The 72089-nt window shown below is 43.0% G+C and overlaps 1 long non-coding RNA gene across 1 annotated transcript; it reads right to left on the bottom strand.

The window, feature by feature from the left end:
• Positions 1–14789: 14789 nt before the first annotated feature.
• Positions 14790–30715, bottom strand: LOC126519938 (uncharacterized). Its single transcript, XR_011894598.1, has 4 exons — positions 30206–30715; positions 26944–27030; positions 20633–20846; positions 14790–14986 (listed from the first exon to the last, which is right to left on the bottom strand). It is a non-coding gene; the product is annotated as an uncharacterized lncRNA (long non-coding RNA).
• Between the last annotated feature and the right edge of the window lie 41374 nt (positions 30716–72089).

Below are 72089 nucleotides of genomic sequence, written 5' to 3'. Positions count from 1 at the left end.
GTGAATTCAACGGTATATATTCAATTGAACGGCTTACAACCAAACAAAGTGGGGTGTTTATATGGGTTACATTTACAGCCCCTGCTCTTCCCGCCAGTCACGCATTAATTCCAGTATGCGTGCAATCTGGTATTCTTTACTGTTCGTTAAGAAAATGCTGTCGGAGCTGAAAAATGTCTTCAGTTGTGATTCATTGATTAGGGTCGCTTCCGTCATTACAAAGAATGCGATATATGAAGAACTTGTGTATTGACATTGGTAGCTGGAATACGTTTACGCTACTTATCGAGACGTGGATGCAACGGCATATATTCAATGGAATGGCTTAAAACCAAGCAAAGTGGGGTCTTGTTCACGGTTATATTTACTACCCCTGCTCTTCAAGCCAGTCACGCGTAATTCCAGTATGCGTGTGATCTGGTCTTCTCTACTGTTCGTTACGAAAATGCTGTCGGAGCTGAGAAAAGTCTGTAGTTGGGATTGATTGATTAGGGTCGCTTCCGTCTTTATAAAGAATGCATTATATGAAGAACTTGTGTATTCACATTGGTAGCTGGAATACATTTACGCTACTTATCGAGACGTGGATGTAACGGCATATATTCAATTGAATGGCTCACAACCAAGCAAAGTGGGGTCTTGGTCAGGGATATATTTACAACCCCTGCTCTTCCCGCCAGTCACGCGTAATTCGAGTATGCGTGTGATCTGGTATTCTCTACTGTTCGTTAACAAACTGCTGTCGAAGCTGAAAAAATACTCAGTTGGGATTCATTGATTAGGGTCGCTTCCGTCATTACAAAGAATGCGATATATGAAGAACTTGTGTATTGACATTGGTAGCGGGAATACATTTACGCTACTTATCGAGACGTGGATGCAACGGCATATATTCAATGGAATGGCTTAAAACCAAGCAAAGTGGGGTCTTGATCACGGTTATATTTACTACCCCTGCGCTTCAAGCCAGTCACGCGTAATTCCAGTATGCGTGTGATCTGGTATTCTTTACTGTTCGTTAAGAAAATGCTGTCGGAGCTGAAAAATGTCTTCAGTTGTGATTCATTGATTAGGGTCGCTTCCGTCATTACAAAGAATGCGAGATATGAAGAACTTGTTTATTCACATTGCTAGCTGGAATGCATTTACGCTACATATCGAGACGTGGATGCATCGGCATATATTCAATTGAATAGCTTAAAACCAAGGAAAGTGGCGTCTTGGTCAGGTTTATATTTACAACCCCTCCTCTTCCCGCCAGTCACGCGTAATTCCAGCATGCGTGCAATCTGGTATTCTCTACCGTTCGTTAACAAACTGCTGTCGAAGTTGAAAAAAGTCTTCATTTGCGATTCATTGATTAGGGTCGCTTCCGTCATTACAAAGAATGCGAGATATGAATAACTCGTTTATTCACATTGCTAGCTGGAATGCATTTACCCTACTTATCGAGACGTGAATTCAACGGTATATATTTAATTGAATGGCTTACAACGAAACAAAGTGGGGTCTTTATATGGGTTATATTTACAGTCCCTGCTCTTCCCGCCAGTCACGCGTTAATTCCAGTATGCGTGCAATCTGGTATTCTCTACTGTTCGTTAAGAAAATGCTGTCGGAGCCGAAAAAAGTCTTCAGTTGCGATTCATTGATAAGGGTCGCTTCCGTCATTACAAAGAATGCGATATATGAAGAACTTGTGTATTGACATTGGTAGCTGGAATACATTTATGCTACTTATCGAGACGTGGATGCAACGGTATATATTCAATTGAATGGCTTAAAATCAAGCAAAGTGGTGTCTTGATCAGGGTTATATTTACAACCCGTGCTCTTCCCGCCAGTAAAGGGTAATTCCAGTGTGCGTGCAATCTGGTATTCTCTACTGTTCGTTAAGAAAATGCTGTCGGAGCTGAAAAAAGTCTTCAGTAGCGATTCATTGATTTGGGTCGCTTCCATCATTACAAAGAATGCGATATATGAAGAACTTGTGTATTCCCGTTGCTAGCTGGAATACATTTACGCTACTTATCGAGACGTGGAAGCAACGATATATATTCAATTGAATTGCTTAAAACCAAGCCAATTGGTGTCTTGATGAGGGTTATATTTACAACCCCTTCTCTTCCCGCCAGTCACGCGTAATTCCAGTATGCATGCAAACTGGTATTCTCTACTGTTCGTTAAGAAAATGCTGTCGGAGCTGAAAAATGTCTTCAGTTGCGATTCATTGATTTGGGTCGCTTCCATCATTACAAAGAATGCGATATATGAAGAACTTGTGTATTCACATTGGTAGCTGTAATACATTTACGCTACTTATCGAGACGTGGTTGCAACGGTGTATATATTCAATTGAATGGCTTACAACCAAGCAAAGTGGGGTCTTGACCAGAGTTATATTTACAACCCCTGCTCTTCCCGCCAGTCACGCGTATTTCTAGTATGCGTGCAATCTGGTATTCTCTACTGTTCGTTAAGAAAATGCTGTCGGAGCTGAAAAATGTCTTCAGTTGCGATTCATGGATTTGGGTCGCTTCCGTCATTACAAAGAATGCGATATATGAAGAACTTGTTTATTAACATTGCTAGCTGGAATGCATTTACGCTACTTATCGAGACGTGGATGCAACGGCATATATTCAATCGAATAGATTAAAACCAAGGAAAGTGGCGTCTTGGTCAGGTTTATATTTACAACCCCTCCTCTTCCCGCCAGTCACGCGTAATTCCAGCATGCTTGCAATCTGGTATTCTCTACCGTTCATTAACAAACTGCTGTCGAAGCTGAAAAAAGTCTTCATTTGCGATTCATTGATTAGGGTCGCTTCCGTCATTACAAAGAATGCGAGATATGAATAACTTGTTTATTCACATTGCTAGCTGGAATGCATTTACCCTACTTATCGAGACGTGAACTCAACGGTATATATTCAATTGAACGGCTTACAACCAAACAAAGTGGGGTGTTTATATGGGTTACATTTACAGCCCCTGCTCTTCCCGCCAGTCACGCATTAATTCCAGTATGCGTGCAATCTGGTATTGTTTACTGTTCGTTAAGAAAATGCTGTCGGAGCTGAAAAATGTCTTCAGTTGTGATTCATTGATTAGGGTCGCTTCCGTCATTACAAAGAATGCGATATGTGAAGAACTTGTGTATTGACATTAGTAGCTGGAATACGTTTACGCTACTTATCGAGACGTGGATGCAACGGCATATATTCAATGGAATGGCTTAAAACCAAGCAAAGTGGGGTCTTGTTCACGGTTATATTTACTACCCCTGCTCTTCAAGCCAGTCACGCGTAATTCCAGTATGCGTGTGATCTGGTCTTCTCTACTGTTCGTTACGAAAATGCTGTCGGAGCTGAGAAAAGTCTGTAGTTGGGATTGATTGATTAGGGTCGCTTCCGTCTTTATAAAGAATGCATTATATGAAGAACTTGTGTATTCACATTGGTAGCTGGAATACATTTACGCTACTTATCGAGACGTGGATGTAACGGCATATATTCAATTGAATGGCTCACAACCAAGCAAAGTGGGGTCTTGGTCAGGGATATATTTACAACCCCTGCTCTTCCCGCCAGTCACGCGTAATTCGAGTATGCGTGTGATCTGGTATTCTCTACTGTTCGTTAACAAACTGCTGTCGAAGCTGAAAAAATACTCAGTTGGGATTCATTGATTAGGGTCGCTTCCGTCATTACAAAGAATGCGATATATGAAGAACTTGTGTATTGACATTGGTAGCGGGAATACATTTACGCTACTTATCGAGACGTGGATGCAACGGCATATATTCAATGGAATGGCTTAAAACCAAGCAAAGTGGGGTCTTGATCACGGTTATATTTACTACCCCTGCGCTTCAAGCCAGTCACGCGTAATTCCAGTATGCGTGTGATCTGGTATTCTTTACTGTTCGTTAAGAAAATGCTGTCGGAGCTGAAAAATGTCTTCAGTTGTGATTCATTGATTAGGGTCGCTTCCGTCATTACAAAGAATGCGAGATATGAAGAACTTGTTTATTCACATTGCTAGCTGGAATGCATTTACGCTACATATCGAGACGTGGATGCATCGGCATATATTCAATTGAATAGCTTAAAACCAAGGAAAGTGGCGTCTTGGTCAGGTTTATATTTACAACCCCTCCTCTTCCCGCCAGTCACGCGTAATTCCAGCATGCGTGCAATCTGGTATTCTCTACCGTTCGTTAACAAACTGCTGTCGAAGTTGAAAAAAGTCTTCATTTGCGATTCATTGATTAGGGTCGCTTCCGTCATTACAAAGAATGCGAGATATGAATAACTCGTTTATTCACATTGCTAGCTGGAATGCATTTACCCTACTTATCGAGACGTGAATTCAACGGTATATATTTAATTGAATGGCTTACAACGAAACAAAGTGGGGTCTTTATATGGGTTATATTTACAGTCCCTGCTCTTCCCGCCAGTCACGCGTTAATTCCAGTATGCGTGCAATCTGGTATTCTCTACTGTTCGTTAAGAAAATGCTGTCGGAGCCGAAAAAAGTCTTCAGTTGCGATTCATTGATAAGGGTCGCTTCCGTCATTACAAAGAATGCGATATATGAAGAACTTGTGTATTGACATTGGTAGCTGGAATACATTTATGCTACTTATCGAGACGTGGATGCAACGGTATATATTCAATTGAATGGCTTAAAATCAAGCAAAGTGGTGTCTTGATCAGGGTTATATTTACAACCCGTGCTCTTCCCGCCAGTAAAGGGTAATTCCAGTGTGCGTGCAATCTGGTATTCTCTACTGTTCGTTAAGAAAATGCTGTCGGAGCTGAAAAAAGTCTTCAGTAGCGATTCATTGATTTGGGTCGCTTCCATCATTACAAAGAATGCGATATATGAAGAACTTGTGTATTCCCGTTGCTAGCTGGAATACATTTACGCTACTTATCGAGACGTGGAAGCAACGATATATATTCAATTGAATTGCTTAAAACCAAGCCAATTGGTGTCTTGATGAGGGTTATATTTACAACCCCTTCTCTTCCCGCCAGTCACGCGTAATTCCAGTATGCATGCAAACTGGTATTCTCTACTGTTCGTTAAGAAAATGCTGTCGGAGCTGAAAAATGTCTTCAGTTGCGATTCATTGATTTGGGTCGCTTCCATCATTACAAAGAATGCGATATATGAAGAACTTGTGTATTCACATTGGTAGCTGTAATACATTTACGCTACTTATCGAGACGTGGTTGCAACGGTGTATATATTCAATTGAATGGCTTACAACCAAGCAAAGTGGGGTCTTGACCAGAGTTATATTTACAACCCCTGCTCTTCCCGCCAGTCACGCGTATTTCTAGTATGCGTGCAATCTGGTATTCTCTACTGTTCGTTAAGAAAATGCTGTCGGAGCTGAAAAATGTCTTCAGTTGCGATTCATGGATTTGGGTCGCTTCCGTCATTACAAAGAATGCGATATATGAAGAACTTGTTTATTAACATTGCTAGCTGGAATGCATTTACGCTACTTATCGAGACGTGGATGCAACGGCATATATTCAATCGAATAGATTAAAACCAAGGAAAGTGGCGTCTTGGTCAGGTTTATATTTACAACCCCTCCTCTTCCCGCCAGTCACGCGTAATTCCAGCATGCTTGCAATCTGGTATTCTCTACCGTTCATTAACAAACTGCTGTCGAAGCTGAAAAAAGTCTTCATTTGCGATTCATTGATTAGGGTCGCTTCCGTCATTACAAAGAATGCGAGATATGAATAACTTGTTTATTCACATTGCTAGCTGGAATGCATTTACCCTACTTATCGAGACGTGAACTCAACGGTATATATTCAATTGAACGGCTTACAACCAAACAAAGTGGGGTGTTTATATGGGTTACATTTACAGCCCCTGCTCTTCCCGCCAGTCACGCATTAATTCCAGTATGCGTGCAATCTGGTATTGTTTACTGTTCGTTAAGAAAATGCTGTCGGAGCTGAAAAATGTCTTCAGTTGTGATTCATTGATTAGGGTCGCTTCCGTCATTACAAAGAATGCGATATGTGAAGAACTTGTGTATTGACATTAGTAGCTGGAATACGTTTACGCTACTTATCGAGACGTGGATGCAACGGCATATATTCAATGGAATGGCTTAAAACCAAGCAAAGTGGGGTCTTGTTCACGGTTATATTTACTACCCCTGCTCTTCAAGCCAGTCACGCGTAATTCCAGTATGCGTGTGATCTGGTCTTCTCTACTGTTCGTTACGAAAATGCTGTCGGAGCTGAGAAAAGTCTGTAGTTGGGATTGATTGATTAGGGTCGCTTCCGTCTTTATAAAGAATGCATTATATGAAGAACTTGTGTATTCACATTGGTAGCTGGAATACATTTACGCTACTTATCGAGACGTGGATGTAACGGCATATATTCAATTGAATGGCTCACAACCAAGCAAAGTGGGGTCTTGGTCAGGGATATATTTACAACCCCTGCTCTTCCCGCCAGTCACGCGTAATTCGAGTATGCGTGTGATCTGGTATTCTCTACTGTTCGTTAACAAACTGCTGTCGAAGCTGAAAAAATACTCAGTTGGGATTCATTGATTAGGGTCGCTTCCGTCATTACAAAGAATGCGATATATGAAGAACTTGTGTATTGACATTGGTAGCGGGAATACATTTACGCTACTTATCGAGACGTGGATGCAACGGCATATATTCAATGGAATGGCTTAAAACCAAGCAAAGTGGGGTCTTGATCACGGTTATATTTACTACCCCTGCGCTTCAAGCCAGTCACGCGTAATTCCAGTATGCGTGTGATCTGGTATTCTTTACTGTTCGTTAAGAAAATGCTGTCGGAGCTGAAAAATGTCTTCAGTTGTGATTCATTGATTAGGGTCGCTTCCGTCATTACAAAGAATGCGAGATATGAAGAACTTGTTTATTCACATTGCTAGCTGGAATGCATTTACGCTACATATCGAGACGTGGATGCATCGGCATATATTCAATTGAATAGCTTAAAACCAAGGAAAGTGGCGTCTTGGTCAGGTTTATATTTACAACCCCTCCTCTTCCCGCCAGTCACGCGTAATTCCAGCATGCGTGCAATCTGGTATTCTCTACCGTTCGTTAACAAACTGCTGTCGAAGTTGAAAAAAGTCTTCATTTGCGATTCATTGATTAGGGTCGCTTCCGTCATTACAAAGAATGCGAGATATGAATAACTCGTTTATTCACATTGCTAGCTGGAATGCATTTACCCTACTTATCGAGACGTGAATTCAACGGTATATATTTAATTGAATGGCTTACAACGAAACAAAGTGGGGTCTTTATATGGGTTATATTTACAGTCCCTGCTCTTCCCGCCAGTCACGCGTTAATTCCAGTATGCGTGCAATCTGGTATTCTCTACTGTTCGTTAAGAAAATGCTGTCGGAGCCGAAAAAAGTCTTCAGTTGCGATTCATTGATAAGGGTCGCTTCCGTCATTACAAAGAATGCGATATATGAAGAACTTGTGTATTGACATTGGTAGCTGGAATACATTTATGCTACTTATCGAGACGTGGATGCAACGGTATATATTCAATTGAATGGCTTAAAATCAAGCAAAGTGGTGTCTTGATCAGGGTTATATTTACAACCCGTGCTCTTCCCGCCAGTAAAGGGTAATTCCAGTGTGCGTGCAATCTGGTATTCTCTACTGTTCGTTAAGAAAATGCTGTCGGAGCTGAAAAAAGTCTTCAGTAGCGATTCATTGATTTGGGTCGCTTCCATCATTACAAAGAATGCGATATATGAAGAACTTGTGTATTCCCGTTGCTAGCTGGAATACATTTACGCTACTTATCGAGACGTGGAAGCAACGATATATATTCAATTGAATTGCTTAAAACCAAGCCAATTGGTGTCTTGATGAGGGTTATATTTACAACCCCTTCTCTTCCCGCCAGTCACGCGTAATTCCAGTATGCATGCAAACTGGTATTCTCTACTGTTCGTTAAGAAAATGCTGTCGGAGCTGAAAAATGTCTTCAGTTGCGATTCATTGATTTGGGTCGCTTCCATCATTACAAAGAATGCGATATATGAAGAACTTGTGTATTCACATTGGTAGCTGTAATACATTTACGCTACTTATCGAGACGTGGTTGCAACGGTGTATATATTCAATTGAATGGCTTACAACCAAGCAAAGTGGGGTCTTGACCAGAGTTATATTTACAACCCCTGCTCTTCCCGCCAGTCACGCGTATTTCTAGTATGCGTGCAATCTGGTATTCTCTACTGTTCGTTAAGAAAATGCTGTCGGAGCTGAAAAATGTCTTCAGTTGCGATTCATGGATTTGGGTCGCTTCCGTCATTACAAAGAATGCGATATATGAAGAACTTGTTTATTAACATTGCTAGCTGGAATGCATTTACGCTACTTATCGAGACGTGGATGCAACGGCATATATTCAATCGAATAGATTAAAACCAAGGAAAGTGGCGTCTTGGTCAGGTTTATATTTACAACCCCTCCTCTTCCCGCCAGTCACGCGTAATTCCAGCATGCTTGCAATCTGGTATTCTCTACCGTTCATTAACAAACTGCTGTCGAAGCTGAAAAAAGTCTTCATTTGCGATTCATTGATTAGGGTCGCTTCCGTCATTACAAAGAATGCGAGATATGAATAACTTGTTTATTCACATTGCTAGCTGGAATGCATTTACCCTACTTATCGAGACGTGAACTCAACGGTATATATTCAATTGAACGGCTTACAACCAAACAAAGTGGGGTGTTTATATGGGTTACATTTACAGCCCCTGCTCTTCCCGCCAGTCACGCATTAATTCCAGTATGCGTGCAATCTGGTATTGTTTACTGTTCGTTAAGAAAATGCTGTCGGAGCTGAAAAATGTCTTCAGTTGTGATTCATTGATTAGGGTCGCTTCCGTCATTACAAAGAATGCGATATGTGAAGAACTTGTGTATTGACATTAGTAGCTGGAATACGTTTACGCTACTTATCGAGACGTGGATGCAACGGCATATATTCAATGGAATGGCTTAAAACCAAGCAAAGTGGGGTCTTGTTCACGGTTATATTTACTACCCCTGCTCTTCAAGCCAGTCACGCGTAATTCCAGTATGCGTGTGATCTGGTCTTCTCTACTGTTCGTTACGAAAAGGCTGTCGGAGCTGAGAAAAGTCTTTAGTTGGGATTGATTGATTAGGGTCGCTTCCGTCTTTACAAAGAATGCATTATATGAAGAACTTGTGTATTCACGTTGGTAGCTGGAATACATTTACGCTACTTATCGAGACGTGGATGTAACGGCATATATTCAATTGAATGGCTCACAACCAAGCAAAGTGGGGTCTTGGTCAGGGATATATTTACAACCCCTGCTCTTCCCGCCAGTCACGCGTAATTCCAGTATGGGTGCAATCTGGTATTCTTTACTATTCGTTAAGAAAATGCTGTCGGAGCTGAAAAATGTCTTCAGTTGTGATTCATTGATTAGGGTCGCTTCCGTCATTACAAAGAGTGCGATATATGAAGAACTTGTTCATTGACATTGCTAGCTGGAATACATTTACGCTACTTATCGAGACGTGGATGCAACGGCATATATTCAATTGAATGGCTTAAAACCAAGCAAAGTGGGGTCTTGGTTGGGGTTATATTTACAACCCCTGCTCTTAAAGCCAGTCACGCGTAATTCCAGTATGCGTGTAATCTGGTATTCATTACTGTTCGTTTAGAAAATGCTGTCGGAGCTGAAAAATGTCTTCAGTTGTGATTCATTGATTAGGGTCGCTTCCGTCATTACAAAGAATGCGATATATGAAGAACTTGTGTATTGACATTGGTAGCTGGAATACATTTACGCTACTTATCGAGACGTGGATGCAACGGCATATATTCAATGGAATGGCTTAAAACCAAGCAAAGTGGGGTCTTGTTCACGGTTATATTTACAATCCCTGCTCTTCAACCCAGTCACGCGTAATTCCAGTATGCGTGCAATCTGGTATTCTCTACCGTTCGTTAACAAACTGCTGTCGAAGTTGAAAAAAGTCTTCATTTGCGATTCATTGATTAGGGTCGCTTCCGTCATTACAAAGAATGCGAGATATGAATAACTCGTTTATTCACATTGCTAGCTGGAATGCATTTACACTACTTATCGAGACGTGAATTCAACGGTATATATTCAATTGAACGGCTTACAACCAAACAAAGTGGGGTCTTTGTAGGGGTTATATTTACAGCCCCTGCTCTTCCTGCCAGTCACGCGTTAATTCCAGTATGCGTGCAATCTGGTATTCTCTACTGTTCGTTAAGAAAATCCTATCAGAGCTGAAAAAAGTTTTCAGTTGCGATTCATTGATAAGGGTCGCTTCCGTCATTACAAAGAATGCGATATATGAAGAACTTGTATATTAACATTGGTAGCTGGAATACACTTACGCTAGTTATCGAGACGTGGATGCATCGGCATATATTCAATTGAATAGATTAAAACCAAGGAAAGTGGCGTCTTGGTCAGGTTTATATTTACAACCCCTCCTCTTCCCGCCAGTCACGCGTAATTCCAGCATGCTTGCAATCTGGTATTTTCTACCGTTCGTTAACAAACTGCTATCGAAGTTGAAAAAAAGTCTTCATTTGCGATTCATTGATTAGGGTCGTTTCCGTCATTACAAAGAATGCGAGATATGAATAACTTGTTTATTCACATTGCTAGCTGGAAGGCATTTACGCTACTTATCGAGACGTGAATTCAACGGTATATATTCAATTGAACGGCTTACAACCAAACAAAGTGGGGTGTTTATATGGGTTACATTTACAGCCCCTGCTCTTCCCGCCAGTCACGCATTAATTCCAGTATGCGTGCAATCTGGTATTCTTTACTGTTCGTTAAGAAAATGCTGTCGGAGCTGAAAAATGTCTTCAGTTGTGATTCATTGATTAGGGTCGCTTCCTTCATTACAAAGAATGCGATATATGAAGAACTTGTGTATTGACATTGGTAGCTGGAATACGTTTACGCTACTTATCGAGACGTGGATGCAACGGCATATATTCAATGGAATGGCTTAAAACCAAGCAAAGTGGGGTCTTGTTCACGGTTATATTTACTACCCCTGCTCTTCAAGCCAGTCACGCGTAATTCCAGTATGCGTGTGATCTGGTCTTCTCTACTGTTCGTTAACAAACTGCTGTCGAAGCTGAAAAAATACTCAGTTGGGATTCATTGATTAGGGTCGCTTCCGTCATTACAAAGAATGCGATATATGAAGAACTTGTGTATTGACATTGGTAGCGGGAATACATTTACGCTACTTATCGAGACGTGGATGCAACGGCATATATTCAATGGAATGGCTTAAAACCAAGCAAAGTGGGGTCTTGATCACGGTTATATTTACTACCCCTGCGCTTCAAGCCAGTCACGCGTAATTCCAGTATGCGTGTGATCTGGTATTCTTTACTGTTCGTTAAGAAAATGCTGTCGGAGCTGAAAAATGTCTTCAGTTGTGATTCATTGATTAGGGTCGCTTCCGTCATTACAAAGAATGCGAGATATGAAGAACTTGTTTATTCACATTGCTAGCTGGAATGCGTTTACGCTACTTATCGAGACGTGGATGCATCGGCATATATTCAATTGAATAGCTTAAAACCAAGGAAAGTGGCGTCTTGGTCAGGTTTATATTTACAACCCCTCCTCTTCCCGCCAGTCACGCGTAATTCCAGCATGCGTGCAATCTGGTATTCTCTACCGTTCGTTAACAAACTGCTGTCGAAGTTGAAAAAAGTCTTCATTTGCGATTCATTGATTAGGGTCGCTTCCGTCATTACAAAGAATGCGAGATATGAATAACTCGTTTATTCACATTGCTAGCTGGAATGCATTTACCCTACTTATCGAGACGTGAATTCAACGGTATATATTTAATTGAACGGCTTACAACGAAACAAAGTGGGGTCTTTATATGGGTTATATTTACAGTCCCTGCTCTTCCCGCCAGTCACGCGTTAATTCCAGTATGCGTGCAATCTGGTATTCTCTACTGTTCGTTAAGAAAATGCTGTCGGAGCCGAAAAAAGTCTTCAGTTGCGATTCATTGATAAGGGTCGCTTCCGTCATTACAAAGAATGCGATATATGAAGAACTTGTGTATTGACATTGGTAGCTGGAATACATTTATGCTACTTATCGAGACGTGGATGCAACGGTATATATTCAATTGAATGGCTTAAAATCAAGCAAAGTGGTGTCTTGATCAGGGTTATATTTACAACCCGTGCTCTTCCCGCCAGTAAAGGGTAATTCCAGTGTGCGTGCAATCTGGTATTCTCTACTGTTCGTTAAGAAAATGCTGTCGGAGCTGAAAAAAGTCTTCAGTAGCGATTCATTGATTTGGGTCGCTTCCATCATTACAAAGAATGCGATATATGAAGAACTTGTGTATTCCCGTTGCTAGCTGGAATACATTTACGCTACTTATCGAGACGTGGAAGCAACGATATATATTCAATTGAATTGCTTAAAACCAAGCCAATTGGTGTCTTGATGAGGGTTATATTTACAACCCCTTCTCTTCCCGCCAGTCACGCGTAATTCCAGTATGCATGCAAACTGGTATTCTCTACTGTTCGTTAAGAAAATGCTGTCGGAGCTGAAAAATGTCTTCAGTTGCGATTCATTGATTTGGGTCGCTTCCATCATTACAAAGAATGCGATATATGAAGAACTTGTGTATTCACATTGGTAGCTGTAATACATTTACGCTACTTATCGAGACGTGGTTGCAACGGTGTATATATTCAATTGAATGGCTTACAACCAAGCAAAGTGGGGTCTTGACCAGAGTTATATTTACAACCCCTGCTCTTCCCGCCAGTCACGCGTATTTCTAGTATGCGTGCAATCTGGTATTCTCTACTGTTCGTTAAGAAAATGCTGTCGGAGCTGAAAAATGTCTTCAGTTGCGATTCATGGATTTGGGTCGCTTCCGTCATTACAAAGAATGCGATATATGAAGAACTTGTTTATTAACATTGCTAGCTGGAATGCATTTACGCTACTTATCGAGACGTGGATGCAACGGCATATATTCAATTGAATGGCTTAAAACCAAGCAAAGTGGGGCCTTGGTAACGGTTATATTTACAACCCCTGTTCTTCAAGCCAGTCACGCGTTATTCCAGTATGCGTGTAATCTGGTATTCTCTACTCTTCGTTAAGAAAATCCTATCGGAGCTGAAAAAAGTCTTCAGTTGCGTATAACTGATTAGGGTCACTTCCGTCATTACAAAGAATGCGATATATGAAGAACTTGTGTATTCACATTGGTAGCTGGAATACATTTACGCTACTTATCGAGACGTGGATGTAACGGCATATATTCAATTGAATGGCTTAAAACCAAGCAAAGTGGGCTCTTGGTCAGGGTTATATTTACTACCCCTGCTCTTCAAGCCAGTCACGCGTAATTCCAGTATGCGTGTAATCTGGTATTTTCAGCTGTTCGTTATGAAAATGCTGTCGCAGCTGAAGAAAGTCTTCAGCTGCGATTCATTGATTAATGGCACTTGCGTCATTACAAAGAATTCGATATATGAAGAACTTGTGTATTCACATTGCGAGCTGGAATACATTTACGCTACTTATCGAGACGTGGATGCAACGATATATATTCAATTGAATTGCTTAAAACCTAGCCAATTGGTGTCTTGATCAGGGTTATATTTACAACCCCTTCTCTTCCCGCCAGTCACGCGTAATTCCAGTATGCATGTGAACTGGTATTCTCTACTGTTCGTTAAGAAAATGCTGTCGGAGCTGAGAAAAGTCTTTAGTTGGGATTGATTGATTAGGGCCGCTTCCGTCTTTACAAAGAATGCATTATATGAAGAACTTGTGTATTCACATTGGTAGCTGGAATACATTTACGCTACTTATCGAGACGTGGATGTAACGGCATATATTCAATTGAATGGCTTACAACCAAGCAAAGTGTAGTCTTGATCAGGGCTATATTTACAACCCCTTCTCTACCCGCCAGTCACGCGTAATTCCAGTATGCGTGCAATCTGGTATTCCCTACTGTCCGTTAAGAAAATGCTGTCGGAGCCGAAAAAAGTCTTCAGTTGCGATTCATTGATAAGGGACGCTTCCGTCATTACAAAGAATGCGATATATGAAGAACTTGTGTATTGACATTGGTAGCTGGAATACATTTATGCTACTTATCGAGACGTGGATGCAGCGGTATATATTCAATTGAATGGCTTAAAATCAAGCAAAGTGGTGTCTTGATCAGGGTTATATTTACAACCCTATTGAAAATTTGCCCGATGCTGGGCATAGTGGAATACATCATCCATCATCATGATGGATTATGGTAGTGGGTGGCATGCTGGGTGACGGGTGGCATGGTGGGTGCTGGGTGACATGGTGGGTGACGGGTGGCATGGTGGTTGCTGGGCACGGCGGGTGCTGGGCGGCATGGTGGTTGCTGGGCACAGTGGGCGCTGGGCGGCACGGTGGGTGATGGGTGGCACGTTGGGCACTGGGTTGGATATCATCGTTGGCGCAGCACGTCAAAGGCAAGTTGTGTGATGAATTGAAGGAGCAGCCATTGCTATTCGGAAGCTCATGACGGGCTATCTTTATGTGATGTTGAGTCTTGTGAAGTGTACAGTCTGTATATACATGTTGCCAAGATGCGGCTATTTTCATGCCATAACGAATCAATCTGTAAAGCACCATACTACGTAGCATATCATCATACTTTATTGAAAAAGCATCACTAGACTTGTACTGTATTTACTTTTCCACTCGCTTGCCCTGGCGTCCTGCTTGTGTAAAAGAAAGCTCCAAAGGTGCTTTCGCAGGGAAGCAAGGTGGTTCTTCGGATGTGGTGCAGGTGGCATCATTAGATGGTCACTTATGTATTTCTCCAGGCAGTCTAAAAGGAGAGTGCAATAAATATATAAGTAAATTGTTTTTCCAATAATTTCTAGCAATAACTGAATGAAGGAAATCTGCTCTAATCACTTCAAAAAAGTTTCAGATAACAAAATGCAGCAAATGTCACACACAAACATGCTACCCAGGGCGCATGCCAGCGCAGGTTTATTTGCAGTGAGAATGCATACACATGGATCACATTGTTTTGCAGATTTACATGAGATTTTTGTATGTTTTTTGCCAAAGCCAAAGCCATGCCTCTTCTCATTGGGAGGTTGGCTTAACTGCAAAATTTAGACACATGGGAGCTGTACTCAAAGCCTTATGGGGTGGATATTTGGCTTCTGATTTTGCATAATTTGTCTGCTCTTCGACCACCAAAATTCCTGTCAAATTCGGAGAGCCACAATTTGGCTACACTGTCTCTAATGCATGCAGGAGAGCTGCAAGGTTCAAGCTGTCTGGTTTGTGCATTCTATCATTTGTTAGCTTTACTTGTTGCTCGTGCAGTTTGTGAGGAAGTCGTAACTTTAGCATTTGCCATATAGGCATAAAAGATTTCACGTAAAAGCTGTATAATGGCTGGCTTGCAAGCTTTATTTAGCTGCAAATGATGGCAACTAATGTTTTAAAGTGAAGCTTTTTTTGCCTCTTCTCCCAACATTACGGGCGCTGCAGCTGCTATGGTCTTGTCATGCGTGCCGTTGGATTTCTTGCAACATTACCAGATGGCGCTCACCTCTGCACATCCTGACCGGCGCTGCTGCCCCAGCATTTCACCGTTAGTGTGTATTGCACGTACTGTGCTGGTTTTAATTTCTATGCGAGAAAAATGCAGATGCTGGGCTGTGATAGTGTAAACGTTAGACTCGTCCTTAGTCTGAAGAGAGCGCTTTGAGCTGGAATCTCAACAGTGTGTTGGCCATGTATGTAGAAGGAGCCCATTAACACGCGCCAGCAAGGCGTGCACTCGACGTCGAGGACACCCAGACTTGAAAGAAGCGTCACACAGAACAGGAGCGTCTTCGCTATGCAGTGAAATGTAGTGCAGACCGCGAACTTATGTATACATACAATTACAAGACCTAATTGAAGTATACACAGCCTCATAATTCAATAAAGTTTAATATTTCTGCCATGATGCGGTGCGCCATGTGAGGCAATGACAACGCTCCATTCCCTCTCAGAGATTATGAACAATGACTCGCAAAAACGCCTCAAGCAAACACATCTCCCTGTGTGTTCTGTGGACTATGCAGACAAACAGAAGTGGTGCATGCAAGGAAACGCTTAACATCAACTCGCCACTTTCGTATTGGACTAAACGCTGAAAAAATTACAAACTTGCCACTAACATCACCGTTAATTATTGTCAATCAAAGCAAACAATGTGTGCTTCGTGTACATCGATTCTCACAGTGCATGGGATCTGCCATTTTTTTTTTGTTCTACTTTTCAATCTCCATATTGCTACTTTGCTAAGCTAACCTACATCTTCAATGTAAAAAACGCCTAAAGAAGCATCTTAACGTAATACAGAGCAATCTTTCATGCTCGTCTGTTAAAAAACATATTTCTGTAGGAAATGAAATCTGCGGCAGAGTGTTGATGCGACTACATGAGTAACTGGTACTTTGATCCATAAAACAATTGAATCTTGGCAGAAGAACGCCAGTTACAGCCACACTATATAGCCCTTTCTAATCCAGGCTGGCGGAAAGCGCTGGAATTCCGCACGATGCCCAGCACCTTGCTTTTCTTGGCACCGACGAGAGGCATGAAAATTTTAGGATGCTTTGCGTAGAACAAGATCAGCTATGCAGATCAGAGCGTACATGCGACAAATGTACGAGGTGCTTTCTTTGTGTACCAGTTCTTTCCTCATTCTTATGCTTAAATAAGATGAGATCACTGAAAGTCTGCCGAAAGTGCTGATAGGCCATGTCTTACAAACTTCAATAATCAGAACATCTAAAATCAAGAAAGCGGCTGACAGATGGAATAGCGCACTGTGGTATGAAGGTTATAAACATGGATGAGGTGCCTCAGAAAGGCTGGCCAACGTTTCGATAGGAGCTATCTTCGTCAAAAGTGGCCTGGTCAGCCTTGGCATGTTACGTTTAAAGGACTAGTAGGGTGACGTCACATGCGGTTGTTGTCAGTGGCAGCTGGTTGTAAAGGGAGAGACTTCAAAGAGAATGAGCGCTGTTGTCTAACGTCTGTAAGCATGGTTCCTAAGACGAGGGCACAAGACCATGAGAATAGGAAGGCGGCGAGAAAAGAAACGAAAGAAAAGCAGAAAAAAAAGAGATGCCAAGAGGCAAAAAAAGAAAGACAAGAAAAAGAAGGGCATGGGAGCGTGTTAAGGAAGTGAGGGGTTAGGGAGCATTCAGGAGTGTCATTGGCGGCATGTTTCTGCCGTTTTAGAAGAACTGGTCAGGTGGTCAGTGTGCGAGTAACAAAAAAGACCCCAAAAGACATCAGTTGAAAGAATGACTTGAGTAGCGTAGCAGCAACGCGTCGGGTAATTTTGAAGAAGATGGCGACAAGGATTCTGGGATGTAATGCATGTGGTAGCTGGCAGGCCTCTGCCTGCCAGCTACCACATGCATGGTGTTTTAGGGATGTCAGCCTCAGTAGCTCAAAGCAGGTGTCGTCACAGTGGTATATAGAGCTGGTGATACCCTGTGTGACTGATGCGCAGAAAAAGGTATCCTGGCATCTGGGATTTTGGATTGTGGTGGTGAGGTTGTTAAAAAAATATGATAGAAAGACAAAAGGGGGGAACTGAAAGTGGAATAACAAATAGGAGGGTTACATGAGCAAAAGCGGGCGGAGGCAGGTGTACATGGAAAAAGGGGTCATACAGTTGATATAAACATTAAAACATGAAAGAATATATTAAATTGAGTAGTAAGCAGGTAAAAATTAGAAACGGTGGAATAGGTGAGGTTAAGAATTAAGTTTAGCTGGTGGCACAATGTGTTTAGTGCCTTGGTTGATGACATCAGCCTTTCCGATTTAAGTTACAGTTTTAAAGTTTTTAAAGATTCTAAGTTGCTATGTGTTAAATTGATTCCCATTGGATGTAGGCATTTAAACTTGTGTATGAGGTATGATATTCCATATATTTCCTCTAGCGAGGTGAGCGGAAATTTGTAGTCTATAGAGCCTTGCTTTGTCACATATGACATGTTCATTGAAGTGGCTGGCTACTGCTTTAGGTAAATTGTTTTGTATCTGCGGGGTGACCATTCAGTCTTTTATGAATTTTTTGTCCTGTCTCACCTATGTATTATTTGCTACAAGTGGCACATTCTAGACAGTAGACTACATTGCTTGATGTGCAGATGAAACTCGAAGTTACCTTGTTTGAGTAATTTGATGCTGTACTTATTACTGCACTAGTAGATTAAATATGTTTGCATGTATAGCACCCGGGCGGCCGCAGGGACTGGTTCCTAACTTCGTTTTTCTTTTTAGTTTGGCACGTACAAGAATATCCTTAACATTATAGTGTTGCATCTCAAGACTACTCAGGGCAGGGCGGGAAAAAACTTGTTTCTGGTTGCTGGTGAGAATTGGGTAGTATTAATTGAGGATGTTGTTCATGTTTGGGAGTGTGTTTGAGAATTTAGTAGTAAGAAGAGGCGCTGTTCTTGTGATCCTAGGGTGGGGGTTGAGCACCTCGGCTCAGTCAAGTTTGGTTGCATCGGTGCAGGCTTTCTGAAGGGCATTTTCTTTGGGTGGTTCCCGTTTGATAGGGTTTCTTTAAGGTGATCAAGTCTATCTATGTAGTCTTGGTTTTCAACACACATGTGACGTAGCCATGTGCTTGGCCTTTAAAGATGCCTTCTTTGCAGCGTGGCTTGATGGTGGCTTGTATATTCTAGGTACTGTTTGTCAAAAGGTTTCCATACAGCATTGTCATTAGTGTCTCAGTGTCAATGTATATTGGTGTGTCCAGAACGTTTATGCGCTCCATTGAAGATTTTGATGTGAATTTTATTGTTGGGTGAAAAGAATTTAGAAATCCTACATATTTATCTAGCCTGTCTTGACCATGTCACCATATTATGAATATGGCGTCTATGTATCGTAGGTATGTGTGGGGCCTGTCAGTGCAGCACAATAGGAAGTCTGTAGAATCCCCATAAATATGTTCGCATAAATATGTTTTCCAATGTACATCTGCTTCCGCCCGCTTTTGCTCATGCCACCCTCTTATTTGTTATTCCAGTTTCAGTTCACCCCCATAATTGTCTGTTCTTTATTATATTTTTTCGAAACACCCTCACCAACACATTCCAAAGTCCCAGGCGCCAGGATACCTTCTTCGGTGCCTCAGCCACACAGGGTATCGCCACTTCTGTATACCGCTGTGACGACACCTACGTTGAGCTACTGGGACTAACGTCCCTAGAAAGACCATGCCGCTGCCTTCCAGCTACCCTATGCACTGCATTCTGGACTCTTTGCTGCCATCTTAACTCCTTCTAAATTATCCGACGCATTGCTGCTATGCTACTCAAGTCATTCTTTCAACTAATGTCTTTTCGGGTTGTTTTTGTTACTCGAGCACTGACCGCCTCACCGGCTCCTTTAAAGCCACAAGAACATGCTGCCAGAAACACCCCTGAATGCTCCCTAACCTCTTGCTTCCCCAACACCCTTCTATGCCCTTCTTTTTCTTTTCTTGTTCTTTCTTTCCCTCTTGGTGTCTTTTTTTTTCTCCTTTTCTCCCCGCCTTCCCACTCCCACTCTTGTTCCTACGTCTTAGAAATCAGGCTTACAGACATCAGGTTACCGCGCTCATTCTCCTTCAAGTCTCCCTATACAACCAGCCACTCCCGACAACTGCATGTGACGTCACTCTACTAACACTTTAAAACTAACATGCCGAGGATGACGAGGCAGCCTTTGAGAAGATAGGTCCTCCTAACGAAATGTTGGCCACCCTTTCTGAGGCACTTTATCCCTGTTTATAACTTTTACATCCCAATAATCAAAATAGTGTTTTGAAATTGCATGGCTGCGAACGCTGCAGATTGTAAAGCAGCACATCAGGTGACCACAGTCAACACTTTGGAAGGCAGTGGTTTAAAAAGCTTTTAGACCATACAATTTGCCAAGCTGTGTCGGAACCCAATTTTCTTGAGAAGCATTATTTCAAAAAAGTGAAATGAATGCTGCAGCGTGAAAAGCTACAATAGCGCATGCCAAGTCTACATGATAAATTTCAAAGACAATGAGGTGCTTAAATGTTCACTTCTGTTAAGACAATGAGCAGCAGGTGAATGCAAGCTATCAAGGTCCTGTCAAAATTAACTGCTCGTGTAGCCACCCGACTTTCTTGATTGTTTTTAATTGAAACTAATTATGGGGGAAACTTTGTGGGCAGTTTTCGCCGGAAACCCATATCCCGAAATTATCTTGTGCTGCTTTTCATACCCACAGAGACATTTAAGTTGTGTGTCGAGACGCAGTGCATATACAGCAGAAGAAAAAGATATAGATATAGGCACTTGCCTCATTCTTGCTTTGCCATTTCTTGTCGCTCTATATACATCATGCAATGCTAACTCATTCAGATAACTTATGGATATGCAGTTATGTTTCTTAAATGAGGTGACTGTTGACTTACTCTTCAAAACAGCCACTTTCTCCGGTGTTGCCGGAAGCTTCCCAGATGCGCGGCACATTGTCCGGCAGGCCTGTCCAGTCAGGCTGCTTTCACCTGCTTGCACTGGTGTCCACAGGTGCCATGCCACCTCTAATGGGCACTTCCCGTCGGAAGCAGACTTGAATATGTAATGCCACTTGTTGAGTGGCATCACCAATCCCACACCAATCTGTACCTGCAATAGATATGAAGTGTTTTTTTCCTGAGCAGTATTCTTAACACTAAAACACACTTGTATAAAACAATATGATATAGGTTAATTAGGTCCGTCAATTTCTGATGCAACTCTATAATTTCCAATTTCTGCCCCTCGAACAAGTTTTAAAAAAAAAACTGGGGTTAAACCCAACCTCACCAAGATATTCATTTTTGTGTAAAGGATTAAACTAATAAAATTTTCCCATTTTAAGGGCAGCAAACACTCATATTTCTTACAGTCTAACCTTGCAATAATGAAATTAACAGAGAAAGCGAAACAATTGATTCAAATAGGTGCACCGCCATGCAGAGAACAGTGCAAGAACGAGTGACGTCAAGGCCTCCAAGATTGCAGTGTCACACGGAGAACAGTGCAGCACATGTTACCTAGAGACCTACGCGCGCCACTCTCCAAAGGCCACCACCATCACACACTACATGGCCTTGTTCTAAAGAACACTGGAGACATGCCTTGAAAGTATGATTACCCTCGCATGGTTGAAAACAAGTGAATTCCCTTGTGGGCTCTGAAAACCACTCGCACCACTCACTCGTCTCAGCAGTTATATTTTCGTCATGACTAAACTGCAGCGACGAATGCGCCAAGTCCCGTCACAACTTCAAACTTCAGAACTCGGTGTGCACGCTCTTTTTACTGCGACCAGGTTTGAAATGTTTGTTGTAACAGTACAGCGCTAGTACAGCGGCAGCGGAATTCTCTTTAGGGACAATTGCACCTTCTACATCTTTTTGTAGGTTTTTGCGCAATATGGTGCGTTGCTGTTTTTGTCATTAAGCCCTTCAATTGATGTCTAGCGCCTGTTCAGACTGTGTCTCTGTGTGTGTGTGTGCCCTTGCACTTGTCATGATGTCCAAGTTCAGCTACCCCCAACAAGAACTAACTTTCGCATTAATCAGAAGTACATATTAGCACGCTTTATAAAAAGCCAAAGGATTAGCACTATGCTGACCGGAAATGAGAAATGGTAAGAATATTCTGGCTGAAAACAACATTTCATGTTTATCAACACTGACGGGCAAGTAATTAAGAAAGTTGGTGTACGTTAATGTTTACTTTTGAGTGATACAAGGGACAGAAAGAAGACAAGACACAAAAGCTACCAATTCAACATTAATTTTGATGCAAGAATTAAAGATAATATTTATACTGCGTGTGCCCTTGCACTGCACAAGCAATCTTTTAAGAGAAAGGGCACAAGTTGCAATACAAATGTACGAAATCATGATAAACAGTACTTGCATAAAGATAGAACAAATAAGCACGGAGTGATCACTATTCCGTGTCATTTAGAGAGTATTCCTCTTTGTAATGCAATCATAATGAGCACTGACTGACAGATGTCCCTCCTTTTTAAATGGTTTGCCTCAGTGATATTGTTGATCAATCGGTTGCCATAAGTAAACAAAAGAGATGAACAGTCTAAATCTGGCGTGCATCACCAGTTGTGTCAATGCATTGTCAAGTGGGACGAGCATGCTTGTCCCTTGAGTGAATAATGGTGCTCTCCTGGGCACATGCTTATACACCAGCCAGTCTGCCCCATGTACAAGACCGTCCATTCTTAGTACGAAGATGATGCAGAGTGGCCGAACTCCGCGGATTGCCAGCGCGCATGGCATGGCTGTGCAATGGAGCTAAGCGGCGCAGGCGCACAGGAGCTTAGAGGTGGGACTTCATGTCGTATGTCATCCGCTAAAGCATGGCGTGCTCCCGCACTTTAGCAGATGACACGAAGCTCCACAGCCCCCCTGCGCCATGCACGCTGGCATTCCGCGGGGCGTGGTCACGCTGAGTCGTGTTCGTGCCAAGAGTTGACGACCCTGTACATTTGACCAAACATACACATGAACAGAGGCATAGACTACACTACTAATGACGGACACAAGCCATATTTAGTGGTAATTTATACAAATCTCCCTTGCCTGGACGTCTTTCTCAATGCGCTTGTGGAATGCTATGCACACATATTTCGAGCGAAAAAATAAAGTAGGCAGGTATGCAGCACAGTCCACAAGCGAACTGAGAAAAGCGAGCAGGCAAGCGAGGTACGCTTAGTTAAACATACCACGAAATATGTCTAGCGCGTGTTAGGGGCAGTGTACTGCATTCCAATGTTAGGAAGCTGACAGGCCAGGAACTAAATATGTACCAAAGAAATCACCACATTTTACTGAGAAGACCGGCAAGCTCGTCTGACTTGGCCCCGTGCATTGCCGCGATAGGGCTTTAGGCCAGATTAAATTAGTTTATCTGTTTCCACCCACGGTGAAAAATTGACAAGAGAAATCAGAGAGGCATACCACAAGACGTGTGAGCAAGCCCCCATTATGAATGCATGAAAAAAGGCGTCCTTTCTAGATGACAAGGGATAGAAATTAGTCTGACTATTCACCTTTTTTTACGCAAATACTGTTTATTGTGATTTTTTGCCTTTGTATTACGACTCACATTTTCCTTCTGAAGGAACTTGTGCACAATATAAGCACACATTCAGTGTTATTTTTATTCCTTCTATCAAAATATTCAGTCATCACTGGTCATGTTGTATGGTCTCCCTTCCTTCACTGTGTAAATTTTGTCAAGAGTTATATGAACTGACTGGCAAACTCAAAACGACACTACAAATTTCACCTAGAGGATACGGCTGGTTCTCAGAAAATGCACAAATACGGCGACAGGTGTCTGTTGGCACACTGTAGCAATAATGGGTGCAAGCTACCTTTGGCATTGCTGCAATACATCAGTTGTCACATGGCTACAACCCTTAAGAAACAACAGAAATGTAAGTGCACAGCAAAAACAAGCAGGTTCACCAACCACAAATTTCACTTCAGCAGCCACAACATAGGCAGTTTCATGTAGCTAAAGCATTAGCTAATATGTAGAAAATACATGCACAAGCACCCTTAGCTTGAGATACCTGCATACCAACATAAAACCATGAGTTGCAGTGCATATGATGCTTGTTCTTGACAATAGTATTTTGTGAAAAATACTTTTTGGATTACGTACAATGCTTTCAATTCATTTGCCCAGTTTTCAAAGGCTTTTGACAGCATTACACTTTGTACTTGCTAGTTGAAAATATTCTCACTTGAACAGCACCAAGCAGAATAAATAGAAAACTGCCCACTGTGCTAACCAAATATGTGGAGAGACCCAAAGTAATAGAATTATTTCTGGACAGCTGTAGACTTAGCGCTTGTTGGCTGATAATCACTACTAAAATTACACCATTGCCAAGCAGATGTTCTGTGTGGTGCTGTTGAAATCAAGTTCACTTGATGAGCAACATAGCAATAACCAGCAAATGCTTTAGCCATAGCGAGCAGGCAATCTTGCATGTGCAAAACTGCATGCTTATTTAATGATAGTGCGTCAATACACTGAACTATGTACCAACTATGTGGTCTATGCAGTATAGACAAAGTGGAAAACAATGCAACTGGACACAGACTCTGCCACAATGCCTACTTGCATGAATGGGTATAGCTTAAGAAGAATATAAAAAAATGTAGAGAAAGAAAGCAAGCTTACTAGAAAACTCCTCACTGCTGTAGTACTTACAGCACAGTGAGTACTGGCCTTCATGTACCATTTAAAGAAATTCAAGCTCGTGTCCATTGTTCTGGGAACTTGAGAAATAATTGTGAAATTAATGCAGAAGGTTGGGCTAGTTGGCGTTGACACAGCTCCTGTGACGTAGTTACTAGCACAAAGAAGGCAAACGGAATAAAGGTCGGACTAGCCAAAGCAGTAGACTTCAACTGCCAAGCTTTATTCAGAAGAAACATGCAAACAGGCCACCGCATGCTCAGTTATTGTGGAGACAGATGCATAAACGAATGTGCCACATAGGGGATAACGAAATGCACATAGAAGCTGATAAGCATCCACAAGAAGCCATTACGAAGCATTCACCAGATTTTTCTGAAGACAACACTTATTTATCAGCTAGTACCAGTGATGGAGTGCTTATGCATTCATCAGCAGCTTTCGAAATGCAAAACACCTCAAACATTTCCCTATATAACTGCCTGGCAAACTGACTGAGCACTTGTGTGTTATGAAAACATGGGGAGCATTTATGGGTACTTTAACAGTGATCAGCCAAGTAGCCAGCGCCTGTGAGAGCATTTACAGCGTTCCGGTACTCCCCAAGCCACTCATTCAGGCACCTGTTTGTTCAATATGCCACTTTCCACAGGGAAGTGCAATGTAGTATACCACCACTACATTTCAGTTAACAAAGCAGGTGACATGCTCCTTAGTGCATGTACCTTGACGCCCGGCAATGTTTACCAGCTTGCGTATTCTTGTGAGCGTTAGCGGTGCTGAAAAAATGCCTACACCAAACTTGTTCGCCACCTTTCTTCTAGGTGATGGGACACCCTGTGTATGTATGGCAGAGCTGCACGGCTACCACTGGGACATGCATTACTGCACGTCCAGTGGGCAATGTAGTAGTGCCAATGACTTTCTTGTTGTGCTGGCTTTGCTGTTAAAAACATTGTGGGTGTTTTCGAACAGTGTTAAGTAGGACTCAAGTTCACACATGAGTTGCCAGAAGATGATCGCCTGCAATCATTCGATATCTGTAAAATTTTAAATCATACTTTCCTTTATTATATATACTCTCTTAGGAAAAAGAAGCCCTTGCTCGACTACCGTTTGGCATACTCTATGTTAAAAGATGCATAGCTCCTAGCTGCCCGAGAGCTGTTCTGGTTAAATCTTGTGCACCAGGTTTCCTGCAGCGCTCAGCAACAAGCGAGCCATTTATGTAGGGCCGGGCATCTCGATAACACCTTGGTGTCAATTACTGGGAGCCTCATTAATAAGGTAAAAACAGACCTGGCAGCTGCTCGGTGCAATAACGCACGTCCCAGTGGGCGCCCTGTGGCTGTGCCATCTGTACATGGGTGTCCCACCACCTAAACAATGTGGCAAACCAGTGCAGTGTAGGTGTTTTCTTCAGCGCCACTAGAGCTCGCAAGAATGTGCAGGTTGGTAAGCAACGCCGGGAATCAGGGTACATGCACTAAGGAGCACGTCACCCACTTTTTTAACTGCAATGTGGGGGTGGTATACAAGATTTCACTTCCCTGTAGAAAGTGCTTATTGGACAAAAGGGCAGGTTCTTGAATGAGAGGCTTAGGGAGCACCGGAACGCTGTAAACGCTCTAGCAGGCACTGCCCATTTGGCTGACCACTGCCGAAGATGTGCTCGTAAATGCTACCTGTGTTTTCAAAACAAGCAAGTGCTCAGACGGTTTGACAGGCAGTTAGATAAGGAAATATTTGGTGTTTGGCATTTCAAAGGCTGCTGATGAATGTGTAAGCACTCCTTCACTGGAACTCACTGATAAAGGAGTGTTTTTGTACCTTGAGAAGAACCTGCTGAATGCTTTGTAATGGCTTGTTGTGGGCAGTATTGGCTTCGTTGCGCATTTGGTTTCCTCCCATGTGGCACATTTATTTATGCATCTGTCTGCAGATATTTTTGAGCATAAGGTGGGGCCTCATTGCGTGTTTTCTGAATAAAGCTTGTAAGTTGAAGTCTAGTGCACTGTCTTGTCCAACTTTTTTAATAATTAGTCTTGTTCGTGCAAGTAACCATCACAATAATTGTAATACCAATGTTAAACAATGGTAAGCATGCTGCATGCTTAGACCTGTGACATATTTGGCCCATCACACTTTTATCCTTACGTGTGCAGAAACCGCACAAGCGTGTAGCCTAAACGAAAAAAGAAAAGTGGATATAAAAGGTATAACACAGGAAAGTTTCAAATCAATAAAACAAAATAACAAGAGGTAGATATAATGTGTACTAACCAAAATAAAATGTCACGCGCAGCCAAGTGATATATGCAAGAAAAAATAAACCTCAAGACATGTTAGGTCTAGTTTTAAAGTGAACAAGGTAATGTGTACATAATCTCTACAAACACAAATAAGCAGCAAGTTAAATAAAGTTGAGCAGATATTTACCCTATTTAGTAAGTACTGCTGAGTAATATGTCCATAAACTTATACACTTCAGTCATACCTGACCAGACCATCCGATTACACACAGTGCTGCTGCAGCCATAGCTCCTCCCTGACGTGGACACTGTTGTTGGTCACGGCCTTGCCACTGCAAGATAGGTTCTGTGTTAACTTATAGCAGTGGCACTTTAAAGAAATCATTGTGAACACATGCAAGGAGGCTTTCATACTTTCATACAGGCTTTCATGAAAGCCTCTAACCCTACAGCTAGAATAGAACTGGCAGAACTTTCGAAGTTATTCAACAAGCGTAAGACAGCTGACATAAGGAAGCATAACATGGATAGAATTGAACAAGCTCTCAGGAACGGAGGAAGCCTAAAAGCAGTGAAGAAGAAACTAGGAATTGGCAAGAATCAGATGTATGCGTTAAGAGACAAAGCCGGCAATATCATTACTAATATGGATGAGATAGTTCAAGTGGCTGAGGAGTTCTATAGAGATTTATACAGTACGAGTGGCACCCACGATGATAATGGAAGAGAGAATAATCTAGAGGAATTCGATATCCCAGAAGTAACGCCGGAAGAAGTAAAGAAAGCCTTGGGAGCTATGCAAAGGGGGAAGGCAGCTGGGGAGGATCAGGTAACAGCAGATTTGCTGAAGGATGGTGGGCAGATTGTCCTAGAAAAACTGGCCACCCTGTATACACAATGCCTCAAGACCTCGAGCGTACCGGAATCTTGGAAGAACGCTAACATAATCCTAATCCATAAGAAAGGCGACGCCAAAGACTTGAAAAATTATAGACCGATCAGCTTACTGTCTGTTGCCTACAAAGTATTTACTAAGGTAATTGCAAATAGAATCCGGAACACCTTAGACTTCCGTCAACCAAAGGACCAGGCAGGATTCCGTAAAGGCTTCTCAACAATAGATCATATTCACACTATCAATCAGGTGATAGAGAAATGTGCGGAATATAACCAACCATTATTTATTGCTTTCATTGATTACGAGAAAGCGTTTGATTCAGTCGAAACCTCAGCAGTCATGGAGGCATTGCGGAATCAGGGTGTAGACGAGCCGTATGTAAACATACTGAAAGATATCTATAGCGGTTCCACAGCCACTGTACTCCTCCATAAAGAAAGCAACAAAATCCCAATAAAGAAAGGCGTCAGGCAGGGAGATACGATCTCTCCAATGCTATTCACAGCGTGTCTACAGGAGGTATTCAGAGACCTGGATTGGGAAGAATTGGGGATAAGAGTAAATGGAGAATACCTTAGTAACTTGCGCTTCGCTGATGATATTGCTTTGCTTAGTAACTCAGGGGACCAACTGCAATGCATGCTCACTGATCTGGAGAGGCAGAGCAGAAGGGTGGGACTAAAAATGAATCTGCAGAAAACTAAAGTAATGTTTAACAGTCTTGGAAGGGAACAGCAGTTTACGATAGGTAGCGAGGCACTGGAAGTGGTAAGAGAATACATCTACTTAGGACAGTTAGTGACTGCTGATCCAGATCATGAGAGTGAAATAATCAGAAGAATAAGAATGGGCTGGGGTGCGCTTGGCAGGCATTCGCAGATCATGAACAGCAGGTTGCCATTATCCCTCAAGAGAAAAGTGTATAACAGCTGTGTCTTACCAGTACTCACGTACGGGGCAGAAACCTGGAGGCTTACGAAAAGGGTTCTACTTAAATTGAGGACGACGCAACGAGCTATGGAAAGAAGAATGATAGGTGTAACGTTAAGGGATAAGAAAAGAGCAGATTGGGTGAGGGAACAAACGCGCGTTAATGACATCTTAGTTGAAATCAAGAAAAAGAAATGGGCATGGGCAGGACATGTAATGAGGAGGGAAGATAACCGATGGTCATTAAGGGTTACCGACTGGATTCCGAGGGAAGGGAAGCGTAGCAGGGGGCGACCGAAAGTTAGGTGGGCAGATGAGATTAGGAAGTTTGGAGGATCAACATGGCCACAATTAGTACATGACCGGGGTAGTTGGAGGAGTATGGGAGAGGCCTTTGCCCTGCAGTGGGCGTAATCAGGCTGATGATGATGACATGCAAGGAGCACAGAAAAAGTCACAAAAACAATGTTTGCACCATTGCAGGGTGGGAACAGAGCACAAGGTCAAAGTTACTGATGAATATTGTGATAATAGGGACCTCTTCATGACAATAAAATTTTTAAGACCGACAGCTACAGTACATTACAAACAAATGTTTGTTTACGTAACAATTCATTTTTTTCTATCAGTTAGGCAACTTTCCCTTGTCATCTCTAGTTATGTCAAAACACCTTGTCTCAAAACGTAAGCTGCAGTAGTAGCAAGCCGTAATTGCTTAAATTTTTTTGCCCGAACCCTATGAGGGAGATTTTGTGCGCGGCGGCAACGCGCAACGGCTTTGAGCGAGAAAACGGGCCGTCGCGCGAACATATCGCTCGTTCTTGTCGCCTGGTTCTGGAAATCTAGAATTCGTCGCTCGTCGCCCAGAAGTGCTATGAGCGAACAGACAATAACGCGAAGCCGGAACTGGATGTACATCAGTCGAATACTACCGCTTGTTGCACGGAACAAGCAAACGACTATGTTGATACGTGCAAGGTTAAGAACCTACTGCAAGACTATAAAAATGTTTTACGCTGCTCCTTTGAGTAAAACACAGCAAACTAAATTAATAAAGCACACTTTTGGTGCGTATTTGCTGCCCTCATACCGGCAACACCGGGGAGACGGCTTTCAATGTCGTCGCTCGCATAAGGTACGACTTGTACGGAACGAGCTAGCGCGACAGCCATCTACATCGCGTCTCTGTCGCGCGCAAGACCGCTCGCATGGGGTACGACTTGTAGGGAACGAGCGAGCGCGACAGCCATCCACATCGCGTCGCTGTCGCGCGCAAGATCACTTGCATGGTGTTTATACTTTTTCCCAATACCTGCTCACAAACCGACAACCGCGTATATAGACATTATTTACAACCTCGAAGCATAAGTAAGAGAGGAAACGTCATTGCAGTAAGAATAGGTAAAGAGGCAGATGAGTCTTTGTAATCCAACTTCAGCAGAAAAGTGGCAGCTCGCGCAAATTAGGACTGTTGCCGAACCTAATCCCTCTCACCGGAAGGAAGCGCTCGCTAAGATTTTCAATTTAGAATTAAGCCAATAAACTTGAGCAAGCAAATTATGCCAACCAACGCTCAGCAAGCATCGGCACAGTCAATGTCGTCGTGGGAGTTCGATTTCTTACGCTCGCAAGGCAATCTATGCACACACGAGAAGCAAGCACAGCATGCGTGTACTAACCTTTTAAATGGTACGATGCGGTCGAAAAGCGCCTTCCAAGTTGCCGGAGCTGCAAAGTTATTCCCGCATACATGCAGTTGCGTAGTGGACGACCTGCGGAACGCTAATAATGCGCATCATTTCTTTGCGGCGTCCACCGAACTTTCCACAACCACCACGGACAAAGGGAACGCACTCCATGGCATGAAAATCGTTGGTCCACGTTTGCCTGGCGCACCACGCATACCGCGAGTTTGCAGCGAGACACAAGCTATCTTCGGACACTTTTGTGCACGCGAACTAAGTCACAATTCATTACAGCAAACGCAAAAACACGATCAAACAAACACATCGTAGCAACTCGTACGACCGACAGCACATGTAAACAAGGGAACAAGATTGGCGGATGGATACTATGAGCAACTACATTGAAACGGGGCGGTGGGTGGCGCCACCTGTGAAATTGGGAGTTTGGTTGGCCTTCGCGTTGACTAAAATAATAACCAGCACACACTCGCTTTGTGCCTTGTTGCGCCCAACTACATATAGATGTTGAAATACATAAACAACCATCGCACAGTTTATATTATCCGCTATACTTTAGCGCAGAAAGCAATTCTATGACGTATTTTCAATTTCCAGGAGCTTCCGCCGCATGCGGGCAGTAAAAAGATGGCCTTCGAGATTCGCGTATGCCATTCTTAGGAAGCCTTTCCTGGGCTGTAATTTGAAGAAATATATATAAAAAGGTTTAGTAAAAAAGAAAAAAAAGGTGCGGAAAGCGAGAGGGTGGAGCCCCTAGCCCAGAACTCCACTGGCTTGTGCGGTCCGACGTGCCGGTCGGACCGCACAGGTTGGCGAGGTTGGCGAGCCAAGTCTCCCATTGCTCCCTTCCAGAAAGTTTGCCGCCTACTTTCAGCTATGTTGAAGCCCATCCATGCCCACCCACGACGTCTTGCGCTACTGCCCGTGCATTGGCCCGTGCTATCTGCGCCGTCACTTCGTTTTAAACGACTTGTTGCTTTCGTCACTAGCACTAGAAATCGTTGACATGATCTCGGAGGTACACGTCCAGTGTGCGATGTTTCCGTGCGCGCTGTAACTTATTCAGTCAGAAAGCATCAAATCTACGAGGATTAATCGCTCGTGTGGCGCGGGTTACACCCGTGTCTTCCGCATTGCTTTCGTGTTGGTGTGGTGAATGTGTGCGTATTGCGCTCCGTCGTCCATGCCTTCTGTATTTATCGAGCGGCCCACGAATATTCCTCGAAAAAACCGCATGTCTCTGCCGCGTGAATGTGTCCTATGTGGTGGGTGCCAGAAATGTGCGGCGGTGTACAATATGCTCGCTGGCAATTGAGTGCTACCGTGCATTCCAGCGAATAGACGCGGCTGCTTATGCACGGTTTTATTCAGTGTTTCTTCATTAGCTTTGTGATTTACTTGCGTCTGCGATAGAATCCACAAGGTGCCCCAGTTAAAAAAGACAACAGGAATTCATGTCGCAACTAGAGAAATTTCTGTTGTACGACAGAAGTTCCTCACGTTTCCGTAGTTGACAGACATTCCTGACGTTACGACAGAAATTCTGTGACTTAAGTATTCTGTCGCGAAGACCAAGATCTCTGAAGTCGCAACAGAAACGTTCTGTCGCGACAACAAGAGTTCTGAAGTCGGAACAAGAGCTTTCTATCATGACAGCGACTCTGATATTACGACAGCAATTCTGACGTCGCAACAGAAACATTCGGTCGCGACGGCCAATAGTTCTGAAGTCGCAACAGAAGCGCTTTCCGTCGCTGCCCTTTAAAATTGTTTGTCAGTTTCGCATCGGTGGTGTGCACTGTACTTTTCTCTTGCGCGGTATTCAACCGTGCTTCTCTCAAGCCGGCAATGCTGATAGCACCGACACCGGTATTAAAGTCGACGTGGCCAATTGTTATAATTCTGCCGTGACCACGCGGCACCTACCCGCCTCCTCAAAATCTGCCGCTGATCAAAATCATACCATCTGCGGGAATGGCTGCGTATCCTTTTAGTTTTATTTGGTAAGATGTGGTACACAAGCCTGTGGACTTACATGTGCGGTTACACTGTCACATTAGTTAATTTCCCAGAATTATTGCACAAGCTTATGCGAAGCGGAAAAGAAGTTTTCGGTTGTTCCACAAAGTTGCGTGAAAACCTGTCTCGCTCGGGTCTCATTAATCTGGTACAGCGCTGCCGTGAGAAGCCAGTATGCTGTCAGAATGAAGACTCATCCACGAGTGTTCATGTAGCTATTTTGCGTTGAGCACACGAATTATGTGCGCGCTCAAAAGTGTAAAGAGCGAGAGACAACTGTCGAAATTAGCAGTAACAACCCTAACAATGTCCCCGGTCACCGTTGTCAATTTCTGAATTTCTTATTCAATATGCATATCGTACAGCAAAATCGATGTTCTATCACTCCACGATGTACTACTACCTGTCGATGGTAACAACACTTGTGCTCTTCTAGAGATGTGGCAGCTGACGCGGTGGAGGGAACCGCATCTTGGCTTTTAAAATACAAATGTAAACAGCAACGCAGACAGCGGTTTTTACTGTCGACATAGCCAAAATGTACGCAGAAACACAAATGCGCCGTGGTGCAGTAAGCGTGGCTACTACGAGGTGTCTTTCAAATGCCGCCATCGTTAAGCAAGACCAGGCCGCCAGTACGGCGCTTACCTTCATGCGCACAACGCCGCGCCGTGTAGTGCCGTCCCTCCATTATTAGGTCTTCGGGTTGTCGTCGCGAGGAAGCGACGACGATCGTAGCCCGCTGGTGACACGCTGCTTTTTCCCTTCGCCTACGCCCCACTGGCGTTCTAGGAGACGCAGTCGTTGCTCCTGGCTCATTGCACTGACATCGTCGTGGCGTCGTTTCGCAGCCGCAGGGTCAGACTCCATGGGTTCCTCGTTGCTTTTTTCAGAAGGGCGTGGAATATCTTGCGGTGAATTGGTATCCATGCTCGTGGTTGCCGACTTGGGGGTGCTGGGCGCTGACTCACGAGTCCCTGGCATGGCGCCTTCCTTTTTATCGCTCAGCGCTGCGGCCGTTGGGCTCTCGACCACTGGGTTGGAGGCAGCTTGCTCAGCTTCATCCTCGTCCATGTGCAGCTCACTATTATCGCCGAATGTTCCTCGAGTTGCGGCGCGGGCGTATGACTTCGTGCATTCAGCCTCTTCATGCCCGAAGGCGTGGCACTCGCTGCACTTGGGCACCTTGCAGTCCCGCCTAATGTGGCCTGTGTTGCGGCAGCGGAGACATATCGGCGCACGCCCGGGCACGACGACTAATACTGTACCGTTCCCGATACGCAGCTGATGGGGTATGCGCTCGAGGCTTACACCTTCTCGAAGAACCAGCCGCACAACACGAGTAGTCGAGTCGGCGTTTTCAAACCCGCCGGTCTTCCATCTATCGCTCGAAACTTCTTTCACTTCGCCGTACTCGGCGAACGCCCGCCTCAGAGTTTCGTTGCTGACGTTGAAGGCACACCAATGCACCTTCAGCCGCACTTCCTGCCTTTCAGGGTCAAAGACAACGCAAGTCTTCCCTTTAACAACAATATGCCCGATGTCGAGCAACTTTTTCTTGGCTTCTTCACTACGGAAGTTGACTAACCAGACGTGCGACATCTGGTACGCTCCAATACCGCCCACCTGTTCAATGACGCCGGCTTCTTTCATCGGCTGGCGGAAATCTTCTATCCTGTAAGGCCTTCCAGCGGTGTCGCAGTGAAGAACAACCATTGTTTTCAGTCCTTCTCCGGTTGGCAGCGGCGGCAGTACAATCCAGGAGGAGGCAAAATCAGCTGCTGAGACTCGTGACTGAGCAGGAATTGGATATTGTAGCGATACAAGAGACCAAAATCGAGAGTCAAGACCAGACCGACAGAATGGTGCTCTCGTTCAGTAGTCGGTATGATGTTTGCGTGTCTCATGCCGTGGGTACCTCGGCAGGTTGCATGCTGTTGATTCGCCAGTCTCTGGGAGCGATTGTGGAAAGAGTTGTGACTTGCGTTTTCGGTCGATGGATTGTCTGTGACATCACACTTGCTGGTTTGGAATTGCGTATTATCTGTATCTACGCACACACTAACACGGAAGAGAGGCGAAACCTTTTTGAGATAGTCGGCAACCATTGTGACACAGACCGTCTGCTTGTCTTACTTGGCGATTTCAACTGCGTAAGCATGGCACGAGACAAAACCAGTGCGACGCCCTACCGAGATGCGAGTACTGCCTGTTTAAGTGACATAATTGATCGCTGTCATCTAGAGGATGTTGGTGATTGTCTCGGATGTGGCTCTGGCGTTCGGTTTACCCATTTCCAAGGAACGAGTCACGCGCGTCTGGATCGGGCGTACGTATCTGTTGAACTGATACCGTACTGCGGCGAATACAGCGTACAACCAGTGCCGTTCAGTGACCATTGTCTTGTTGTCTTCCATGTAGGTAAAAGAAAAGGAACGAAAAGCAAATTTGTGTGGGAAAACTGGAAACTTAATGAGAAGCTTCTAAACGATGATATCTTCGTGGATCGCGTTACGTCGGCGATACACGAACTGCCAATGGCGGACAACGAACTTCTGGGAGCGAAGTGGGAAAGATTTAAGCAGGCAATGAAAATGATGGCAATTGAACGATCGTGCGCTATAAAGCAAAAGCAAAGGCTGCAGGAAAACACGTTGAGAGATGACCTAAAGTTTTTGATAAAGCAAGAAGGAAAGCAGCCAGGCACTTGCACCGAAGAAATGCGCACCGTCAAGCAGAAACTAGAGGCAATAGATACGGAGCGATATCGAGGAGCGATCGTGAGGGCGAGGGCACAGCGGCTGTTAGCGGGCGAAATGCCCACAAAACGTGCTTTCGGCTTGGAAAAAAGGCACGCCCGCAAGAATGACATACCAAAAATAGAGTGGAACGGTGTAATCTTCGTAGACAAAGGAAATATAGAAAGGGCCTTTTATGAATACTACAGCGGGCTCTTTGGTTACACCAAAGTAAGAACCGAAGACTTCAAGACCCGTTTCCTCTCTTTAATGCCGCGGCTTAGTGATGATACGAAAGAGCGGCTAGAACTGCCCATTTCAACAGAAGAAGTGCGGAAAGCCATAGAAGACCTCAACCCGGGAAAGTCCCCAGGACCAGACGGGCTAGTAGCACCGCTTTATAAGGCATTCAAAGATGATTTAGCACCGGTTTTGGCTACACTGTTTAATGAGGCTTATGACAAGGATATGCTTCCTCCTTCATTTTTAACATCCCATACAATTTTAATACCAAAAAGCGAAGATGAAGCTAGACTGCGACAGGTTACCGCTTACCGACCCATATCCCTGACTAATGTAGACTACAAGATCTTCATGAAAATTCTGGCTAAAAGACTCCAAGCCGTGATGCAAGAATTAGTGGGACCACATCAGACCTGTGGTATCAAAGGTCGCACCATATATACCAACATACACACAGCCCGGTCCGTGCTCGAGTGTTGCGACGCTTTGCATGAAAGCATCGCAATGCTCCAGCTCGATCTAGAGAAAGCCTTCGACAGGGTGCCGCATGACCTCTTGTTCTCTGTTTTAGAGCACGTTAATGTCGGATCAGTCATCTGCCAAGGCGTAGCCATGGCGTACAGAGGATGCACGACGCGGTTGTTAGTAAATAAGGGGGTGGGAGCGCGCATCCAAGTGCAACGCTCTGTGCGTCAGGGTTGCCCCCTGTCACCATTGCTTTTTTGTTTGTATATTGAACCTTTTTGTTTGAGCGTTATTGAAAGCAACAGCGTTCATGGTTTTCGTTTGCATGCGGCGGAGGTCCGCATTCTCGCGTATGCCGATGACATTGCCGTATTCTGTGCTGACTACGAAAGCGTTCGTGTTGTGGTTCAAATTGTGAAAGACTTTTGTTCTGTGAGCGGGAGTGCTGTGAACTGGGCTAAGTGTTTGGGGTTCTGGCACGGCGACTGGCCCTTAACCCCAACGAATTTCGCAAACATGACTTGGACAGCAACCCCAGTAAAATATTTAGGAGTGCCGCTGGAGAATTACCGCGACAGTGAGCCATATTGGAAATGCCAAGTTGCTGAAATGCGTGAGAAGGCCGACAGGCTCAAAGGCTTCAGCTGGTCTATTTTCGCGCGTGCCACAATTTGTAACCTTTTTTTTGTAACCAAGCTGTGGTATGTCTTGCAAGCAATTCATTGTTCTCGCGTCAATGTGCAGAAGCTGCACCGTGTATTTGCGGTTTTTGTGTGGGGAAGCACTTGGGAGCGGACACGACGCACCAATCTGTTTCACCGCGTCCGCTCTGGAGGACTAGGTTTGGCCCATCTATATCTGCGCCAGTTGGTTAACCGATTTATGTTTTTTCGTGACACGAATGACCCCTTTTTGCGAACTGTGTGTCAGGTTAGGTTGGGCAGGGTTTTGCCAAATTTGGTTGTTAGTTCGGAGAGTATGCAAGGGAGCATTTTTGGCTTTCTTAAAGAGGTGTACATGGCATGTCGCGTCTTGCAAGTGCGATTTTCGTTTGAATATTTGTCAGTGGTGTCGCGAAAGAAACTTTATAAGGACCTGTGTGAGGTCTTTCTTCCGGTACCGTTGTACAGGTCGTTGTACTGTGCAGGTCCATGGCAGTCAGTTCTAAAACGTGTGAAAAGAATGACTGTACCAGGCGGAGTTAAAAGTTTCTTCTTTAAGCTCCATACGAACACTCTTGAAGTCAAGACGTATTTGGAAGCGAAGGGTTTCTTTGTGCCTTGGGGAAATCATTGTTTCATATGCCGGAAGCCGGAAACTATTGAACATGTTTTCTTAGATTGTTGGGAAGCCCTTTTCTTTTGGGACATTCTCCAATGCACGATTAAAAAAGACTTACCGGTTGATGCTTTCGGAATTAGATTTCTACCCGTCGAGAGTGAAGACGGGGTTCCTTTTGACATGATTATGATATTGGGCCTGCACAGTATTTGGCGATCCAGGATGGCGGTCAGCCACGCAGACATTGATGCCAGGCCGATAAGACAGTATTTTTGTGAATCTGTTAGCAGAGCTATTGAAGGATACAAGATACAAGACCCAGTGCCTGAGTGGCTTCCAAGAATGGAAGCTTTGCTACACATGCGTGAATTTTAATCTCATCACGTAACCCCAAGTGAGGGTGACGTATTTTTAGCATACGTGTTGTGTTCTTCGCGCGGACTGATTTTGTAAACTGACGTGTTGAAGTCGGCAATAAAGAAAAAAAAAAAAAAAGCGCCGTGGTGCAGTGGTAAGATGCTAGGCTCGTGATCCTTAGGTCCCAAGTTCGAATCCCGGTTGACAAGGTATTTTTTCTATACTTTTCTTTTTTTGTACTAATAAATTTACATTTTCCTTAAAGAGGTCTCTCAATTTTTAATGAAATATTGATCAGGTTGTGTTTTTAAAGTGGGACATGACGTCACATTGTGATTAATTTTGTCTTCTTCGCCTTCAATAAGTGTCCTGTTCCTGCTTGACAGTAAAATGCCTCTAGTGGGGTTGAAATATCATAGCAATCAAGCTGTAGAAATCGTACTATAAAGCAAAATTTTTCTTCACTATGTGTTTCACGAACCACCGAGTAAACCCACCATTCACCCAGCATGCACACCATTTACCCACCATTTACATTTCACCCAGTACATACATGGAGTATTCACCCAGCACATCCATCATTCACCCACCATTCCCACAGTTCACCCAGTATGTACCCACCATCCTCCCAGCACGCCCAGCATTCACCCACCATTTACACAGGTCACCCAGTAGTCATCCCATCATCCACCCACTACACCCACCATTCACCCAGCCCGCCCACCATTGAGACAAGTCACCCAGTATGTATCCCACCAATACATCCCACCATCTACCACTGTACCCACCATCCACCCATTATACCCACGATGAATTCCACCATCACCACCATGTTTTCCATCATGCCCAGCACATTTTACATCATGCCCAGCATAAAATTCATGATGGGCAATGCTGGGATTTTCAATAGGGAACCCCTGCTCTTCCCGCCAGTCACGCGTTATTACAGTGTGCGTGTAGTCTGGTATTCGCTGCTGTTCGTTAAGAAAATGCTGTCGAACCTGATAAAAGTCTCCTGTTGCGATTTATTGATTAGGATCACTTCCGACATTACAAAGAATGTGATATATAAAGAACTTGTTCATTGACATTGCTAGCTGGAATACATTTACGATACTTATCGAGACGTGGATGCAACAGCATATGTTCAATTGAATGGCTTAAAACCAAGCAAAGTGGGGTCTTGGTAAGGGTTATATTTACAACCCCTGCTCTACAAGCCAGTCATGCGTAATTCCAGTATGCGTGGGATCTGGTATTCTCTACTGTTCGTTAAGAAAATCCTATCAGGGCTGAAAAAAGTCTTCTGTTGTGATTCATTGATTAGGGTCGCATCCGTCTTTACAAAGAATGCGATATATGAAGAACTTGTGTATTCACATTGGAAGCTGGAATACATTTACGCTACTTATCGAGACGTGGATGCAACGGCATATATTCATTTGAATGGCTTAAAACCAAGCAAAGTGGGGTCTTGGTCAGGGTTATATTTACAACCCCTGCTCTTCCCGCCAGTCACGCGTAATTCCTGTATGCGTATAATCTGGTATTCTCTACTGTTCGTTAACAAAGTGCTGTCGAAGCTGAAAAAAGTATTCAGTTGGGATTAATTGATTAGGGTCGCTTGCGTCTTTACAAGGAATGCGATATATGAAGAACTTGTGTATTCACATTGGTAGCTGGAATGCATTTACGCTACTTATCGAGACATGGATGCAATGGCATATATTCAACTGAATGGCTTAAAACCAAGCAAATCGGGTTTTGGTCAGGGTTATGTTTACAACCCCTCCTCTTCCCGCCAGTCACGCGTAATTCCTGTATGGGTGTAATCTGGTATTCTCTACTGTTCGTTAACAAACGGCTGTCGAAGCTGAAAAAAGTATTCAGTTGCGATTCATTGATTAGGGTCGCTTCCGTCATTACAAAGAATGCGATATATGAAGAACTTGTTTATTCACATTGCTAGCTGGAATGCATTTACGCTACTTATCGAGACGTGGATGCAACGGCATATATTCAATTGAATGGCTTAAAACAAAGCAAAGTGGGGTCATGGTCAGGGTTATATTTACAACCCCTCCTCTTCCCGCCAGTTACGCGTAATTCCAGCATGCGTGTAATCTGGCATTCACTAATGTTCGTTAACAAACCGCTGTCGAACCTGAAAAAAGTCTTCAGTTGCGATTCATTGATTAGGGTTGCTTCCGTCATTACAAAGAATGCGATATATGAAGAACTTGTGTATTAACATTGGTAGCTGGAAAACATTTACGCTACCTATCGAGACGTGGATGCAACGGCATATATTCAATTGAATGGCTAAAAACCAAGCAAAGTGGGGTCTTGTTCAGGGTTATATTTATTACCCCTGCTCTTCAAGCCAGTCACGCGTAATTCCAGTATGCGTGTAATCTGGTATCTCTACTGTTCATTAAGAAAATGCTGTCGAAGCTGAAAAAAGTCTTCTGTTGCGATTCATTGATTAGGGTCGCTTCCGTCATTACAATGAATGCGATATATGAAGACCTTGATATTCACATTGGTAGCGGGAATACATTTACGCTACTTATCGAGACGTGGATGCAACGGTATATATTCAATTGAATGGCTTAAAACCAAGTACAGTGGTGTCTTGATGAGGGTTATATTTACAACCCCTGCTCTTCCCGCCAGTCAGGCGTAATTCCAGTATGCGTATAATCTGCTATTCTATAATTTTCGTTAACAAACTGCTGTCGAAGCTGAAAAAAGTATTCAGTTGGGATTCATTGATTAGGGTCGCTTGCGTCTTTACAAGGAATGCGATATATGAAGAACTTGTGTATTCACATTGGTAGCTGGAATACATTTACGCTACTTATCGAGACCTGAATGCAACGGTATATATTCAATTGAATGGCTTAAAACCAAGCAAAGTGGTGTCTTGATGAGGGTTATATTTACAACCCCTGCTCTTCCCGCCAGTCAGGCGTAATTCCAGTATGCGTATAATCTGCTATTCTATACTTTGCGTTAACAAACTGCTGTCGAAGCTGAAAAAAGTATTCAGTTGGGATTCATTTATTACGGTCGCTTGCGTCTTTACAAGGAATGCGATATATGAAAAACTTGTGTATTCACATTGGTAGCTGGAATGAATTTACGCTACTTATCGAGACGTGGAAGCTACGGCATATATTCAGTTGAATGGCTTAAAACCAAGTAAAGTGGGGTCTTGGTCAGGGTTATATTTACAACCCCTGCTCTTCCCCCCAGTCACGCATAATTCCTGTATGCGTGTAATCTGGTATTCTGCACTGTTCGTTACAAAAATGCTGTCGGAGCTGCGAAAAGTCTTTAGTTGGGATTGATTGATTAGGGTCGCTTCCGTCTTTACAAAGAATGCATTATATGAAGAACTTGTGTATTCACATTGGTAGCTGGAATACATTTAAGCTACTTATCGAGACGTGGATGTAACGTTATATATTCAATTGAATGGCTTACTACCAAGAAAGTGGGGCCTTGATCAGGGCTTTATTTACAACCCCTGCTCTTCCCGCCAGTCACGCGTTATTACATTGTGCGTGTAGTCTGGTATTCGCTAGTGTTCGTTAAGTAAATGCTGTCGAACATGAAAAAAGTCTTCAGTTGCGATTCATTGATTAGGATCGCTTCCGACATTACAAAGAATGCGATATATGAAGAACTTGTTCATTGACATTGCTAGCTGGAATACATTTACGCTACTTATCGAGACGTGGATGCAACGGCATATATTCAATTGAATGGCCTAAAACCGAGCAAAGTGGGGTCTTGGTCAGGGTTATATTTACAACCCCCACTCTTCTTTCTTTTATTCTTCTTTATTCTTTTTTAGGACATAAAACATACAGTCAAATATTTTTCTCTCAGCCCGCCAAAGCAATGACGCTTTTGGGCGGGACTTAGCAGTGCTCTGGCCCAAATCGCACAGTCTTGTGCTCTACGAACAGAGGAACAATAGGAAGGGAGAAAATAAATGTACAATAGCAAATTAAATTTCTTGTATGCACCACAAATAGTAACCTGTAGTCCGCGAAAGCACTGATGCTTTTATGCGTTCCACTGTGTATTTACCTTCAACAAGGCGCAACACAGGGACACATTTTCGAACCCTTCTCACTTCCATGCCCTCACCCTGTTCCTTCATCGCTCGTCTAATTTTTTTGTATTTGTTACTGCACGAGCCATAGTTTAAGCAAATACATATTGGTACGGGATTACAGCAGCAAAATAAATGTACAGCACATCTCTATATTTCATCATATATAGAAGTCAATGTGTTGTAAAAGTAGCAATCATCAAACACTATTGGAATGTAAAAAAAGAACAAAATACACATAGAAAGAACACAATACTCTAGTCTGTCTTATACAATTGCTAGCGAAAGTTCAGCAGAAAATTCCTGCCACATATTTAACTTCTGCTATTCCCAGTCACTTGTCAGAACCGTGTGACGCACAAAATCTTTTTTTTTCCTGAATGATGATACTGTGGGGACTTCTGTTTTATTGTAGTAGAACGGTATATAAAACGATCGGGTTCTTTTACCGTAGTTCGTGAATGCTTTAGCCCGAACTAATGTTTCAGTTTTGCGCAGATTGCGGGTTTTGACGTTTTTTGTTTTAAATGATTCATCAAAATAATGCTTCGTAAGTATCACGGAGAGAAAAGTTGCTTAACATCAAATATACTATGCTCTGCCATCAGCTCACTGTGGCTGGTGGAATTGCTGTTTGTTCCGTATGCTATATTATTCGTTATTTTTTGTATTATTCTATTTAACACATTTAGCCTATATGGCGAAGCAAGTCCGTAGATCGTAATGCCATATCGTAATATGGTTTCCCCTAGAGCTTTATATGTGAGTTTTCTTAACCGAACGTCACATACTGATCTGATTTTGTACATGACTGCACATACTGCTCGGAGTCTTTTAGCTACATATTGTATGTGATGGACAAATGAGAATTATTCATCGAAAATAACACCAAGGTACTTTATTTTTGTGGCATACTGCATACTTTGGCAAGAACATCCAATGCAGTATTCACTATGCAGGTATAGATGTGCAGTTAGCTGCACTTTTTTGTGCGGGCTGTGAAAGCAGATTACCTGTGTTTTTGCTTTGTTCACAAATACGCAGTTGTCCTCAAACCATGCCATTATTTTGTATATATCGTCCTGTATCAAAGTAACGCATTCATTAACATTGTCATGGGGTAATATTAAAGCAGTATCATCCGCAAATTGGTATATCTTTGAGTTTAGCGCTAGATGGGCTAAATCGTTCACATACAAATTAAACAGTAACGGGCCTAGTACGGATCCTTGTGGGACTCCATGCTTTATGTGTATTAACTCGCTGTCTATATTTTGAATTCGAATGACCTGATAACGATTTTTGAAGTAGTCTTTAAAAACCTCTATGAAAGGCCCGCGGAATCCTATTTGAGCTAATTTATCAAGGAGTATATCGTGATCTAGCGTGTCGAAAGCTTTCTTCAGATCTAAAAAAAAGACCAATTACTATCTTATTTTTATGTATTTCACTGTTAACTATGTCTGCAAAGTCCTCTAGTAGTGTTTGTGCTTTTCTTGCAACGAAACCCATACTGTGAATTAGACAACAGATGAAACTTATCGCAAACGGAAACCATGTTCTTGTGCATAAGCTTTTCTAGAACACACGACAATGTCGGCAAGATTGCTATAGGTCTGTAGTTTTCGCACTGTTGTCTTTTGCCGTTTTTGTAAATTGGCCTAATCATAGCTATTTTCATTGCGTTGGGAATCTGACCCGTCCTAAAAACTTCAGAGTAAATATACAGCAGCACACTCTTCAAACAAGCAAAGTTGAAAAATATCTCATGAAATCTTATCCCATCATACCCTGGCATTCTAGTAATGGAAAAAGCCCTTATTGCATCCCAAATATCTAGAACAGTTACCTCGCTCAAGTATGCAGAGTTCACGTTTGATTTGACTGATATGTCGCCTGTACCCCTAGGGGAATTTTCCTTAAGTTTCTGAACAGTATTAGCAAAGCAGTTATTAAATTCGTTTGCTATTTCATCCATTTGTCTTCTGGGGAAATTGTTTCTTATGGTTTCGTCTATGTTGCGTTTCGTTTGTCTGCCTGTTAGGGAGTTTGCTATGTTCCACGATTTTGTCAAATTAGATTTACACTCGTTCAGCCTATCACTGTAGTATTTATTCCTTGCTAGCCTTAGTGAAGCTGTTAGCTTATTTCTTGTTTGCCTAAATTCTTCTCTTAACTGCACGTCTGATTGATTAGCCCTACTTCGGCGCCACAGCTTTTCTTTGATGTAACTTAACTCTTTAATTTCATTAGTAATCCATGGTTTCTCGATTTAACTTTTTTTCGTAGTAATTATCTTTCGGCTTTTATCATAAATTGATTTAAATATGCCAGTTAGCTTCTCGTATGCTTGTAAGTGATTTAGTGTTAATAAGGACTCCCAATGATATTCCTTAATTAATCTATCAATCTTCTGGTTATCGAAGATGTGAAATTCCTGTTTAGTTTCCGCACGTGAATTCGTTAAGTCTTCACTAAATATTGTGAGAGCAATGAAATAATGGTCAGCAACTTTTTCTTTTACAATACTTGTTACAGGTTGCATGCTAGAAAGACGCGTTAGTATGTGGTCAATACATGACGTGGTAAGTTTGTTCCCTAAGAATTCTTCTCGTGTAATTTCTGTGATGTTATTTTCCAAGCCGTAACTTGAAATGAGAGTCAAATAGTCGCTGACATAATTTTTTGTAGTAGAAGAAGTATCTATGTTGAGATCACCTACTAGAATTATGTTATCTTTCTTCTCTACTGTCATTAGGAGATACTGCAGTTCCCCCAAAAGTATGCCTATATTTCTGTCTGGTGGCCTGTAGATAGCGCAGATTCTGAATGATGCACGTGCACATTCGACTGATAACAGCAGCATCTCTGCTTCTTTGATAGTTATGGTCAGTTTTTCGCATAGCCAATTGTTTCTAACGTATATTATAACACCTCCTCCTTTTCTCTCGTGACGGCATACCGAAAATTGTTCAAAATCTTTTATTTGATATAACGTAGCATTGGTTTCGTCTACATTCACTTCGGTCAGGATAATCACATCTAAGGAGTCTTTATATGGCTCCAAATAAAGCTCTAATAGATCCCAATGTTTGTGTATGCTTCTGACATTATTATGAATCAGATCAAGACATGCAGTTTTTCCTTCCTCGCAGGTGTATCTCTGGCGGTAATTTACCCAGTCTTTAATTGTGTTAGATTCTACTTCCATGCCTACGTCATTTTAGATAAACTCGCTTCATTATCAATTCTGATAACACCGGCTCCTTCTTGTTTCCTTACGAATACTTTGCCATTCTTCACCCACGCGAACTTGTACGACTTTTCTTTAGCTGCATTCTTAGCCATAAACAACAACTTCCTTGCATATGATGTCAGGTTTTCATTAATGAAGATTTTATCGGACTTTAGCTGATGTTTCTTGGCTAGCCATGCATCTCTAATTGAACTGTTAGAGAACCTAACCAGTATAGGCGGAGTTGCCCCTGTCCGAACTCTAATTCTGTGAATTGCCTCTAGTTGTCCGTCCATTGGCTTAGTCAGACCCAATTTGGCAGCACAATTGTTCAAGATATCTCTGAGGTTTTCATTGTTTGACTGAGGTATTCCGTGAATTTCCATATAACTTCTCCGAGAGTACTCTTCTAGGCTTTGAATCGTTAGTTTGATCTGCGCGACCTCATCTGCCAGACTGTCTGATTTCGCACCTAGGTTCACGGTTGTCGTCTGTAGATTTTTAATCTCTTCCTTTTGTGTTTGAATCGCTTTTAGTAGCGTGTCGCACTGCGAAGAAATGTGTTCCAGTGAACCCTCCATTCCTACAATTTGCTTATGCTGTTCCTCCAGTTTAAACAATGTGTCATTAGGTTTCAGCATTTGTGTTTCAGCAGTTTTTTCTAATTTTGCTAGGCGTTCCATCATATCGCTGAACTTCGACGACAGTGACTCAATTGAAGCCATGACATCGTTCAATGAGGGCTCTTTCATCACTGCCTTTTCATTCTCGTTTTTATGCTGTTCATGCGCTATCTTGCGAACCCGGGTGTCGGCCGCTTTGCAAGTCTGACATGTCCAAGAATCAATGTCAGAGTCGCTCATGCTTTTATAGGCAGTTTTAGTTACTCCTGCGCATTTACCTATATGGTACTTATTATGGCATAGACCACATAACATTCCATGGGATGTAAGAGCCTTCATGAACACAAGACAATCAGGGTTGTTTTCCATTTCACTTGCGTCAGCAATGTCAAAGAGCGAAACAACAGTACAAACAAAGCAGAAGTACAGTCCAGCAACGCCCCTTTGATTAAAACAAGCGAGATAAACAAAATTCAGAGTTCATACCTAAAAAAGAGACAGAGCGTTTCTTTCCGTCAGCGCCGTTCAAGGGCCCCGCTGGACTGCAACGATGCGATGATCCGCTTCTCTTTTATAGCGTGAAGGGTCCCGGTTGTCACTTGCTCATTCGCTGCCGATAATGACGTCATCGGGTCACGATGATCACCGCATCTTTCTTTGCTCCTTGCCGTGCCGCATCTCGTTCCCGTGCAGGGCCTACGGATTGCCTAAAAAAGAGACAGAGCGTTTCTTTCCGTCAGCGCCATTCAAGGGCCCCGCTGGACTGCAACGATGCGATGATCCGCTTCTCTTTTATAGCGTGAAGGGTCCCGGTTGTCACTTGCTCATTCGCTGCCGATAATGACGTCATCGGGTCACGATGATCACCGCATCTTTTGTTGCTCCTTGCCGTGCCGCATCTCGTTCCCGTGCAGGGCCTACGGATTGCCTAAAAAAGAGACAGAGCGTTTCTTTCCGTCAGCGCCGTTCAAGGGCCCCGCTGGAGTGCAACGATGCGATGATCCGCTTCTCTTTTATAGCGTGAAGGGTCCCGGTTGTCACTTGCTCATTCGCTGCCGATAATGACGTCATCGGGTCACGATGATCACCGCATCTTTCGTTGCTCCTTGCCGTGCCGCATCTCGTTCCCGTGCAGGGCCTACGGATTGCCTAAAAAAGAGACGGAGTGTTTCTTTCCGTCAGCGCCGTTCAAGGGCCCCGCTGGACTGCAACGATGCGATGATCCGCTTCTCTTTTATAGCGTGAAGGGTCCCGGTTGTCACTTGCTCATTCGCTGCCGATAATGACGTCATCGGGTCACGTACATGGCCCCGCTGGACTGCCAGCGGGGCCATGTACGTATGTATTATTCCCGCCAGTCACGCCTAATTCCAGTATGCGTGTAATGTGGCATTCACCAATGTTCGTTAACAAAATGCTGTCGAAGCTGAAAAAATTCTTCAGTTGCGATACATTGATTAGGGTTGCTTCCGTCATTACAAAGAATGCGATATATGAAGAACTTGTGTATTAACATTGGTAGCTGGAATACACATACGCTACTTATTGAGGCGTGGATGCATCGGCTTTTATTCAATTAAATGGCTAAAAACCAAGCAAAGTGGGGTCTTGGTCAGGGTTATATTTACAACCCCTGCTCATCAAGCCAGTCACGGGTAATGCCAGTTTGTGTGTAATCTGGTATTCTTTACTGTTCGTTAAGAAAATGCTGTAGGAGGTGAAAAATGTCTTCAGTTGTGATTCATTGATTAGGGTTGCTTCCGTCATTACAAAGAATGCGATATATGAAGAACTTGTGTATTAATATTGGTAGCTGGAATACACTTACGCTACTTATCGAGACGTGGATGCAACGGCATATATTCAATTGAAAGGCTTAAAACCAAGCAAAGTGGGGTCTTGGTCAGGGTTATATTTACAACCCCTCCTCTTCCCGCCAGTTACGCGTAATTCCAGCATGCGTGTAATCTGGCATTCACTAATGTTCGTTAACAAACTGCTGTCGGAGCTGAAAGAAGTCTTCAATTGCGATTCATTGATTTGGGTCGCTTCCATCATTACAAAGAATGCGATATATGAAAAACTTGTGTATTCACGTTGGTAGCTGGAATACATTTACGCTACTTATCGAGACGTGGATGCAACGGTATATATTCAATTGAATGGCATGAAACCAAGCATAGCGGGGTCTTGGTCAGGGATATATTTACAACCCCTGCTCTTCAAGCCAGTCACACGTAATTAAATTATGCGTATAATCTGTTATTCTCTACTGTTCGTTAAGAAAATGCTGTCGAAGCTGAAAAAAGTCTTCAGTTGCGATTCATTGATTAGATCGCTTCCGTCATTACAAAGAATGCGATATATGAAGAACTTGTTTGTTCACATTGCTAGCTGGAATGCATTTACGCTACTTATCGAGACGTGCATGCAACGGCATATATTCAATTGAATGGCTTAAAACCAAGCAAATTGGGGTCTTGGTCAGGGTTACATTTATTACCCCTGCTGTTCAAGCCAGTCACGCGTATTTCCAGTATGCGTGTAATCTGGTATTCTCTACAGTTCGTTAAGAAAATGCTGTAGAAGCTGAAAGAAGTCTTCAGTTGCGATTCATTGATTAGGGTCGCATCCGTCATTACAGATAATGCGATATATGAAGAACTTGTGTATTCACATTGCTAGCTGGAATGCATTTACGCTACTTATCAAGACGTGGATGCAACGGTATATATTCAATTGAATGGCCTAAAACCAAGCATAGCGGGGTCTTGGTCAGGGATATATTCAGAACTCCTGCTCTTCAAGCCAGTCACACGTAATTCCAGGACGCGTGTAATGTCGTATTCTCTACTGTTCGTTAACAAACTGCTGTCGAATTTGAAAAAAGTCTTCAGTTGCGATTCATTGATTTGGGTCGCTTCCGTCATTACAATGAATGCGATATATGAAGACCTTGATATTCACATTCGTAGCGGGAATACATTTACGCTACCTATCGAGACGTGGATGCAACGGCATATATCCAATTGAATGACTTAAAACCAAGCAAAGTGGGGTCTTGGTCACGGTTATATTTACAACCCCTGTTCTTCAAGCCAGTCACGCGTAATTCCAGTATGCGTGTAATCTGGTATTCTACACTGTTCGTTACAAAATTGCTGTCGGAGCTGCAAAAATTCTTCATTTGCGATACATTGATTAGGGTTGCTTCCTTCATTACAAAGAATGCGATATATGAAGAACTTGTGTATTAACATTAGTAGCTGGAATACACTTACGCTACTTATCGAGACGTGGATGCAACGGCATATATTCAATTGAATGGCTTAAAACAAAGCAAAGTGGGGTCATGGTCAGGGTTATATTTACAAACCCTCCTCTTCCCGCCAGTTACGCGTATTTCCAGCATGCGTGTAATCAGGCATTCAATAATGTTCGTTAACAAACCGCTGTCGAAGCTGAAAAAAGTCTTCAGTTGCGATTCATTGATTAGGGTTGCTTCCGTCATTACAAAGAATGCGATATGTGAAGAACGTGTGTATTAACATTGGTAGCTGGAATACACTTACGCTACTTATCGAGACGTGGATGCATCGGCATATATTCAATTGAATGGCTTAAAACCAAGCAAAGTGGTGTCTTGATGAGGGTTATATTTACAACCCCTGCTCTTCCCGCCAGTCACGCGTAATTCCTGTATGCGTGTAATCTGCTATTCTCTACTGTTTGTTAAGAAAATGCTGTCGGAGCTGAAAAGAGTCTTCAATTGCCATTCATTGATTTGGGTCGCTTCCATCATTGCAAAGAATGCGATATATGAAGAACTTGTGTATTCACGTTGGTAGCTGGAATACATTTACGCTACTTATCGAGACGTGGATGCAACGGTATATATTCAATTGAATGGCAGAAAACCCAGCAAGGTGGTGTCTTCATCAGGGTCATATTTACAACCTCTGCTCTTCCCGCCAGTCACGCGTTATTACATTATGCGTGTAATCTGGTATTCTGTACTGTTCGTTAAGAAAATGCTGTCGAAGCTGAAAAACGTCTTCAATTGCGATTCATTGATTAGATCGGTTCCGTCATTACAAAGAATGCGATATATGAAGAACTTGTTTGTTCACATTGCTAGCTGGAATGCATTTACGCTACCCTGTAAACAGGTTTGACCCTTTTATGGAGTTTTGACCTCGTTGCATAACTCAAGCCCTTAAGGGAGGACAATATCCTCCCTTCGAACGGAGTTTTTTTTCACACCCTTGTGTTTGGTGGTTTTATGGGGAATTATGGGAGTTTTTGAATTCTCCTTTAAACACCAACCCCTGGGCGGTTGCAGGAGTCTTTATGGGGAACGTTGGGAGTTTTTTATTCCTCTTTTGGACACCAGCACTATGGAAGTTTTTATGAGGAGCTTTGGGAGCTTTTAGAAGTTGACATGGGTATTTTATTTTGCTGCTTATGGGAATTTATAGGAGAAGCGATGGGAGTCCTTACGTACATTTTCGGAAACGTTTGGCTTCTTAAGGGAGTGTTGAAGGAGACCTTTGGGAAATTATTTTGCTCCTTGTAGGAGTGCTTAGGTGTAGACATGGGAGCAACTGTTCCCATATTTTGGGAGCTTTGCTTAAGGGAGCAATTAGGGTTAATTTTGAGAGTTGAATTTTTGCTTTTTATGGGAATATATAAGAGAATGTTTGGGAGTTAATTTTTACAGCTTTAGGGAGCTGTTTTATTAAGGGAGGTTTAAATAGATGTTTTGGGAGTGCATTTTAGCTCTTTATTAGAGCTTTTACAGGTAGGTCCGGGAGTTCATTATGCGCCTTTTGGGAATTTCACGAGGTTCAAGGGAGTTTTGTGTGTGTTTAGTAGATTGTGTCTAACGAGGTGCCAAAATTATGACAAAGCAATAAAATGTCTGGAAATTTATTACAGTTCCAGAATCAAATGTGCCAGCATGATATTACAATCAATGACTATTAGCATAATGAAAGTGAAATAATTCAATAATTTGGATACAAACAAGCAAACCAGTTTGGCAGGAAATTCAAGCATATTGCAAGCTTCAGTGCAGTTGAAAATCCACAAGTGCAGCCAAGACTGAAATTGAGTGCCTCAAAACAGCAGCTACTGGGCAGTCCTTGCAGGCATTAGAACGTGCCACATTTGTTTTTTCACGTAAACAAGCATGCTACAAAAAATGTTGCAAAGGAGGCCAGACAGCACCAATCACCTAGAACATAATGAAAGTACTTTTGAATACCTATGCTTTTTCTAATAGACATCTACATACAACTTATTCTCTCATGTAACACGCAGCTGCAAAGAAAATGCGAGGTTGCACCACCCACTCTGAGTCAATTTCCTTAGCACTGTGCAGTACCTGAAATTCAAGCTTGCCAGCTAGAGAACATGACAAGTTCGCAGCAAAATGGGGCATAATGTGATCACGGTAGTCAAACAGGTGATACCTCAGGCTGAAGTAAATTCAACAAGGGGACTAGTCGTCAGGGAAAGAAAATCCAAGCAAACAATTTCAGCTCACCTACATGCATACACAGACGCCACTACGTAGGTTCTTGTTGTGATGCCCCATGACCTAAGTCAGCATCAAAGAGGTCCATTAAAGAGTGGCACACATGCAGTGGCACGCACCCAGTGTACATACACAAGTTTGTGTCAAAAACGTTCATTGAAGAGCTGCATCTACCCAGTGGCCCCAAGTGATAACCAATGGCCACAGTGACACACCCATGGTAGCCCCAGGGGGCACGTACTGAATTTCCACAATTATAAGGAGCTTTTTCAAAGTTTCTTGCCTCAGAAGACGCCTCGCATTATATAACCGACATTGACACAAACAACAAGATCACTCATAGAAATCGGTGTCAGCAACCTGCCAAACCCCCCTCCTTCTACACACCTTGCTATCCTAACTAAATCTCCATGTTGAACATTTAAACTTGCCTCACCCGCCCTACGCACTCAGTCATTTTGCTGGATATCCATGAAGTGGAGAAAAGTGAACTATATAAATAATGCCAAGGAAAACAGTTGTTACCCTAACGAAGAAGCCCCCTGCTCAAAAAAATTTCTCCACCTGATATAACGCTTGTTCGACCTCTGCTGACCACCTCCGGCTCAATATTGCATATCACACAAAGCAGCAATTCAACTATAATTTTTAGTTTTATAATGAAATAAAAATTTCCAATACAGGAATCCTTAACAGGAACCTGTAAGTAATAACAATAATACAGGAACCCTTAACATTTTCCATAAGTGTGAAATTTTTACACAGGCAAAGAGGCCAACATTTAGCCACTAGGGCACACACAAGGCATTATTACAAGCATTTTCTCTGCAAAAAGCCCTAACACCCCGACGGCAGGTGGTGTCTTGCGTGGAGCCATGCAAGCATTTCAAAAAATAGGCATTTTGTATTTTCTTCTTCCGCAAGATCAAGGCAGGCAGGCTGTGATGCTGTGCAAGCAGTGGTGGCATTCAAAATGGAAGGAATCCACACAAAAAGCCATGGTACTGTTGAGATGGCAGTGCATGATAGGGAGCATCCTGAAAAACCAAACGTAAATAGATTATGTACTTATTGTATTGCAAACTGACACGACATGAATATTTAAACACAGCATCACGAATTATTCAACTGTGCTGGGCCATTCAATGCTACCACGACAAGTGTATCTTGGCCACCTCAGATTTTAGGAAAAATTACAGCCCATTGTACCTTAGGACAGAAAGCTGATCTAGTTACTAAGGATTCATTATGCAAAAGAAAGGTGAGGTGTGCAGACAGGACACAAGAGCAGAGAAGTGGACAACACGAACGCATTGTACAGTTGCAGACTGGATGAAGTCGAGAGTATGACAAAAGCCTGTCTGGTCGGGATTATGCATACTAAAAGGAAGAGGTCCAGACACCGACCAATATGGCTTAAAATAGTTATTTACGTTTTGGCTCCATCACGGGAGCCTTGTGAACAAGACTCCCAGGGGGAGCCAAAATGCAAATAACTATTTTAAACTGTTTTGGCCAGTGTTCAGACCTCTTCCTTTTATGTTGCAGAACGCACACACAGAATACTTCGTGAAAATTTCACATCGTGTGAGCATCGTTATCTTGTAGACTAAGGCTGAAACATTACGGCACTGACAAAGCTAGAAACAAGTGTTTCTATGAACGACCAGAAGGCATCTGCAAAGAGTATCTTCTTATCTGACTTGATTAAATATAATAGACCTTCGAGCAGTTTCTGAAAAGTATTTTCATCTAGCTAGGGTGGTTTGTAGGTACGAATAACCAATTTAGGAACCACTATTTTGTATTGAAGAAAGAGCTTATCATTAAAAGAACCTATAGCTGCATGATTAAAAGTTTCTGAAATATCGAATCAACTCTATATCTGCAGAAGCTCTTTAATTAGGTATTAGGATGCCTAGCAGTACTGACAATGAAAGTAAATGACAACACATTAAAAAACTAATAAAATGAATGTGTTCTTGATAATACAAGGTGTTGTCTTATTATACACAGATTATACAAAACACCAGCAGTAATGCGCATATCTTCAGAGTGCACACAGTTTACCAACGTAATAATAAATACAGGTCAACATCATAAAGCGACACAGGTACTGGGGTTTTTCTTTCACATTGGCCTGAAAAACCAATCACATGAGCATTCAGCCATATTATAAACAGCACCTGCTTGCATGAATTCAAGAAACTTTCAGATGTGCAAAATTGTTTAGGAGCATTTAAGCAATGGGCATTACACTACTATTATGGTTAATTGGTTGCCTGTAAAAGTGGTAAATCAGGTGAACTGGTAGTTGTCCTTCTGGTGAAGGATATTGCAGAAAATGTGAGGACAAAAACATAGGAGCGATTTGGAACCTATGAATGCTAAGAAAGAAGACAATATGCAATGTTACCATGCTGACAGACAGTCAGATAAAAGATGATACAAAGAAAGTTAAATACAGATTACACAGATGCAAGCATTCTGCTTCTGTATTGCTGCAAAACTCGGCAGTTACAGAAGTGCTTCATCCCCTGAAAAATATTTTAGCAATACGTTCACTATGGAGTTCCATCGAGGATGCATCAGATTTGCATGCTTCAAGTGGTTTGGGCTACTCAGAGACAGACATCTGGCTTCTAAACGCAGGAGCATGACGAAATACTGCAAGTGTTCCAGAAAAATGCTTACATGGTAAGGGAAATGACAAAAACAAGTACGTGGATGAAAAGACCAAACTGCCCCAAAGTCAAATTTTAGCAATGTAAGGTTTTATGAAACATAATTACAGTTCTAAGACAAAACAAAATACCAACATGATATGCAGAGAATGGGTGCGGGAAATGAAATGACCTCACTGAACAAAGACTACATAAATAAAAACGACACATTTGCAGGAAATTTCACAATACACGACATATAAACTGTGATTCATGATGCACCCATGTCATACATCATATTGTTCAAGTAACCAACTTCTTTATTCAAGACCCCTGTAGAAGGTTTGTTAATGCAGTTATTGGTTTCTTGGATGGAAACGGCCTAGTATGCAAATGTGCACTTCCCTGCCTTATATTTGCAAAGTGCATGTGTACAGTCAAATTTTGGCACATTTTGGCATCTTTTGCAATGTTTTGCGAGATATCCACATGCTGTTACCACCTACATCTGTGCACGATGCTCCTGCAGCCTGCCATGAACACAAATACTGGTTTATCCTACGTAACACTTTCCGCTGAAGGCATTAAATGCACTCAAAGGTGCCCCAAAGACAGGTTGAGCATTCTGCGCAGGTTAGCAAGGTCTGAAAAACTTGCAGGACATTGTAAAAGATATCAATACATGGCAAAATACAACAGCACAAATACTCAGAAGATATAAGGCTAAAAGTGTACACTGATATATAAGGGCCTTCCCAGACAAACCGATAAATGCAACAGCACACCTTCTATTGAAATCTCAAATAGAAAAATTGATTACTTGAAAAAGATGTATGGTACACGCAAAATAGAATGAGTAATGTATCTTATATGTCGCGTATAGTCAACTCTTGCTGCAAATGTGAGCCTTTCATGCATGCATATAATCGCACGCATATACTAAAACAAGTTCATGTGCAATGCTCATCTTGTGCATTTCATGTGTTTCATCTTATAGTCTAGTAACTGTTTCCTAATGCCAATAACCAACTCTCCCAGCTTTCAGCAATAGTATGCAAGAATATTTATTCTTAGAAGTATGATAGCATGAAAAAACAAGGAGAAAGACCTATCAACCGGACCAGCACCAACTACAAGCTGATTTTGCTCTTGGATGGAAAGGAGTATTAGTAACCATAACCATTATCAGTGTTTCAATGAGGGAGAGGGTGAACCCAGAACTTGCATGAAGAATAACTACAGTAGCCATCTGGCTGCACATATGAGCCATGGGTGTTTCCCTATATTCCAGCCAGCACGTAAGGTTAGTTGCAAAAAGCCCTGACAGAGCTGAGAAGGACGTGATTGAGGTTTTCCACATTAGCAAACAAAGATCGACATGTGTCAAAAAATAATCACCATCGCTTGTCAGATTCGAGTAAATACGGTAGTCACCTAACGCAATGTGTAATGAATCGAGGGTAAATGCTCTATAAAAATTACATGTTTTTGACGAGAGAGAGAGAGAGAGTAAAACATCTTTATTAATAATATTTGAATGGCGAGAGCAGTCCTCCCACACTGCTCTCGCCATTCAAATATTAATAATAAAGATGTTTTACTCTCTCTCTCTCATCAAAAACATGTAATTTTTTATAGAGCATTTACCCTAGATTCATTACACACATTGCGTTAGGTGACTACCTTATTTACGCGAATCTAGGCCGATCCCAATTCTAGCCGACCCCCTAAATTTCGAAGCCAACAAAAAAATATACTACCTCGAATGTACGATGAACAAAAAATGCGAGGACAGCATTCACAAAATGCAAACAGCATTTATTGAATCTGAACGTGCAGAGCTCATTGAACGTTGTCGTCACTGCTAGACTTTTCGCTGTGTCCCTTGTCCCTGTCACCTTCAAACAGTGCACTATCTTCGGTACCGTCAAGTGCATTAGATATGCTGCACTTTTTAAAGGCGTGCACGATCAATGTGCCTGGGATGTCGTTCCAGGCTCAGCTACCCAGCCCACCAGCTGCGATAGCGATGCACGTTTGATGCGGCCGTTGCCATTAGCATGTGGTCTTCGTCAGTCCACCAGTCCGTGTAATATTTCAGCGGACGATCCTTGAAACGTTTGTTGATGCAGACATCAAGTGGCTGCAACTGGCCCATCATGCTGCCCTGTATGACAGCGAGGTCCGTGTTCGCTTGTGCGAGTGCAGCCTTCACATTGTCGGTCAAGTGCCCACGGTAAGAATCGACAACAAGGAGCGAGTTCTTTGTCAAAAGGGCTCCGGGACGCCATCGCCACACTATCTTAACCCACTCTTCCACAATCGCACCCGTCATCCATTCTCATTTACCTGCACAATGACATTTCTTTGGAAAGTTTCTTGAGCAGACATGGTCTTCCTTTTAAATATCATATAAGGAGGGAGTTTATGTCCATCAGTTGTGCAGCACAGCATCACAGTTGCGCACTGCTTGACGTAGCCCGCAGAGCACACCTTCACCTCCTTGGCACCCTTTTCATTCACTGTGTATCATCATCATCATCATCAGCCTGGTTACGCCTACTGCAGGGCAAAGGCCTCTCCCATACTTCTCCAACAACCCCGGTCATGTACAAATTGTGGCCACGCCGTTCCTGCAAACTTCTTAATCTCATCCGGCCACCTAACTTTCTGCCGCCACCTGATACGCTTCCCTTCCCTTGGGATCCAGTCCGTAAACCTTAATGACCATCGGTTATCTTCCCTCCTCATTACATGTCCTGCCCATGCCCATTTCTTTTTCTTGATTTCAACTAAGATGTCATTAACTCGCGTTTGTTCCCTGACCCAATCTGCTCTTTTCTTATCCCTTAACGTTACACCTATCATTCTTCTTTCCATAGCTCGTTGCGTCGTCCTCAATTTGAGTAGAACTCTTTTCGTAAGCCTCCAGGTTTCTGCCCCGTAGGTGAGTACTGGTAAGACACAGCTATTATATACTTTTCTCTTGAGGGATAATGGCAACCTGCTGTTCATGATCTGAGAATGCCTGCCAAACGCACCCCAGCCCATTATTATTCTCCTAATCGTTTCCGTCTCATGATCCGGATCCGCCGTCACTACCTGCCCCAAGCAGGTGTATTCCCTTGCTACTTCCAGTGCCTCGCTGCCTATTCTTAATTGCTGTTCTTTTCCGAGAGTGTTAAACATTACTTTAGTTTTCTGCAGATTAATTTTTAGACCCATTCTTCTGCTTTCCCTCTCCAGGTCAGTGAGCATGCATTGCAATTGGTCCCCTGAGTTACTAAGCAAGGCAATATCATCAGCGAATCGCAAGTTACTAAGGTACTCTCCATTAACTTTTATCCCCAATGCTTCCCAATCCAGGTCTCTGAATACCTCCTGTAAACATGCTGTGAATAGCATTGGAGAAATCGTATCTCCCTGCCGGACGCCTTTCTTTATTGGGATTTTGTTGCTTGCTTTATGGAGGACTACGGTAGCTGTGGAGCCGCTATAGATATCTTTCAGTATTTTTACATACGGCTCGTCTACACCCTGATTCCGTAATGCCTCCATGACTGCTGAGGTTTCGACAGAATCAAACGCTTTCTCGTAATCAATCAAAGCTATATATAAGGGTTGGTTATATTCCGCACATTTCTCTATTACCTGATTGATAGCGTGAATATGATCCATTGTTGAGTAGCCTTTACGGAATCCTGCCTGGTCCTTTGCTTGACAGAAGTCTAAGGTGTTCCTGATACTATTTGCGATTACCTTAGTAAATAGTTTGTAGGCAACGGACAGTAACCTGATCGGTCTATAATTTTTCAAGTCTTTGGCGTCTCCTTTCTTATGAATTAGGATTATGTTAGCGTTTTTCCAAGATACCGGTATGCTCGAGGTCATGAGGCATTGCGTATACAGAAGGCCAGTTTCTCTAGAACAATCTGTCCACGATCCTTTAACAAACTTGCTGTTACCTGATCCTCCCCAGCTGCCTTCCCCCTTTGCATATCTCCCAAGGCTTTCTTTACTTCTTCCGGCGTTACCTTTGGGACTTCGAATTCCTCTAGACTATTTTCCCTTCCATTATCGTCGTGGGTGCCACTGGTACTGTATAAATGTCTATAGAACTCCTCAGCCACTTGAACTATCTCACCCATATTGGTAATGATATTGCCGGCTTGGTCTCTTAGCGCATACATCTGATTCTTACCAATTCCTAGTTTCTTCTTCGCTGCTTTTAGGCTTCCTCCGTTACTGAGAGCATGTTCAATTCTATCCATATTATACTTCCTTATGTCAGCTGTCTTACGTTTGTTCATTAACTTAGAAAGTTCAGCCAGTTCTATTCTAGCTGTAGGGTTAGAGTCTTTCATACATTGGCGTTTCTTGATTAGATCTTCCGTCTCCTGCGATAGCTTACTGGTATCCTGTCTAACGGAGTTACCACCGACTTCTATTGCAGACTCCTTAATGATGCCCACAAGATCGTCTTTCATTGCTTCAACACTGTGGTCCTATTCCTGAGTTAAAGCCCAATACCTGTTCTGTAGCTTGATATGCAATTCATCTATTTTCCCTCTTACCGCTAACTCATTGATCGGCTTCTTATGTGCCAGTTTCTTCCGGTCTCTCCTCAGGTCTAGGCTAATTCGAGTTCTTACCATCCTGTCGTCACTGCAGCGCACTTTGCCGAGCACGTCCACATCTTGTATGATGCCAGGGTTAGCGCAGAGTATGAAGTCTATTTCATTTCTGGTCTCGCCGTTCGGGCTCCTCCACGTCCACTGTCGGCTATCCCGCTTGCGGAAGAAGGTATTCATTATCCTCGTATTATTATGTTCCGCAAACTTTATTAATAACTCTCCCCTGCTATTCCTAGCGCCTATGCCATATTCCCCCCTCTGTCTTGTCTCCAGACTGCTTCCTGCCTACCTTGGCTATAAAGTCGCCCATTAGTATAGTGTATTTAGTTTTCACTCTACCCATCGCCGATTCCACGTCTTCATAGAAGCTTTCGACTTCCTGGTCATCATGACTGGATGTAGGGGCGTAGACTTGTGCAATCTTCATTTTGTACCTCTTATTAAGTTTCACAACAAGACTTGCCACCCTCTCGTTAATGCTATAGAATTCCTGTATGTTACCAGCTATATTCTTATTCTATATTCTTAAGTGTATGAAAAAACAACTTGCCGCAGGTGGGGAACGATCACATAAGTTGCGGCAAGTTGTTTTTTCATTCACTTTCATTTCCATTAATTTAGCCTTTCGTTATTTCATTTATTAAGCTCAAGTAATTCACCATATCTTGTCCTTGGTGTCAGTGTTTGTTGGCTTCTTATGATATGACTAATAAAGATTGGGCCCCACGGTTAACCCCCTTTCTCCTCATTTATTACATAACGAGGGTCTCAAATCCGGCAACATTGATGCCATCAGGTAGTATGTGCGGGTGTCTTGACTGGGTGCCTTCACCCAAAAAAGATCACGTTCTCGTGACGCCTGTGGCAGAAAGTGTGTTTCACGTCCACCGCCAAGGTCTGTGAGTCGTGGCGCTGGATAACACTCCCAGGGTTCTACAAGGAAACATAAATACCCAAGAAAGTGGACAGGAAACGGCGCCACTGTAGCTCTATTGGTAGAGAATCGCACGGGAAATGCGAGGGTTGTGGAATCGTTCCCCACCTGCGGCAAGTTGTCTTTTCATCCACTTTCATTTCTATTAATTTTTTGTTTCGTTATTTCATTTAACCTGAAGTAAGCTCCCCTATGTTGTTCTTGGTGCAAGTGTTTGTTGGCTTCTTATATGTTATTGCAGGTGCGGCACGATAAGTAAATCGCAGAGTAGTAAGCAAAAAAAGTGTTTTTTTCTAAACAGGTCGTTAGGGGCCCAAATATTCCTCCCAATCATTAGTATTAAGTTGAAGCTTCAAACATGAGTTGTTAGCTTTCCAGCTTCTATTCTTTACTTCAGATGAACAAATACATGACATATTTTGATAGGATATGGGATTCTTGCACTGGACAGGCAACCTTTGTCACTGCAGCCACCTCACTTTGCACGGTCATTTTTAAAACCCATAGAAACCAACTTCTGCCCAATTTCTGATCACTGCACCCTCAGATATCATTTTGCTCAGAAATTGACATTACTCACACCAAGCTGATGAAAACATTGCCGCTTGTACATGGCACTGAGTAGGTAAAATGAAATCACTCGACCAGTCAGACTCATCACTATCCCAAAAAGAGTGAATGTGGTTATAATTGCACTCCCTCCAAGAATAAAATCGGGTGGTACTTGGTGCGAGCACTTTCAATGTGTTTCTTTGTGCCCATTTCTGCGCGCTATATGTCTACTAGTATGTCTGACTTAGTAGCTTAAGCAGAAGCTCTCCCATAATATATGTTGTCCACTGTAATGTTATTAGCCCAAACGATGCTGGTAATACAATGTGACCTATATAACAGGGACATAAAAGTTCTTTGTATCTTTTATATATTTTATCTTTGTCGCATATAGCACACTTCTGCTGGTTCAGGTGGTTACTAGAAGCGAAGGAAATAGCTTACCTGAAAAGATGTGTTCTTTGCTCCAAAACAGCAATACTATAACTGATGAATGCCCGTGTAACTTGGCTTTCACTGTTCTGAAGACCAAAGCAATGAATATTGCACAGTGCCATGCAGCAGTATTTACACCATGTCTTGATTTCCCTTCAAGAGCATCTCTTCCGATCACGTGAGGGATGTTTTTAGCACACAAAGTGTCTCCTTGTCGGCTTTTGACTTTTAGCAGTTAGCAGAATGCACATATAGAACTGGCAAGTGACCAGCCATAACATACCCGCTGTGGGGGCATAGTGGTTATGGTGCGGCACTACTAAGCCCAAGGGCTTGAATCCCAGCCACAGCGCCGCCACATTTTAATGGGGGCGAAATGCAAAAATACCTGTGTACCGTGCATTGGGTACATGTTAAGGAACCCCAGATGGTCCAAATTAATCTGAAGTCCCACACTACAGCATGTCTTAAGATCAAATTGTAGTTATGGCATACAAAACCCTTGAATTTAATTTTCATTTCTAAGCCATGACGTGAGTAGCTAGGGATTTGCATTTTTTGTTTTGTGAGGTTGACTGCGGGAGTTCTCAATCAGAGCTTCTACAAGATGATGACATCATTTCGAAAAGTTGGCTGCCAGTATAGAAACATACTGCCCTGTGGTATCATCATGCATTAAAAAGAAGGGCGTAGTGGAGCCAACCCTATGAACGGCAAAGCAGAACTTTATGGTTTTACTTCTGATAGACCCAGCGCAGCCTTAGTTGTACAGGCACAAATTTAAATGACAAGCCTTGCTCATCCTCAGTAGGGAAATGGTTAAGTGCATTTCGCTTCCTAGTTTCAAGTTCTGCAACTAAAATATACAATTATGTTCACTTTCCTTTTTTGGGGCGGGGGCAAAAACTGAGCACAATTAACTAATCACTTATCCATCATGCAAGCGATGTTTGCCTTTCTCAGTAGTCTATCTAAAGACAGAAAACTAGGCTCAGATGTTTTTATCTCTAAAAGAAGACAAGCTTTTATGTGGCAACCTATCAACTTGAAGCCCACAGTAGTAGTTCAGCTTCTATGCCATCTAGCTGTTGAGCACGAGTCAAATAAAAATTAATGCAAAAGTATTAGTGTTCCATGCTTTTAATGCACGGTAAAGGGACACTAAAGGAAAATAATGAGTTAAGTTAGATTGAAGGTTAGCTTTTCATAATAACAAATTAATCATTTGTAGCAAGAACAGAGCTTTTCTAAGCAAGAAAATTAGAGAACTGGAAAATCAAAGAGCACCAACTAATAAATTGAACCAAATTCTGTAGTTTTATGTGCCAAAGCCACAATATGATTATGAGGCATGAAGTGCGAGGGAATCTGGAATAATTTTGACCCCCTTGGTTACTCTACTGTGCATACAATGAATGCACAGCACACATGCATTTAACACCTATCAAAATGCTGCTGACACACCTATAATTTGATCATTCACCCTCAGACTTAGCAGCGCAACATCAAACAGCACAGCTCAGAGCCCATGCTTGTCAGCAACCTTCTGCAGTGAGTGCGTCACTTGGTGCTCATGAGGCAGTACTTCCAGCTGCTTCAGCTGCTTTTAAGTGTGTGCACTGCTGGCTTTTGCCGTTTTAAAGCCCTTAAAGCCCAACTACAACAAAAGTTAGGGCTGCGTAAAAAATGATTCAAACAGTGTCAATACAAAACAGCCTTCTAGCATTCTTGATAGCGAGACTGAAATGAATGCCACAGTTACCAGTAACTGGCAGTGAAGCATGACTCAGATTGCAGGGCTCCTTAGTGCGGCCTACGGGATAAGGGACCACCTGCAGCTGCCTGCAGTGTGATAAAAAACCTGGAGGCGATGTGGACTCTTGTCATAGCCACTAACCACCAGGTTCATGCGTCATCTGCTAATACACTATTAAAAGAATACCAAAAAGAAAATTAGACAGTTACCAGCCCCGCAGCTTTGCCAAGATCACTACAGTAGTATTTACTACTCATTTATTACCAATTAAGCAAAAGTGAAATTTCTTTGCATTTGGAATTTAAGCTTTTGCAGTAGGGGTATTGAGGTGTGATGATCACAATGCTCCTGTGCTTTGTGACATTACATCACTACATATTTGACAAGGCCATGGTTCTAAGTGTTTTTAGATACATCGATATCTTAATTCCTTTACAATCTAACTCCAATATGACACATGATAATACAATAGATTACATTTGAAATCTTTTTAACGGGCATGGAAAAGCACTAACCTTTACACATGAGACACGCATGGCAAAAGCATTGTTAGCAAGGCTCCCACGTGCTTTAGATAATTTTTCACCTTGGTCAGTGTCAGTTCTGTTTTTTCCCTTAACTCTTCCTAACCGGACAAGACTTCGTCAGACTCAACCTCATTAAACCATTGACAATGCACTGCATATCTTAGGTAAACATTTGATGGTCACCCTAAAGCATGTTTCCCGAAGTTACCAACCAAGAGCAAAGAATGGTTAGCTACTGTATGAACCAGCCTACACCCATGTTAAACCAACTATTGCCCCAATGTGCGTTGAATAGGCTCTAAAAATGTGTATTCACACAATGCGCAATAGCTTTTGTGCTCAGGTTGGCAGGTTCATAGCAGCTGGCCTCCCTCACTCATCATCGGAATCTCAGAATCCCTACTGCAAAAACTTCAGGAGTTGAAAGCAGCAAAAGACAAAAGCGCGCAGTTTGAAGCAGCCAGAAGCACTGCCTCATGAGCACAGCAGTTGCACTGACTGAAGAAGTTTGATGACAAATATCGGGCCCCATTTGTGTCGCTGGTTCCGAAGAAGCCATCTAAGCTTTGTTCCCATGCTTGAGTGTAAAAATACACCTGTTTTTAACAAAAGACATGCAACACCGTTCATGAATTGTGCCACTTGAATGGTTTACCAAATAACCTCTTACTTCTGGTAAGCTCTACACAAGCGAAATTGGACGCTGCACTGGTAAAAGGGCAAGACAACATTTGCAGAATATAAAAACAAAGGAAGACCAATGTAGGTGAGCATTGTAACACATGCACTTGTCATCCTTCACTTGAAATATATTCTTGGGAGTAGAAACACGAATGCACAACTGATATCATAAGCTCTTAATATCAAAGAGTGGGAGTGACTGTGTAATTATTCATTTTCTTATTTTTTTTTTCTATTTCTCACAAGTATGTGTATGAATGTTTTTTTGCTTTCGGTTTACACAGGTTGCTACACCTCAATTTGTTTGACCCTGTTCCCTTCTTTGCAATCCTTCATCCCTCCCCCTCTTTTATGAACTTCCAGAGAGATTATATGAATAGGTCCTGTTTCTTAGAAAACATAGCACACTGGATTGGCAGTGCCTACCACTGCATGTAAATTCTTTTGTGTTTCTGGTTTTTATCGCAACTCCTGAAAGAACCCAACATGAGTAGCCCCTTTCCTCTCCCCTTCTAGCACAACTCAAAACCTCGCCTTGTCAATCCCTTCCATTTACAGTCTGCCTTTTTTTTTCCTTATTTGACATCCACTACTCTACACAACAAACTGGCTTATACGGATTTTTGCTCATTTTATGTCGCATCGATTTTTATTTTAAAAAATTTCTGTTCTCATATGTATTGGAGGATGAAGTGGCACAAGCATGTCTAGAAATTTTGGACAATGCACCTTCCGCCTTTTGTCTATCTTCACTGCTATGTGTCGTGATCAAGTGACGAGCATACAACACTTTTTTTTAAGTGACAACTGTATAATAGGTTACGTATGCAACGCATGCAAGGCTACATGCTGGCTTTGCTCGCATGGTCTGGGCCGCTCTCCCAGAGGCATTGTTCTACATCTCACATGATGGTGTACGTAGCGCCATCTTGTTGCGGTGGCGCACACATCTCCCTTGCTTTAGAGTGGCCCCAGTCATAAGTTGAGCTGACTTGGAGCTCTTACTTCTCACGTGCTCTTCCAACTCTTACGTCCACTTCTTGTGAATGCTCCAGGTTGCAATGGCTGCAAATGCTTACTTGTGCATCGAGTGAGACCACTAGCTGTGCTCACCGTATATGAACGTTAAGTGTGAGCTGGCCCAACTACTGTCCCTGTTGCAGCACCGGACAGGATATGGACGGCAGTCTGTGGTTGAATAGGGTCTTTTTCCAAAGTCCTGTGTTGCCAGTCGTATTACTTGCGCTGCTTGACCGTATATGCTTCATTTCTTTTCTTGAATGCCCTAGTGTTCCCCAGTGGCTTCAGCATTCCTGGTGCCACTGGCACATCGGTTGTGAGGAATTTTCCTATGAGTTCAACAAGTGTGAGCCCTTCTTTGCCTGGAGGTCATGATGAGCAAGCAGAGCCTTTTGAATGCTGGTTGACTTCTTGAGCAACTGCTTAGCCATCTGTACATTTCTTTCTGCAGCACCGTTGCTCTGGTGTAAGTAGGTGCTACTGGTTACATCACATAATTCCCATTGCTTGACAAACATGCTGAATTGTGCCAAAGCGAACTAAGGACCGTTGTCCTTTCATATAATAGCTGGTGTCTCAAAGTGAGCGAAGATCTGGCTCAGTGCTTGAGTTATGTTCTGTGTGGTAGTATGCCTCAACTTCATGTGTTCAAAGAAGCGCTAGTAATAGTCCACCACTACGAGGTAATCTCTCCATTCTCAAAGAGATCTATTCCAATCACTTCCCATGGGTGTTCTGAAAGTGGAGTGTGTATCACAGGCTGTGTCTGGTTTACAGTCCTATTGACAGACAGAACATTTTGACACAACTCTGGATGTGTTGGTTAATATCTGGCCACCAGACTGACTGAGTGGCTCAAGCCTTACATCTTCCAACAACCTGACGACCAGTATGCAAGCGCTAAAGCACATCACTTTGCATATTCAGTGGGATGATAACGTAACTGCCTTTGGGTAAAATTCCATCCACCAGTGTCAGTTCATGGGTAAATTCTGCATACCTCTGCACTTCTGGGGGCAGCAACTTGTTTGGGCCATGACGTACAGTAGTCCCTGACCCTTGCTAAAACGGGATCATTCATTTGCATGGCCTTTATCCTCTCTAGCAAGTCTTGGGAGGCAGGCGGCAGTTCCATCGTAAGAATTTCGTGTTCTATGATGGCCTCGCTGATGGTCCCTGGGCTGCTATTGCCTGTTTCTTTCTGCAGTTTCCTTGAGAGCACGTCAGCAGGGCATATTTCCTGGCCAAAGATGTGGGAAATGGGGTAATCCAGCAGTCTCAGTCGGACCCGCTGCAGATGTGGACTCGGTTTACCCAGGCAGTTTGATGACAGCAGCAGCACTAGCGGCCTATGGTCTCTTTCTACATGAAACTGCAGACTTACCAGGTAGCAGCGGAAATGCTTGCAGGCCCATGTAACTGCCAGTGCTTCTTTCTCTATACAAGCATATTATGTGTCTGTCAGAGAGGGACCTTGAGGCACAATCAACTACAAGCCTACGATCTTCTGTCTCTTGTAGGACTGCCCCAAGACTGTAGGATGATGCATATGCAGACACAGTGAGGAGACTAACTGTTGTACTGGGTGAGCACCGGTATCGTCGTCAATGGCTTTTGATGGATTAAGCATCACTGTGAAGCAGATCATGTAATGGTTTTGTGAGCTGTGAGAGCCTTGGAAGAAACAGACCAGATGGCGGGCCATACCAAGAAGGACCTCACTTCTACATCCTTCGTCTGTTGGTTCTGCTACCTGACAGCACATTGACCTTTTCAGGGTCAGCAGTGATACCGTTTGCCAATACAATGTGTCCAAGGAATTCCACAGACTGCTGGCGAATGAGAAGAAAGGGGGTTAACCAAGGGGCCCGATGTTTAGTAATCATATCATAAGAAGCCAACGAAGACACCAAGGACAACACAGGGGGAATCACTTATACTTACTAAATGAAATAAATTATAATTAATGGAATTGAAAGTGGACGAAAAAACAGCTTGTCGCAGGTGGGGAACGATTCCACAACCTTCGCATTTTGCGTGCGGTGCTCTACCAATTGAGCTACAGCAGCGCCGTCTTCTCATCCACTTCCTGGGGTATTTATGTGTTACTACTACAACTAACCCTAGGAGTGTTAGCCAGCACCACTGCTCACAAACCTTGGCGATGGATGTGGAACATCCTTTCTGCTGCAGGCGTCACAATTATGTGATCTTTTTGTGTGAAGGCAAGTGGTCAGTAAAGCCCCACATGCCAACTGAAGGTTTCAATGTTGCCGGATTCGAGACCCTTGTTATGTATTGAACGAGAAGAAAGCAGGTTAACCGAGGGGCCCGATTTTTATTAATCATATCATAAGACACCAACAAACAAAGATACCAAGGACAACACAGAGGAAATTACTTGTACTTACTAATTGAAATAAAGAAATTATAAATTAATGAAATTGAAAGTGGATGAAGAAACAACTTCCCGCAGTTCGGGAACGATTCCACATCTTTATATTACGCGTGTGATGTTCTACCGATTGAGCTACCACGGCACCGTCTTCCCATCCATTTTCTGGGATATTTATGTTACTACTAGAACTAACCCTGGGATGGTTAGCCAGTGCCACGACTCACAAACCTTGGCGGGGGCTGTAGAGCATCCTTTCTGCCGCAGGCATCACGAGTATGTGATCTTTTTGGGGGAAGGCAACTGGTCAATAAACCCACACATGCTACCTGAAGGCACCAATGTTGCCAGATTCGAGAACCTCATTATGTAATGATGAAGGGGGTTAACGAAGGGGCCCGATTTTTTTACTGCTGGTGTAGTATACACTCTCCTGTGTTTAGGGTGATGCCAGCTTCTTGCAGGCGCTGAAGTACTTTGTGCAGTCATGCATCATGTTCTGCCTTCGTGCGGCCAAACACTATTATGTAGTCTTGCAGACATGCTTGGCCGTGCAGGCCTTCTAGCGGTCTTAGCATTTCCCTGCAGAAAAATTCAGTTGCTGTGGAAATTCCGAAGGGCAATCGGAGGAACTTAAATGGCCAATTGGCGTCAGGAAAGTGTTGTACCTCTAGGACGCAGGTAACCAGTAACCAGTAACCAATAACCGGCCCTTGCGTCAATTTTGCTAAACCAGGCAGCTCCGGCGAGTTTGGCCAGGCAATCATCGACGGTGGGCACTAAGACTCGTTCTCACAGAACGTTCTATTTCAACCTTCCAAAGTCACTGCAGATTTGAAGCTTGCCTCCTTTATTTTTCGCAACTACCATAGGTGCACGCCACTCTGTGGTCTCTTTGACCTTTATGATGATACCCAGACTTTCCATTCTCTCCAACTCACATTGGACACTCGGCAACATGGGCAGAGGTACTCGCCTCGAGTACATAATAGCACACTGCTTGGCATCAAGGAGTAGCGATATTTTGTAATCGGTCTGTAGCCAGGTAGAGGTACGGCATAGAATGTTGGCTGAGTCACTGACCTTGCCTGCTGACTCTGCTACTTTTAGGAGACTTGGAGGACATTGAAGGACTTGATTGCGGGACGTCAAAAAGTGCGTCATGCAGCTAGCCTATTTCATAAATTTCTTCTTGACACAACCAGCCATTTCAGCCCAGGGTCGCAGTGAAGTCTAACCGTTTGCTATTTTGGTCCATCCGGGTCCGAGCAGCTGTTCATTTGCTTGCTTCATATTGTCCATGACTTGTTCGTCGTAGATGCTTGTTGGCATTACAGTTACATTTGCACCAGTGTTTACCTTGAACTTCACTGGCAAGCCATTGACCATCACATTGATTTTCCATGGCCCAGGATCATGTTGGTCAGTTAACTGTCCAAGTAAACCTCTTTCAAAACAGCTTCGTATGTGCTTTTTGTTCTGCTTTTTGGAAGCAGAAAAGCATACAGCAGCAGTGTTCCTTTTTACTGCAGGCACTGCATGTTTTGCCATTCGCTGGGCACATAGTGTGTGATGGTTAACCATAGGTGTTCTGTTGAACCGTACCACTTGCATGCCTGTGCAGTTTGGTCACGCTGGTTTTTTCGATAATTATTTGACTTTCCTTTGCTCTTTGAGAAGCTGTGCATGGTGTCGACAGCTTCAAGTTACTGTAGCTGTGGCCGTAGGTCCTTTTGCTGCTGTTTGATTGTCACCATGTTGTAAGCAGCATTGACAGCAGCTTCCAGAGTAAGCTCGACCTTATGTTGCAGCTTCCCACTTACCTGTGTGTCTGTAGGACCGACCACGAGTCTATCACAGATCAGTTCCCCTTTCAGGGCACTGTACTCAGAGGCTTCAGCTATTCTGAAGAGTTCAGTGATGAACATAACGGCTGTTTCATGCGCGTCTTGCTTCCGGCTGTTGAACTTTGCACACTCGTAAAACACGTTCAACCGTGGCAGTAAATTTTTTATGAACACTTGCATTACTGTGTTGTTGTTGAGTTTCTCAGCATCACAGCGCCTGAGCAAGGCTAGGACGTCTTCTGCTTCACGACCCATGGCATAATGAGTGTGTTCACCTGCGTCTCGCCGTATTGCTTCTTTAGTCTGGAGATGGCTCTATAGCACTCCCATCTCATGAACCACTGTTTCCACTTCTCGGGTCGCCAAAAATCAAGTTTTTCCGGCAGTTCGATGATGAACGAGTTGAGCGGAGCTGCGTGCTGGGCTGTGGAAACTGTAGGCGAAGCCATGGGTAGCAAAGTTTCGTATTCACTGCACTGCGCTGCATGTGAGACTTCTACTTGCGTGGTGCACTTCTCACAGCGTTGTCGATTATCCCACCGCTGCCTCCATGTCGTGGCCGGATGACGAGCATACATAATTGACAAAACATAAGTGCTAACTGGGGACTGTTTACTAGGTCGCATATGCAAAACACGTACGGCTACATGCCGGCTGTGCTTACACAGTCTGGTCCACTCTCCCCGAGGCATTGTTCTGCATCTTACATGACCGTGTACGAAGCACCATCTCATTGCAGTAGCTCACACGACACAGTGTACCAGGGTAACTCAATGAGCAGCAACTTCAAAAGAAGTATACTTCGGAAGGCTGCTCAAGTTTAAACAACTATCAGTTAACAATGTCAAGACGATTTGCCCTCTCATTAACATGCACATTTATGCCACTAGACCGTAACCTTTTTGCTACATTATAGCGCAGTCTTGGTCCGAATTAAAACCCTGATATAACACACCAGAAAAGTTACGAATAAGAGCCATAAATACGCAAAATATTAGAAAGGCGTGCACTCTCATTCTTGCTAACTGATCATTTGTTGAAATTCTGGCAGTCTTCTGAATTATAATTTTTAAACGGGCTGCCCATTGAGTTACGATAATGCATTGCGGTGAAATTTGATAGATGGCCGTCGAGCGAATTCAACTATTCAGTTTCAACCACAGCTAGTTAACCCTATGCTTTTCTTGGCTTCAGTGCCTTTATTATTTATCCCGCACTGCCCGGGGGCGTGCAAGCAGGGGGGTTACAACTTCGAAAAAAACATATCTTCATTCGCACAGCACACTTGGTCACAAGATAATCGATTCCACTCTGTTGCAGTTTGGGCAAAAAATGATAGCATAAAGGTCCGTTCTAGTTTGGTATTCTCGAATTTTAAAGTCATGATCTGTTCTCTTAGATACATGGTGCGGTGGTTTAAAATAAGTGTCTCTATTATTTACGGTTTTGTTATTATATATGCTAAATAGCAATTTTAGTCGCAGTTTCCATCGGCGAGACGAGAGCACTTCCCATCCGAGCTCACTTTTCATTGCAGTGCAGCTCTCCTCCCGCTTGTATCGCCCATGAACGAACCTTCCCGCTCTGTTTTGTATTCTCTCGATTTGGTCGATCAAGGTTTTCTGATGAGGGTCCCAAACACAACACGCATACTCCAAGATCGGACGAATGAATGAAATATAAGCAGTATTCTTTAGGGCAAAAGTTGAAGATTTCAAATTTCGCTGAATAAAATTTAGTGCTCTGGCAGCATTTGCAACTACATTACTCACATGTGCGTTCCAAGAACAATCACTTGAAAACATCAGACCCAAATATTTATACATATATTGCTGGTCAATGATATCAGTGTTCAAAAAATAACGCGTTTCTATAATTTTCTTTTTTTCGTAAAAAACAGATGAACAAATTTTTTTTTATTTAGTTGGATTTTCCACTTCTCAAACCATAAGAGAATGTTAGTAAGATCAACCTGCACATCGATGAAGTCCTGTTTATTTTTTATTTTTCTATACACTATACAGTCCTCGGCAAACCAGCGTAAACGCCAAGATATCCCGGCAGGAATATTGTTAGTATAAACTAAGAACAAAAGCGGCCCTAAAAAAAGACCCTTGAGGAACTCTCGATGTGACCTCGACACAAGGAGAAGTAGCACCGTTCAGTATTATGCATTGCCGATGCTGCGACAAGTAATTGGCAATCCAGTTAGACACTCCTCAACATTTGCCTCATGAAGTTTTTGAAGGAGCAATGAGTGACAAACCATGACAATCGCCTTTCGAAAATCTAAGAAGACACAATGACTTTGCCCGTTCTCATCCACCTGAGCCACTGAGTCGTGATAGAATTCAATTAGCTGTGTTGTACAGGACAGTCCCTTGCGAAAACCATGTTGATTATCAATTAATAATCTATGTTGTAATAAATGTAACATTATTTCTTTGTACAAAATATGCTCTAATATTTTACAGGAAATGGATGTTAAAGAGATAGGCCCATAATTGTTTACATATTTTTTTGGACCACCCTTATGAACCGTAACTACATGTGCCATTTTCCAATCATACGGCAGCACTCCAGTAGAAAGAGATCTAGTGTAGATTAGGTAGAGGTAAGATGCGATTGGCCAGGTACAGCACTTCAATATGCGGGGAGAAATACAATCTGGGCTGGGGGCATTAGTTTCATCTATACTTTGTAACAATGATTCGAAAGCACCAACACTGAATTCGACAGGTTACATTAATGGCTCAGCACTCACATGAAATTTTCCAAAGGTTGTTTGGGGCAAGCAATGCAGAATAAAAAAATCATTAAAGCAAGCTACCTTAGCTGTATCATCGGATAGGACCTTATGATGGTAAACAATTTCATTTACTCCCGTTGAGTCAGATCCGCATCCTTTTACGTATTTCCAAAAAAGCTTTGGATTTGTTTTCATATTGCTACGGCACAATATGTGCGATCACGAAAGGCCAGCAGTGTGAAGACGACGACGACGATTAGAAGCTAGCGCGGGCTGTTGCCTCTTGGCCAAGCGCAGCGTATTTTCCTTGTAAATATATTTTTACATAGCTTTTCGTCTGCGTCTTCCAACGTAACATATCTGGTGGAGGTGGACGTTCCCCGTACCTCGTCACGGAGCTTCGCAGTGGACGGTACGTCGAGCCTTCCTTCATGGCTCCCGGCGACGACAACCCGACTCCGCCGGCTCCGACACCTGCTGCCACTTCGACGACCTACATCACTCTCCCCGCTCCCCGTGATCCTGGCGTATTCTCGGGCCAAGATGGGGAAGACGCCGATGACTGGATCCGCCTGTATGAACACGTCAGCCGCAATAACTGGTGGGACCCTACTATTATGCTCGCCAACGTAGTCTTTTACCTCGGTGGCACACCTCGAGTTTGGTATCGCACGCACGAAGATGAGCTCACCAGTTGGGATTAACTTAAGACACAGCTTCGAGACTTGTTCGGCAACCCCTACGGTCAACAACTTGCCGCGCAGAAGGCGCTTTCCGGCCGTGTGCAGACGTCAACAGAGCCCTATGTCACGTACATTCAGGACGTCTTGGCTCTGTGCCGCAAAGTTGACACCCACATGACTGAGTCAGACAAGGTTTCCCACATCCTCAAAGGCATTGCCGATGACGCCTTCAACTTGCTCGTTTGCAACAACGTAGCCACGGTGGATGCTGTTATGAAAGAGTGCCGCCGCCTGGAACTCGCCAAAAGCCGACGTATTGACCAGCAGTTTGCCCGTCTGCCCAACACCCCAGCGACAT

The sequence above is a fragment of the Dermacentor andersoni genome, chromosome 5, assembly GCF_023375885.2.
Source record: "Dermacentor andersoni chromosome 5, qqDerAnde1_hic_scaffold, whole genome shotgun sequence".
Lineage (NCBI taxonomy): Eukaryota > Metazoa > Arthropoda > Arachnida > Ixodida > Ixodidae > Dermacentor > Dermacentor andersoni.
The sequence above is the reverse complement of the archived record's forward strand: the minus strand, read 5'-3'. Positions and strand labels throughout refer to the sequence as shown.